General features: G+C 38.9%; 2 protein-coding genes and 2 non-coding genes across 4 annotated transcripts; 2 read left to right on the plus strand and 2 right to left on the minus strand.

The window, feature by feature from the left end:
• The first annotated feature begins 19,560 nt into the window (after positions 1–19,560).
• On the plus strand, positions 19,561–31,782 carry LOC102271434 (placental prolactin-related protein 1). The gene is given in 6 exon segments (XM_070361063.1): positions 19,561–19,615; positions 26,750–26,931; positions 28,935–29,060; positions 30,782–30,891; positions 30,893–30,959; positions 31,591–31,782. Coding segments are annotated over 6 exon segments (732 nt in total).
• On the minus strand, positions 24,262–24,370 carry LOC138985145 (U6 spliceosomal RNA). Its single transcript, XR_011462403.1, has one exon. It is a non-coding gene; the product is annotated as a U6 spliceosomal RNA (small nuclear RNA).
• An 18,117-nt stretch (positions 31,783–49,899) lies between the features above and the next one.
• Positions 49,900–60,731, plus strand: LOC102269208 (placental prolactin-related protein 4). Its single transcript, XM_070361165.1, has 5 exons — positions 49,900–49,954; positions 55,511–55,692; positions 57,859–57,966; positions 59,728–59,907; positions 60,537–60,731. The coding sequence occupies exons 1-5, from the start codon at positions 49,900–49,902 to the stop codon at positions 60,729–60,731; spliced, it is 720 nt and encodes a 239-aa protein (XP_070217266.1).
• Positions 53,425–53,530, minus strand: LOC138985147 (U6 spliceosomal RNA). The gene has a single exon (XR_011462405.1). It is a non-coding gene; the product is annotated as a U6 spliceosomal RNA (small nuclear RNA).
• Positions 60,732–64,562: the final 3,831 nt, after the last annotated feature.

The following is a 64,562-nucleotide window of genomic DNA, read 5'->3' on the forward strand; positions in this document are numbered from 1 at the left end:
TCAATGCAAAGAAATAGAGGAAAACAACAGAATGGGAAAGACTAGAGATGTCTTCAAGAAAATCAGAGATACCAAGGGAACATTTCATGCAAAGATGGGCTCAATAAAGGACAGAAATGGTATGGACCTAACAGAAGCAGAAGATATTAAGAAGAGGTGGCAAGAATACACAGAAGAACTGTACAAAAAAGATCTTCACGAACAAGATAATCACGATGGTGTGATCACTGACCTAGAGCCAGATATTCTGGAATGTGAAGTCAAGTGGGCCTTAATAGCATCACTGGAATGTTGAGCTATTAAACCCTGAAGATGATGTGTGGCCTTGCAAGCAAATTTGGAAAACTCAGCATCAAAAGGTCAGTTTTCATTCCAATCCCAACAAAGCTAAAGTGGAGGTGATGGAACTCCAGTTGAGCTTCATTTCAAACCCTGGAAGATGATGCATGTATTTCTGCTTTATTGACTAAAAGTCTTTCAGTCATGTCCAACTCACCACCTGACCTGCCTCTTATGACCCCCAGGTTAGGAAGCAAACTTAGACTGCAGCCAGACTACCAGGCTCCTCCTTCCATATGGATTTTCCAGGGAAGATTGCTGTGAGAAATATCAATAATCTCAGATATGCAGATGACTGGCAGTGAAGAAGAACTAAAGGCATTGCCTTCTCAACAGGAGATCCAACTTGTCCATTCTAAAAATAGAGATCAGTCCTTTATTTTTGAGGGTCCAAAAATCACTGTGTTCTTTGGAAGGAATGATGCTAAAAAGCTGAAACTGTCTAAAGGCAATGGTTTGACCACCTCATGCAAAGAGTTGACTCATTGGAAAAGACTCTGATGCTGGGAGGGATTGGGGGCAGGAGGAGAAGGGAAAGACAGAGGATGAGATGGCAGGATGGCATCACCGACTCGATGGACATGAGTTTAAGTGAACTCCGGGAGTTGGTGATGGACAGGGAGGCCTGGCGCTCTGCCATTCATGGGCTGGTAAACAGTCAGACACGACTGAGTGACTGAACTGAACTGAACTGGGGAAACCTGTTGATCATTTTCTATTATGTTATGAACCTTTGGAGGCTGAGAAGACCAGACTTCATCCCTCTAGCTCTCTTTGCCTCTAACTTCTACTTGAGTTTGGCTAGAGGTGGACAAAAGAGTTTCATGAGTCAGTGGAGAAAAATTAATGGATTGATTCTTTCCTCTGACTCCTTTCTTGCTGGGAAGTGGCCAAGTTTCTCCACTAAAGCCCAGAGCTCTGGTCAGAGAACCTCACTTTTAGCTGCAGCTATGTACAAGACTCTTTAGAGACTGCAATATCCATTCTCTTCCTTTGCCCTGTTGGCTTATAAGTGTTTGTGAATCTATGTTCTTGCCTGTCTCAAAGAGTTTTGCTTTTCCTTTTAAGCTATCCTTAGCTCTGATACAACTTCCAAATCCTTAAAATTCATTGTGTGTTAGTCGCTCAGGCATGTCTGACTTTTTGTGATCCCCATGGACTGTAGCCTACAAGATTTCTCTGTCCAAAGGCTTATTCAGACAAGAATTCTAAAGTGGGTAACCATTCCCTTCTGCGTGGATCTTCCCTACCCCAGGGGTGCAACCCAGGTCTCCCACTTGGCAGGTAGATTCTATACATTTTGAGTCACCAGGGAAGCCAGATTTCTTTATTTTCCTTATCTGTTTAAATCTTCTTGATTTCTGACAATGATAGGGGTGGCTATAGAGCTGCTAATTAAAGATGGTCCCTCAAAGATCTAATGCTAAACTGCTTACAACAGGAGGGAGACATCTTTTTCCCTGACTCCAAAATCATAAATACAAGAATGTGTCACAGGTCATGTAAAAGTAAGTGCTGAGAAATCAATGATTTAAGAATGAATTTGGTCAAAGTGCACAAACTTTAAGCTGTAAGATGATGAATAAGGTCTGAGGATCTAATGTGTAACATGGTGACTAAGGTTTGTAAAGTGTTATTGACATTTGTGGGGCTTCCCAGGTGGTCTTAGTGGTAAAGACCCCTCCTGTCAGTGCAGGATGCATAAGAGATGTGGGTTGAATCCCTGGGTCAGGAAGATCCCCTGGAGGAGGGCATGGCAACCCACTCTAGTATTCTTTCCTGGAGAATCCCCATGGACAGAGGAGCCTAGCAGGCTATATAGTCCATGGGGTCACAAAGAGTTGGACATGACTGAAGTCAGTTAGCACACATGTAAGAGAGTTAAACTTAAAAGTTCTCACCAAAAATATCTTGAAAAATAAATATGTGAGGCGATATTAATAGACATGGTAATTAAATTAATGAGGGACTCCATTAATCATGTATACCTATTTAAATTGTAATGTATACTTTAAAAATCTTCCCATTTTATCTGGAAATCATATTTTAAAAACCTGAAAAAAGAAAAAAACAAGAATTTCAATACTTTTCATATCATATTATAGATATTTCAGCCATTACTTTTGGTATGTGAAAGGGTTTTTTTTTTGTTTTTTTTTTTTTATTCCAGATAATAACCAGTGAGATTCACTGGATATTCAGAAAAGGAAGAAACCTTGGAAATTATCTAGAAAATCCTCTCATATTAAGGATATTTAGGTAAATCCAAGAATGATTAAGTCACTTATCTAAACTTATAAAACTCGATGCAATGGTAGCAATATAAACCAGGTTTCCTTAATTTAGAAAGATGGTAATGATAACCCTGTATGCAAGACAGCAAGAGAGACACAGATTTTTTCCCCCATTTAATCATGTCCAGTGTTTTAGTGCATGCAGGATGCTGTTACAAAATGCCAGAGGTTGGGTGGTTTATAAACCACGTTATTTATCACAGTTCTGGAGGCTAGAAGTCCAAGATCAGGGTACCAGCATGGTTGAGTGAGTGAGGCCTCTTCCAGGACATATCCCTAAATAGAAGGGATGAGCAAGTATTTCAGGCCTCTTTCACAAGAGCCCTAGTCCCCTCATGTGGCCTCTGCCCTCATGACCTAATCATTTTCCAATGGTCCCACCTCCTAAAATCGTCACTTGGTGATTAGGTTTTCAACATATGAATTTTGGGAGAACACAAGCATTTAGACCATGGTACCCAATGAGGAGACTGACTTGACTAAAGTAACCCAATGCCTCATCCATACTGAATGCTCTGTGGTGCTGATAGGAAGCCAAGGACTAAGGAAGCTGAATGAGGACCAGTAGCCCCAGGTGGAAGTTCTGAGATGGCAAACTCCTTGATGGATTTCCCAACAATATAAGAGTGTCTCCAGGGTCTTCCTTGGTTATAAGTCATTGAGCAATCCACCCCCTCCTATACATGTTCCTATTTGAAATATGAGTTAATTACTGAGTTCTTAGATAAAGTACCAGTAGACCAACATGGAAACATCATGACCACGCATATGAAGAAAAGGGCTTTTGACAGATACAAATTTCAGTGTGGAAAGTCCTCAAGACTTTATTCACTTCAGATAGCAATTACAAGTTTGGGGATCTCCCAAGACCATTCTTGGGTTCCATCATCAGCTAGAACTGCAAGAGCTCACTGAGCTGACTCATTTGAAAAGACTCTGATGATATAACTGAAACCTGTTATACATGTGGTTGTAGTTTATTCCAGATCTTTGATTTATTTTTAATTCATTTTTTTGTTTTTAGTGCAGTAAAATTGATTTACAATGCTATAAATGTCAGTTTTTGTTGAACAGTGAATAAGTTATACATATATATATATCCACTCTTATTTAAAATCTTTTCTCATGGAGAAACAGACAGGTTCCAAAAAGGAAAAGGAGTATGTCAAGGTTGTATATTGTCACCCTGCTTATTTAACTTATATGCAGAGTACATCATGAGAAACGCTGGGTTGGATGAAGCACAAGCTGGAATCAAGATTGCTGGGAAAAATAACAATAACCACAGATATGCAGATGACACCACACTTATGGCATAAAGTGAAGAAGAACTAAACAGCCTCTTGATGAAAGTGAAAAAGGAGAGCAAAAAGTTGGCTTAAAGCTCAACATTCAGAAAACTAAGATCATGGCATCCAGTCCCATCACTTCATGGCAAATAGATGGGGAAACAGTGGAAACAGTGGCTGACTTTATTTTTTTGGGCTCCAAAATCACTGCAGATGGTGATTGCAGTCATGAAATTAAAAGACGCTTACTCCATGGAAGGAAAGTTATGATCGACCTAGAAAGCATATTAAAAAGCAGAGACATTACTTTGTCAATAAAGGTCCATCTAGCCAAAGCTATGATTTTTTTCAGTAGTCTTGTGTGGATGTGAGACCTGGACTATAAAGAAAGTTGAGTGCCTAAGAATTGATGTTTTTGAATTGTGGTGTTGGAAAAGACTCTTTTTTTTTTTTTTAACTTTACATAATTGTATTAGTTTTGCCAAATATCAAAATGAATCCGCCACAGGTATACATGTGTTCCCCATCCTGAACCCTCCTCCCTCCTCCCTCCCCATACCATCCCTCTGGGTCGTCCCAGTGCACTAGCCCCAAGCATCCATTATCGTGCATGGAACCTGGACTGGCAACTCGTTTCTTACATGATATTTTACATGTTTCAATGCCATTCTCCCAAATCTTCCCACCCTCTCCCTTTCCCACAGAGTCCATAAGACTGTTTTATACATCAGTGTCTCTTCTGCTGTCTCGTACACAGGGTTATTGTTACCATCTTTCTAAATTCCATATATATGCGTTAGTATACTGTATTGAGTTTTTCCTTCTGGCTTACTTCACTCTGTATAATAGGCTCCAGTTTCATCCACCTCATTAGAACTGATTCAAATGTATTCTTTTTAATGGCTGAGTAATACTCCGTTGTGTATATGTACCACTGCTTTCTTATCCATTCATCTGCTGATGGACATCTAGGTTGCTTCCATGTCCTGGCTATTATAAACAGCGCTGCGATGAACACGTGTCTCTTTCCCTTCTGGTTTCCTCAGTGTGTATGCCTAGCAGTGGGATTGCTGGATCATAAGGCAGTTCTATTTCCAGTTTTTTAAGGAATATCCACACTGTTCTCCATAGTGGCTGTACTAGTTTGCATTCCCACCAAGAGTGTAAGAGGGTTCCCTTTTCTCCACACCCTCTCCAGCATTTATTATTTGTAGACTTTTGGATCGCAGCCATTCTGACTGGTGTGAAATGGTACCTCATAGTGGTTTTGATTTGCATTTCTCTGATAATGAGTGATGTTGAGCATCTTTTCATGTGTTTGCTAGCCATCTGTATGTCTTCTTTGGAGAAATGTCTATTTAGTTCTTTGGCCCATTTTTTGATTGGGTCATTTATTTTTCTGGAGTTGAGCTGTAGGAGTTGCTTGTATATTTTTGAGATTAGTTGTTTGTCAGTTGCTTCATTTGCTATTATTTTCTCCCATTCTGAAGGCTGTCTTTTCACCTTGCTAATAGTTTCCTTTGATGTGCAGAAGCTTTTAAGGTTAATTAGGTCCCATTTGTTTATTTTTGCTTTTATTTCCAATATTCTGGGAGGTGGGTCATAGAGGATCCTGCTGTGATGTATGTCAGAGAGTGTTTTGCCTATGTTCTCCTCTAGGAGTTTTATAGTTTCTGGTCTTACGTTTAGATCTTTAATCCATTTTGAGTTTATTTTTGTGTATGGTGTTAGAAAGTGTTCTAGTTTCATTCTTTTACAAGTGGTTGACCAGATTTCCCAGCACCACTTGTTAAAGAAATTCTAGCAATCAGAATCCAACAACACATTAAAAAGATCATACACCATGACCAAGTGGGCTTTATCCCAGGGATGCAAGAATTCTTCAATATCCACAAATCAATCAATGTAATACACCACATTAACAAATTGAAAAATAAAAACCATATGATTATCTCAATAGATGCAGAGAAAGCCTTTGACAAAATTCAACACCCATTTATGATAAAAACTCTCCAGAAAGCAGGAATAGAAGGAACATACCTCAACATAATAAAAGCTATATATGACAAACCCACAGTAAACATTATCCTCAATGGTGAAAAATTGAAAGCATTTCCTCTAAAGTCAGGGACAAGACAAGGATGCCCATTTTCACCATTACTATTCAACATAGTTTTGGAAGTTTTGGCCACAGCAATCAGAGCAGAAAAAGAAATAAAAGGAATCCAAATTGGAAAAGAAGAAGTAAAACTCTCACTATTTGCAGATGACATGATCCTCTACATAGAAAACCCTAAAAACTCCACTAGAAAATTACTAGAACTAATCAATGAATATAGTAAAGTTGCAGGATATAAAATCAACACACAGAAATCCCTTGCATTCCTATACACTAAGAATGAGAAAACAGAAAGAGAAATTAAGGAAACAATTCCATTCACCATTTCAACAGAAAGAATAAAATACTTAGGAATATATCTACCTAAAGAAACTAAAGACCTATATATAGAAAACTATAAAACGCTGGTGAAAGAAATCAAAGAGGACACTAATAGATGGAGAAATATACCATGTTCATGGATTGGAAGAATCAATATAGTGAAAATGAGTATACTACCCAAAACAATTTATAGATTCAATGCAATCCCTATCAAGCTACCAACAGTATTCTTCACAGAGCTAGAACAAATAATTTCACAATTTGTATGGAAATACAAAAAACCTTGAATAGCCAAAGCAATCTTGAGAAAGAAGAATGGAACTGGAGGAATCAACCTACCTGACTTCAGGCTCTACTACAAAGCCACAGTTATCAAGACAGTATGGTACTGGCACAAAGACAGAAATATAGATCCATGGAACAAAATAGAAAGCCCAGAGATAAATCCACGCACATATGGACACCTTATCTTTGACAAGGGAGGCAAGAATATACAATGGATTAAAGACAATCTCTTTAACAAGTGGAAAAGACTCTTGAGAGTCCCTTGGACTGCAAGGAGATCCAACAAGTCCATCCTAAAGGAGATCAGTCCTGGGTGTTCATTGGAAGGACTAATGTTGAAGCTGATACTCCAATATTTTGGCCACCTGATGCGAGAGCTGACTCATTTGAAAAGACTCTGATGATGGGAAAGATTGAAGGCAGGAGAAGAAGGGGACAACAGAGGATGATATTGTTAGGTGGCATCACTGACTCAATGGACATGAGTTTGTGTAGACTCCAGGAGTTGGTGATGAACAAGGAGGCCTGGCGGTTCATGGGGTTGCAAAGAGCGGGACACGACTGAGAGACTGAACTGAACTGAACTCAGTAGCTCATTACAGAGAGTTGAGTAGAGTTTCCTGTTCTATATAGTAGGTCCTTATTAGTTATCTACCTTATATATATTATACCTTATATATATACACACAAATATATATTAGTGTGTATACATTAATCCCAATGTCACAATTCATCCCTCCCTTCTTCCCCCTGGAACCGTAAGATTATTTTCTACATTGTGACTCTCTTTCTGTTTGTAAATAAGTTCCTTTGCACCATTTTTTAATATTCCACATATCAGTGATATCAGATGCATTTGTCTTTCTCTCTCTTACTTCACTTGGTATGACAATATCCAGGTCCATCCATATTGCTTCTGATAGCATTATTTTGTTCCTTCTTATAGCTGAGTAACATTGCATTGTATATTTGCACTACATCTTCTTTGTCCATTTCTCTGTTGATGGACATTTAGGTTGCTTCCATGTTCTTGCTATTGTGAACAGTGCTGCAAAGAACACTGCTGTGCTTATTCACTCAGTCGTGTCCAACTACTTGCGACCCCATGGATTGTAGGCATATAGGGCAGAGTAAAAGCAAGTGTAAAACATGAAACTTTGGTTTCCTCTTCCCAGGGTGTCATGGGCAGCTTTGTGTTCCCAGCACCGATGTGCCAGCAGTGAGCACTTGCAGACACAGGAGCTCACTCCAGGCTCCATGTCCAGAGCTTTTACTGGGGCTCCATCGCCAAGGCATGACTGACAGTCCATACAGCTGATCTCAGGCTCTAACCTCTCTAGAGGTGCAGCTGATACTGCATGACCAAAACCCCCATCCTGAATCACATCATTCTTGTGGCCCAAAGTTTTTACTCTAAATCACACTGTTTACATCCCTATCAGGCTGGCCCAAGACCCTCACATAAACAATAGCACTTTTCTCAGTGTCAACCTTTGACACCTTTAGTCACCCTTCCCCAGAGGAAACAACCTAAGGGTTGAGAGAGGAGCTCCCAGGAAACAAGGGCAAAGTCCAGACTTCCCTTTGGATGAGGCTGAGCCCTTCACTACAGAGCCCGGTGGCTGGTTTTGCTTGACAAGGCTTCCTCGTTGTAACTTCACAATAAGAAAATGTGAAGTGACAAACATTGGTCAAGCATTTATCTTCTTCTGGTCTTTCTCTGAAATGTTTTTCTTGCGTTATCTTCATTAATTCTTATGCAACTCCATGAAGTAGACACTAGTTTGAATGGGATTATGGAGAGAAGTAAATTAAAGCTAGCCTGAAGATTCAGAGCTAGTGAGTGGTGGAGTGGGAGTATGTACAAGGGCTACAGGACTCCAAGGTTCATACTTAAAGCCACTATGTGGCGAAGATCCCAGCACTTCTTTTTTTAGCATTTTTATTTACTTGGCTGCATTGTGTCTTAATTGTAGCACATCTGGATCTTACAGTAGGATAGAAAACAGCCCAAGTCAGCCTGCTTTCTTACACCAATTAGTCACTGAGCAATACAAGAAGTAACCATTTTAGGGGATGCAATTTCATTCTGTAAAATTTTGGGAGGTTCCCCTTAGTCTATAAACTGTGTCTAAGAGATTAACTAAAAGTAAATTCAAAAGAACCTGATCAAAATCTCTGAAGCACTTTTGGAGTTTAAGTAGAAATGAAATGCAGGTCTGGTAACCAAGATGCAGTCACAGATGAGTCAGAACCAGTACCACTTTAGAAAAATATCTCTGTATTGTATCTGTTCAATCTGGAGTCTCCCCATTTTCCAAACAAATGACTGTATAGTATCATTTAAGATCCACAGTTCAGTTTTCATCTCAGTCTACATATGAACTTTGACATGTTAGCACTGTGTTGGAAAGAGGATGCAAACAAATAGATTTATCAGAGGTTGAGAAGCAAAATAAGAGCTACTGTTGTAGAAGGAAAAATATTGCGTTGCCTAACCACTGACATAATGTCTAACAGGCTGAGGCAAAGTTAAGGAACAGATCAGACCTCAAGATTCAATCTCTGAGTCTCATGTTTTGAGCTTTACACTCTGAACATAGACTTCCACAATATTATAGTTCACCATCATCATTTCAGGAAAGAACACGGGGAAAGAAAGAATTGTCAGGAGAGTTAATTTTTATCACAATATGGTTAATATTTAGTTTCTAGCAAATCAGATAATTTGTGCTAGATATATGTCAAGTAAGTACCGATATAATACGCTAAAATATTTGCATGCATAGATGTGAACGTAAGACTTTTTCTAATGTTATCATAAAGTATGTTGAACATGCAAAGAAAAAAAATAAACAGCCCTATCCCTAAATTGTTGTGTAATCTAAAGATACAATTATACAGTACGTAGAAGAATGACAGACACCCATAAAATGGGTAATCCACAAATACTATAAAACAACAGAAAAAAATCCTATGACTACCACTAATTTTCTGGGACTAAAGTTATCTAAAGGGCTAATAATCCACATTATCTGTTTCTCATTTTATATTCTTCCTTAAAATGCTATTCCTTTAATAAAGTGCAACTAATTTGCATTCCAAAAGTGTGAGGTGGATAAAAGTTTGTCACTCTTTTAATCTAAGTGTACAAGATTATCACAGGTACAGGCAATTAATAAGCAGATTGCCCTACACCCAGAGTCCTTGGGGACCCATCACTAGCAGTAAAGGCATAGTTGAGATTTAATCTGTTACAAATAGAATTAGGCAGAGAAAACTTATACACCCTGTTCTCATTTTCTCCATTTTATTTTGAAATTAAGAACACACTTGAGTCACTCTGAAGTGATATTATTGACTTGCATAACATTTTTTTTTTTTGCTCTGCAATGTGAATGTGCATTTTTCAAATATCAAGCCTTTGATCTGAGCTGCTCCACCAGAACACTCTACAGAGGCTGGAAACCATTTCTATATCAGGCTTTGCTATGCCGAGAAGAAGACTACTCTAGCTTGGAAGAGGTTGGAAATATCCCATCTAGAAGCTCTTTCAGTCCTCCTCAGTCTAAACAGTTTACTGAGAGGGGTCAAACGGCTAGAACAAAACCTAAATTATGCAGTGCTTCCTCAACCTTGACTGTCTCACTGTAGTCATCACAACTTAATGTTAAGTTCTAAGATTTTAAACATTCATGGACTGAGTTCACAGATTCTTCCTTCAATTGGAAAATTAGTATCTATTTCTGATTTTCAATTACATCTCCAAATCACCAGTTTTTAAATCATATTCAGCAGTGGCCAGAAAGAGGAAATAATGGGGAAAAGACTTCCCTGATTTTGTTATTTAGTCACTAATTTGTGCCTTATTCTTTTGCAATCCCTTGGACCTTAACCAACCAGGCTCCTCTGTCCATGGGATTTCCCTGGCATCAATACTGGAGTGGGTTGCCATTTCCTTGTCCAGGGGTTCTTCACTACTCAGGAACTCGAACCCAGGTCTCCTGCATTGGCAGGTGAGTTCTTTACTGCTGAACCATCAGTGTAACTGTAATTCATAATGGAGTCAACTTTATCCCTACAACTTTTTTTTTTTAATTAATTTTATTTATTTATTTTTTCTTTTTTTTTAATTAATTTTATTTTATTTTTAAACTTTACATAATTGTATTAGTTTTGCCAAATATCAAAATGAATCCACCACAGGTATACATGTGTTCCCCATCCTGAACCCTCCTCCCTTCTCCCTCCCCATACCATCCCTCTGGGTCGTCCCAGTGCACCAGCCCCAAGCATCCAGTATGGTGCATCGAACCTGGACTGGCATCTCGTTTCATACATGATATTTTACATGTTTCAATGCCATTCTCCCAAATCTTCCCACCCTCTCCCTCTCCCACAGAGTCCATAAGACTGTTCTACACATCAGTGTCTCTTTTGCTGTCTCGTACACAGGGTTATTGTTACCATCTTTCTAAATTCCATATATATGCGTTAGTATACTGTATTGGTGTTTTTCCTTCTGGCTTACTTCACTCTGTATAATAGGCTCCAGTTTCATCCACCTCATTAGAATTGATTCAAATGTATTCTTTTTAATGGCTGAGTAATACTCCATTGTGTATATGTACCACTGCTTTCTTATCCATTCATCTGCTGATGGACATCTAGGTTGCTTCCATGTCCTGGCTATTATAAACAGTGCTGCGATGAACATTGGGGTACACGTGTCTCTTTCCCTTCTGGTTTCCTCAGTGTGTATGCCCAGCAGTGGAATTGCTGGATCATAAGGCAGTTCTATTTCCAGTTTTTTAAGGAATCTCCACACTGTTCTCCATAGTGGCTGTACTAGTTTGCATTCCCACCAAGAGTGTAAGAGGGTTCCCTTTTCTCCACACCCTCTCCAGCATTTATTATTTGTAGACTTTTGGATCGCAGCCATTCTGACTGGTGTGAAATGGTACCTCATAGTGGTTTTGATTTGCATTTCTCTGATAATGAGTGATGTTGAGCATCTTTTGAGCTACCCATTTCCCACATCCTACCCGGTAGAATATGCAGCAAGTTTCTCGGTTTTTGTGTGTAGCCCCACAAAGGCTTTATGATCTGAAGTGTCCAGAATAAAAAATATATTTCAGCCACATGAAAAATGTCTAACCTTTCAATGACTGGTCATCATAACACTGTCACAGACCTTCTACACCAAAGTTAATGACCTCTTTGTTAGAAGATCCTTCAGCTACCCTTTATGTGTATCAGTATGAATATATTGATGTCTATATATTTATATTTTTTTGAATATTTTTCTTTTAAGAAAATCAAGGAGGAATGTTAAAATTCTCTTCTGATTTGAAGGTTTAGTGTGGGATTTTTTACTCTTTTCATTCACATTTTACTTTGAAAAAGAGAATTAGGGCAACAAGATCAGTCTAAAGTTTTTATCTTCAGTCACTGGAAAATGGGAACCTGAGTTTCCTTTGCATGCCAGTCATTTATTGTGTGTGTGTGTGTGTGTGTGTGTGTGTGTGTGTGTGATGGGCATATGGATGCAAGCATAAGGCAGCCACTGCTGCTCAAGCAGCCTGAAAAATTTCACACATCCCCAATCTAGTCCTGACAAGAGTATTCAGCTTGGGAAACAGAACCTCCCCCTTCAGTGCTACCCTCAGCCTCTTGGATCTCCTTCAAAACATGAATGATACAGGGGAGGCTTTTATTTCACACAAGCAGGTTCAAGTATAAGGGACTTTGTCACCTCTGGGGACTAAGCACCCAGTTATAACATTTGTATGGAAACGGACTTGTTAAAATTTCCCTCAAAGATAAGGAACCCACTAAAGCATTAGAAAGAGGAGAAGCAGGGTCCAGTTCAAAGTGATTTCACTTTTGGACTCTGTGGGAGAGGGAGAGGGTGGGATGATTTAGGAGAATGGCATTGAAACATGTATAATAACATATAAGAAATGAAGTGCCAGTCCAGGTTTGATGCAGGATACAGGATACTTGGGGCTGGTGCACTGGGATGACCCAGAGAGATGGTACGGGGAGGGAGGTGGGAGGGGGGTTCAGGATGGGGAACACGTGTTCACCTGTGGCAGATTCATGTTGATGTATGGCAAAACCAACACAATATTGTAAAATAATTATCCTCCAATTAAAATAAATAAATTTAAATTTAAAAAAGTGATTCCAGAGGCTGAAGGGCTATTCATCCACTGATAACTACTTAATTATTAATACTTTTGCTTAAGTGATATTTAAACATCAAAAGTCTCCATTTTGCCTTAGTAGATACTGTCAGAGAAGGCAATGGCACCCCACTCCAGTACTCTTGCCTGGAAAATCCCATGGACGGAGGAGCCTGGTGGGCTGCAGTCTATGGGGGCGGTAAGAGTTGGACACGACTGAGCGACTTAGCAGCAGCAGCAGCAGTAGATACTGTAGTTCTTTTTTTTTCTTCATACTATGTAGAAGCCAACATATATAAATCAAATGTCATGAACAGTGACTAGTAAGCAGAGTATTTTTTGAGACAGAATTGGCAAATAAAACTATAAGATATTTAAAATATCAGTTCAGTTCAGTCACTCAGTCATGTCCAACTCTTCGCGACCCCATGAATTGCAGCACACCAGGCCTCCCTGTCCATCACCAACTCCCGGAGTTCACTCAAACTCATGCCCATTGAGTTGGTGATGCCATCCATCTCATTCTGTGTCGTCCCCTTCTCCTCCTGCCCCCAATTCCTCCCAGCATCAGAGTCTTTTCCAATGAGTCAAATCTTCTCATGAGGTGGCCAAGTATTGGAGTTTCAGCTTTAGCATCAGTCGTTCCAATGAACACCCAGGACTGATCTCCTTTAAAATGGACTGGTTGCATCTCCTTGCAGTCCAAAGGACTCTCAAGAGTCTTCTGCAACACCACAGTTCAAAAGCATCATTTCTTCGGCGCTCAGCTTTCTTCACAGTCCAACTCTCACATCCATACATGACCACTGGGAAAACCATAGCCTTGACTAGATGGACTTTTGTTGGCAAAGTAATGTCTCTGCTTTTTAATGTGCTATCTATGTTGGTCATAACTTTCCTTCCAAGGACATGATAATTTGATATATGTATATATTATTTTTAAATTTACTTTTATTTATTTATTTTTGATGTTAATGGTTTAAATTTTATTAATTCCTAGATACTGTGTGCTGTTATGTAAACATTTATTTATTTATTTATTTTTTTACTTTTTAAAAATTTTATTTTATTTTTAAACTTTACAATATTGTATTAGTTTTGCCAAATACTTTTAATTGGAGTATAATTTCTTTACAATGTGTTGGTTTCTTCTGTACAACGATGTGAATCAGCAGTAAGTATACATATATCCCCTCCCTCTTGAATCCCCCACCTGCACCCCATCCCACTTCTCCAGGTTGTCACAGAGCACTGGGTAAGCTTCCTGTGTCACAGCCACTTCCCATTGGCATCTATTAACATTTTACATATGGTAATGTACTACGTGTCAACGCTACTCTCAATTCAACTTGCCCTCTCCTTCCCCATTGTATCCACAAGCATGTTCTCTGTCTCTCTTCCTGCCCTGAAAATAGGTTAACCAGTGCCATTTTTCTAGATTCCATATGCACGCATTAATATACAATATTTGGTTTTCTCTTTTTGACTTACTTCACTCTACATGACAGGCTGTAGGTTCATCCACCTCAGCTCAAGTGACCCAATTAACTTCTTTTTAACATTAATTAAAATTTCTTTATATAGATGTACCACAATTTCTTTATCCATTCCTCTCTCAATGCACATCTAGATTGCTTCCATGTCCTGGCTATTGTAAACACTGTTGCAATGAATTTTGAGGTACAAGTGTCTTTTTGAATTATGGTTTTCTCGGGGTATATGTCCAATAGTGGAATTTCTAGGACATATGGTAGGTTTGTTAGAACTTCCCTGATGGCTCAGCAGGTAAAGAATCTGCCTGCAATGCAGGCGTAACAGGAGATGGTTCAATCCCTAGGTCAGGAAGCTCCTCTGGAGGAGGAAATGGCAACCCACTCCACTATACTTGCCATTTCCACCTACCCCTCTGCCATAATGCTGACCTTCATTTACATATGTATTATAAAAGATTTGCCCTTTCTATTAACTTAAGTATCTTAGCTGTCATCTGACCTGTTTACCTTTTATTTTTTGAAGAGAACACAGGTAAGTTCCACTCTCTTAGCATCAATTATACAACACAATTTTATCAGTTATAATAATCATGCTATACATTAGATCCTCAGACCTTAACATTTTCACATGTTAAAATGTATAACCTTTTACAAACCCGTCCCTATTTCCTCCACTCTCCAAGCTTTGGCAATCACTCTCCTACTCGGTTTCTGACTTCCAATTTTTTTTTTTTTTTCAGATTCCTTACAGTTGAGATCATACAGTATCTGTCTTTCTCTAACTTATTTTACTTAGCATAAGGCTCTCCAAATTCAACCATGCTGCCACAAATGGAAGAATTTCTTTCTTTTTAAATGGCTAAATAAAATTCACATGTCTTAATCTCTTCACCTCCTGACAGATACTTAGATTGTTCCCATAATAGGTTGTTTCTTGGCTACTGTGACAGAGAAGGCAATGGCACCCCACTCCAGTACTCTTGCCTGGAAAATCCCATGGACGGAGGAGCCTGGTAGGCTATAGTCCCTGGGGTCGCTAAGAAGCGGACATGACTGAGGGACTTCCCTTTCACTTTTCATGTTCATGCATTGGAGAAGGAAATGGCAACCCACTCCAGTGTTCTTGCCTGGAGAATCCCAGGGACGGGGGAGCCTGGTGGGCTTCTGTCTATGGGGTTGCACAGAGTCGGACATGACTGAAGTGACTAAGAGAGTGAGTGAGCGAGGCTACTGTGAATATTGAGGCAATGAACATGGGAGTACAGATTTCTCTTTGAGATGATTATTTCATTTCCTTTGAATATATATTCAGAAATAAATATATATCCAGAAGTGGGATTAATGGCCATATAACAGTTCTTTATGAAATTTCATGAGAAACTTCCAGAAGGTATTCCATGGGAGTTGCACCAATATAGATTCCTACAAATAATATATAAGACCTCCATTTCCTACACATTCTCAACCACACTTATTTCTTACTTTTTGGTAAAAGCCATTTAAACAGGAACAAGGTGGTGTATGTTGTACTTTTGATTTGCACTTCCCTGATAGTAATGTTGAGCATCTTGTCATATACTTATACTGTATTTGAATATATAAAACTCAGTTACCTATCCATACACCAAAACACATTACAGAAATACAAATAATCACATTTACAATTGCATCAAAAAATAAAATACTTAAATAAATTAAAGCAAGGTGTTGAAAGATCTATGGATGAAACATTCAAGACACTCATGAAGGAAATGTTTAAAACAGACAAAAGGAGCATATTTCATATTTATTGACTGGAAGAATTAATATTGTTAATACATCCATTCTACCCACAGCTATCTACATATTCACTGCAGTCTCTATCAAAATGTCAAAATTTTTCACAAAACAAAAAAAAAAATTCTACAACTTGTATAAAACTGTTGTTGTTGTTCAGTTGCCAGGTCATGTCTGACTCTTACTGACGCCATAGACTGCAGCACGCCAGACTTCCCTGTCCCTTACCATCTCCTAGAATTTGCCCAAGTCCATGCCCATTGAATTGGTGATGCCATTCAACCAATTCTCATCCTCTGTCAGCCTCTTTTTCTTCTGCCTTCAATCTTTCCCAGCATCAGGGTCTTTTCCAATAAGTCAGCTATTCACATTAGGTGGCCAATGTATTGGAGCTTCAGCATCAGTCCTTCCAAAGAGTATATGGGGTTGATTTCCTTAAGCTTGACTGGTTTTGAACTCCTTCATGACCAAGGGACTCTCAAGTGTCTTCTACAGCACCATAGTTCAAAAACATCAGTTCATCAGCACTCTGCCTTCTTTATCGTCTGTCCAGCTCTTACATGTGTACATGACTAATGGAAAGAGCATAGCCTTGACTATACAGACCTCTGTCAGCAACGTGATGTCTTTGCTTTTAACACACTGTCTAGGTTTGTCAGAGCTTTCCTGCCAAGAAGCAATCTTCTTCTAAATTTGTGGCTGCAATCACCATCCACAGTGACTTTAGATCCCAGGAAGACGAAATCTGTCACTGTTTCCAACTTTTCCCTTCTACTTGCATGTAAGTGATGGGACCAGATGCCATGATCTTAGCTTTTTTGATATTGAGTTTTAAGCCAGCTTTTTCACTCTCCTCTTTCACCCTCATTGGAGGCTCTTTAGTTCCTCTTAGCTTTCTGCCATTAACATGGTATCATTCACATATCTGAGGTTGTTGATATTTCTCCCAGCAATCTCGATTCCAGCCTTTAGGACTCATCCAGTCCAGCATTTCACATGATGACATGCTCTGCATATAAGTTAAATCAGCAGGGTGACAATATTCAGCCTTGACGGACTCCTTCACTCATTTTGAATCAGTTTATTTTTCCTTGTCTGCTTCTAACTGTTGCTTTTTTTTAACTGCATACAAGTTTCTCAGAAGACAGGTAAGGTTCGTCTGGTATTCCCATCTCATTAAGAATTTTCCACTGTGTTGTGATCCACACAGTTTGGTGAGATCAATGAAGCAGACGATTTTCTGGAATTCCCTTGCTTTCTCTATGTTCCAGCAAATGTTGCCAATTTGATCTCTGGTTCATCTCCCTTTTCTAAACCCAGCTTGAACATCTGGAAGTTCTAGGTTCACATAATGCTGAAGCCTAGCCTGGAAGATTTTGATCATAACCTTACCAGCCCTGGAGATGAGTGCATCTGTTCAGTGGCTTGAACATTCTTTAACAATGTCCTTCTTGGGAACTGGGATGAGGATTGACCTTTTCCAGTCCTCTGGTCACTGCTGGATCTTCCAAGTTTCCTGACATTTTAAGTGGACCACCTTAATAGCACCATCTTTCAGGATTTTAAATAGCTTTGTTGGAATTCTATCACCTCCACTAGCTTTGTTGGCAGCAGTGCTTTTTAAGACCCACTGGAGTTCACATTCCAGAATTTCTGGCTCTGAGTGAGAAACTACATCATTGTGATTATCTGGGTCATTAAGATATGTTTTTGTATAGTTCTTCTGTGTACTTTTTCCATCTCTTCTTGGTCTATTCTGCTGTATTAAATCACAAAGCACCAAAGATAAAAGTGATCTTGAGAAAGAAGAACAAAGTTCGAGACTAGGGTTGCTGATTTCAAATTGTATTAGAAAGCTATAGTAATCAAAACAGAATGCTTTGCTTCTGGCATGAAAATAGACACATAGATCAACAGAGCAGAATAGCGAAGCCAGAAAGAAACACACACATATATTGTTGGTTAGCTTATGAAAAAGGAGCTAAGACTATCCAGTGGGGAAAGGACAAGCTTGTCAAAAATGGCACTGGGGAAACTGGATAGTCCTGTGAAAAAATGGAACTGTACCCCTGTCTTTTACCATGCATAAAAATGGATTAAAAATTAGAACATAAGACTTTAAGCGATTAAACTCTTAGAAGAAGACACTGAGGTAATCTTCTTGCCATCGGTGTTTGAAAATGAGGTTTTGGGTTTCACACCAAAAGCAAAGGCAACAACTGCCAAAACAAACAAGTGGAACCACATCAGACTCCAAAGAAAGGAACATCAACAAAATCAAATGGCAATTTACAGATTGACAGAAGATATTCCAAATCATATATTTGATAAGGGCTTAATATCCAAAAATACATGAGACATACAACTCAAGGGCAAAAACCCCAAATAATCCAAATTTTTAATGGAGCATAAGAATAGTAAGACTTTCAATAAATCTGAAGATTAGACTATAGATGAGAGACACAGCAAGGTTTTCCTTCTAGAACAATAAAAGCCTGTGCCTTCCTGGCATTACTTTCTTCATCTCCACTCACTTATTTGACAATTACAATTCAATGTGTACATTCTTCAGTCAATAGCAATCACCCCACAGTGAGCTATAATATGTACTAAGAACAGCCCCACTGGGGAAAAAAATCAAATATTTGCATCCTTACTAATGAGGCATATCAAAAGGAAGGTAATTTCCAGAGTTTACCACTACATTGTTTTCTATATTTCATTTCAAAATTGAGCCACCTAGTAAGGAAAATGAGTTAAGAGACCTCAATAATATATAGATAGAAAATCAGTTTTAAATGGGAGCATTAATGGATTATAATTTGGGGTTATTTATTACTACTGTTGTAACTGTAGTCCTTTTGGATCTCTACTGCATCCATTAATAATTTTTATAAATATTAATACCAACACAGGGATACATACTACTAAAGTTATAGCGAATAGAGAAAGACATAGAATATATTAGGCAAGAAGTGAAAGTATGGGAAGTCAGCAATGGTAGTAAAGGGCAGTTTTGCCTTGAGAGGAAGGAAGGTTCTCAAAGTTTCTTGAAACACCAAGATCGTGCCAGCTGTCAGGAATTAGCTTAATTTGTAAACCAGAAACTCTACCAGAAGAAATTTAAGTTCATAAAAACATTATGATGCTAAAACCCAAAATTTAGACAGAGAATAGTGTAGGGTCGGGTATATAGACATTCAAAGTTCTCCATTGATTAGTGCATCAGGCACTCAAGGACCACCCTCACTGAAGTCTTTCTCTATTGCTCAACCTACAGGTACCAGCATGGAGAAAGAGATAGCTCTACTCCACAGGCAGTTGAACCCTACTTTTATGGCCTCATGGCTTTCCTTAAGAAGCATTCCATGCAGCAGATTTCCTCCATCCCATCCCATCAGGCTGACTCCCCACGGTCAACAGGAGTCCTCACCCTGGGATCATTCCACAATCCCCATGGCTCCAGCTCCCAGCTTCCGTGGACACCAGTGGACTTACAACCCTGTCCGAGGTATGAGAGGCTGCAGCATGGCTTGTCTATGTGGTTCTCACTCTGTTCAGACTGTCACAGATTAGTGAGTTCACTCCCCAACAGCTTCAAATGCCTCCCCCGTCCCAGTGGATGGCCATGGACACGGGGATCTCTCCCCTGCGCTTCAGCTCCCTCTCCCCCAGGTTCAGGCTGGTCCCACTTGCTCTCCTCCTTCTTTCCCCTTCCTCCTTGTCCCTTCTTTCCTTTGTCCTACCAAGTTCTGTATGGATCCGGATGTTCCTTCTCAGTAGTCAGGGAGTCCTGCCAGGATTCACCTGGTCTTCTGTGAGAACTGCTGCGTCTTTAGACGTTCTTGATGCATCAGTGGAGAGAGGTGTACCCCACTTCCACCTACCCCTCCGTCATCTTGTCCACCCCATTTGTGCATGGATTAGAAACGAGTTTCCCTTTCTATTAAGTAACATTGTCATCACCACACACATTTAACTTTTGCTTTTTGAGGAGAACACAGGTAAGTTCCACTCTCTTCAGTTCAGTCAGTCATTCAGTCATGTCCCACTCTGTGTGACCCCAGGGACTGCAGCACGCCAGGCTTCCCTGTACATCCCGACTCCCAGAGCTTGTTCAATCTCATGATTAGATCATGAAGCTCAAACTTAGATCCTCACCTTATTAATTTTTTATACATGAAAATATGTAACCTTTAAAAAACTCTCCCTATTTGTCCTACTCCAGTCTTTGGCAATCATTTTTTTTTTTTTTTTTTGAAAGTCCTTATAGTTGAGATCCTGTGGTATTTGTCTTTCTCTGACTTAGTTTACTTAGTGTAATGCCCTCCAGTTTCATCCATGTTGCCACAAATTGAGAAATAGTATTTACCTATGGCACCCCACTCCATTTGTGGAATCTCCCATGATGGAGGTTTGCAGTCCATGGGGTTGCTAAGAGTCAGACAGGATGCCCTCAGTTTCATCCATGTTGCATTGGAAATGGAAGTTCTTGCCTTTCAGCGGAGCCTCTTTTTCTAATGGCTAAATAATATTTACCTATATATGTCACATCACATTGTTTTAATCCATTCACCTGTTGAAAGATTGTTGTTTCTATATCAAGGCTACTGTGAATAATGCTGCAATGAACATGGGAATACAGATCTCTCTTTGAGACAATGACTTCATTTGCTTTGACTATATATCCAGAAGTGGGATAATGGATCACATAAAATTCTCTTTTAAATTTCTTGAATAACCTCCACAGTATGTGTTCATGGGAGTTGCACCAGTATACATCCCTACCAACAGTGCATAAACACTCCTTTTTCTCCTCAGCCTCAATAACATTTGTCATTTCTTACATTTTTGGTACTAACCTTTCAAACAGGTATGAGGATATATCCCTTGTGCTTTTGATCTGCATTTCTTTTGATTACTAGTGATACTGAGCATCTTGTCATATACCTCTTGATCATCTATATGTCTTATTTGTGGGAAAATGTCTATTCTTTAAAGATGGAGCATACATTATGTTTACTATATTCCAATATATGAAACTCAGTTGTCTACCTATATATCAACAATGAACTATCAGAAAGTGGAATAAAGAAAACAATCCCATTTGCTATTGCATCAAAAAAAGATAAAACACTTAGAAATAAACAAGCAAGGTGTTGAAAGATTTTATGCAAAACCTTTAAGACATTGATAAGAGAAATTTAAAAAGAGTTAAAGATATGTAAAGTTAGGTTGTCTATAGAATGTGTTTCTTGAGGTAGGATTTGTATTACTATAAACTTCCCTCTTAGAACTGCTTTTGTTGCATCCTCTAGGTTTTTGATCATCATGTTTTCATTGTTCTTTGTTTCTAGGAATGTGTTGATTTCCCTTATTTCTTCAGTAAACTGTTCAACTCATTTTTAGAAATGTGTTGTTTAATCACCATGTGTTTGTGTTCTTTAAAGTTTTTTTTTCCCTATAATTGATATCTCATATCATAGTGCTCTTGCCTTGAAAATCCCATGGATGTAGGACCTCCTAGGCTACAGTCCATGGGGTTGCTAAGAGTCAGACACAACTGAGTGACTTCACTTTCACTTTTCACTTTCATGCATTGGAGAAGGAAATGGCAACCCACTCCAGTGTTCTTGCCTGGAGAATCCCAGGGACGGGGAGCCTGGTGGGCTGCTGCCTATGGGCTCGCACAGAGTCGGACACGACTGAAGTGACTTAGCAGCAGTAGCAATAGCAGTATCATAGTGTTGTGGTCAGAGAAAATTCTTGATATAATTTCAATTTCCTTAAATTTATTGAGGTTTGATTTGGGACCCAAGATGAGGAGAATGTTCCATGTGCACTTGAGAAGAAAGTGTATTCTTCTGCATTTGGATGGAATGTGCTGAAGATATCAGTTAGGTCTGTTTGCTCTAATATTTCCTTCTAGGTTTATGTTTCCTTATTAATTTTCTGTTCTGATGATCTGTCCACTGGTATAGGTGTGGTGTTAACATGCCTACTATTATTGTGTTATGCTCAATTTCCCCTTTTTTGTCAGTTAGTGTTTATCTTATGTATTGAGGTGCTCTTATGTAGGGTACATAAATAGTTAAAATTGTTATGTCTTTTTCTTGGACTGATCCCTTGATCATTTGGTAGTGTCCTTCTTTATCTCTTATAATAGTTTTGATTTTAAGGTTTATTTTTTTCTGATATGAGAATTGCCAATCTGGCTTTCTTTTGATTTCCATTTGCATGGAATATCTTTTTCCATCCACTCACTTTCAGTCTGTATGTGTCTCTAGGACTGAAGAGGGTCTCTTGTAGACAGCATATATATGGGTCTTGTTTTTGTATCCATTCAGCCAGTCTGTGTCTTTTGGTAAGAATGGAAGAAGATAATAGCAAATAAAACAACTGATAAAGGATTGCTTTCCAAAATACAAGCAGCTCAAACAACTCAGTCATCAAAAGCAAAGGCAAGAACTGCAAAAATAAACCAGTGAGACCACATCAAACTCAAAACCTTCTGCATAGTAAAAGAAGCCATCAGTAAAATGAAATGACAACCTATGGAATGAAAAAAATTTTGCAAATCACATATTTGGTAAGGGCTTTGTATCCAAGTATATATAAGAGACTTATGCAACTCAGTATGAAAAGAAATCAAACAACCCAAATTATTAAATGAGCAAAGGAAGAGTAAGTGTTTTGAAAAATCTGAAGAGTAGACTGTAGATGACAGACCCTGTAAGTTTTTCCTTCCAGAACAAAAGCCTGTGTCTTCCTGGCATTGCTTTCTTTATCTCCAATCACCTGTTTGGTGATGCAGTTCACAGTATACATCCTTTACCCAATAGCAATCACCCGACACTGAGCTATATGTGCTCAGAATAGCCTTATTAACTATAACAAACTAATAATTACATACTTAATCTTGAGGCATCTAAAATCTAAGGTGATTTTCAGAATTTTCCACTCCAATGTTTTCTACATTCTTTTCAAAATTGAAACACCTAGTATGGAAAAATGAGTAGGGGACCTCAGTAATACATGCATAGAAAGTCATTTAAAACTGGGAGCATTACTGGATTACATTTTTGGGGAATGTATTATTACTAATACTATTGCAATTTTATTGCCTTTAATTCTCTGCTATACTAGTGGATATTGATTTAAAATAGTAATAACAACATACAGCACATAGTACTCAGGGTACAGTAGATTGAGAAAGACAAAGCTTATGAGGCAGGAAGGGAAATCACAGAAAATTAGCAACGGTATCAAAACGAAGGGCAGTATTGCCTAGAAAGAAAGCAGAGTTCTCTAATTGTTTGGAGACAACACGAACAAGCAAGATGTGAGCCAACCAGCTTAAACTGTGTACCAGAAACTGCACCAGAAGGAAAATGAAGTTCATAAAAATATGCTGATGCTAAACGCCAAAATCCAGACAGTAAGAGAATAGGGTAGGGTTTATGTAGATGCTGAAAACTACTCAGAAAGGTAGACATGGAAGCAAATACACTAATGAGCATCAGAAAGATCAAAGCACAAAAGGTCTGAAAAATAAATCATCAAAGGGACTTGGTAGTCTGATCAAAAGAATAAGAGAATCAAATTAGAAAACCAAAATATAAAGACTTGTGCACATGATAGACCCAGAGAATGCTCAGCAGAGAAAATTTTGGCCTTAGTGACCAGCAAACAGAAGCCTCCAGCATCAGGAACAAAAACCCTGGGCAGGACTCACGACTGTGCGCTTCTGGGAACAGCCTCAGTTTCAAAGTTTGGGCACTACACCACCTAAAAGTGAATGCAGACAAGGATTATAGCCTGCTATGACACTGAATCACAGACAATAGTGTTTGTTAGTTTACTTTTCTCATTCAACTATAAAGTTAATGAATCACTAACCAATGATAATTGACATCATCAGTTTCCAGTCAGATCCTCTTTAATCATACAATGGATATCTGAACCTGTTATATGATCCCCAATAACAGTTTTTATAATTGAATTTCTTGATGTTTAATTGAAGGGGAATTGCTTTACAATACTGTACTGGTTTTGGCCAAACATCAGCATGAATCAGCCATAGGGATACCTATGTCCCCATGCTCTTGAACCTCCTTGCCACCATCCTTCCCATCCCACCCCTTGAAGCTGTTACAGAAAAATATGGAAGGCTTAACAAATTTGTGTGTCATCCTTGGGCAGGGGTCATGCTAATCTTCTCAGTATTATTCCAAATTTTTAATATATGTGCTATGAAAGCAAACACACGTATAACAATTGGGGGAATGTCATGGAAACATGTAGAATATCATATAGGAAACGAATCGCCAGTCCAGGTTCAATACAGGATCCTTGGGGCTGGTGCACTGGGATGACCCGGAGGGATGGTACAGGGAGGGAGGTGGGAGAGGGGTTAGGGATGGGGAACACATGTACGCCCTATGCCAGATTCATGTTGATGTGTGGCAGAACCAATAGAATATTGTAAAGTAATTAGCCTCCAATTAAAATCAATAAATTTAAATTAAAAAAATAAAAAAATAAGTATTTGAGATAAAATATTAAAAAAACAATTTAACAGAAAAAAAATCATATAGTTAGTCATCTACCAATAGATGATCAATTACATTAGGAATTAGGGTATTCTGCTATATTTACCACCTCTTATAAAATTGAATTTTATAAGGTCCAAAGTTTCATGAAGGAATTAAGCATATATTTATGCATAGCACATGTATACATGCACAGAAATATATGCACACAAATATATTTCTGTTATATAAGCTATTATCCTCCTTGCCTGTCACAATAAGCTCTTTACTTGATGAGAGAGATAGTCCCAAATTTCTCCAACTTATATGTCTTGTTTTTGAGGACAAGCTCTTTATTTTCCAAAGTTGAATGGCAGAGACTAGTCCCAAAAATCCAAACTTATATGTGGGCTGTAGTCCATTTTGAGAACCACTTTTTGATTTTCATCACCTAATTTTATTTTCATACCTATTTTAAATTCTTAGATACCATGCCCATTTAAACTAACTAAGAGCAGAGAAAACCTAGTAAATGCTGATATCTTATCCTTAATTAAATTATCACTCTTCTGGTAAATTGGAAAAAGAATCATGTTCAGATCTCATTCAGGAGGATAAAATCTCTATTTTATCAGTTCTCTTGTCCAAACTCAATTCTTGCTCACTTTAGTCTTAAATTCTGCTTACTTACAAAGGTCAGACAGGAAAAGTAATATTAAAATCATGCTTGCAAGAGTCTATGATTTATGCTTCTGTTGGCCAAAGGTAGGGCCAGGAATAATTTCTGAAATATTACAATACATCATGGAAGCATGAAGGTCTAGTTCTACTGTCAAAGAGGAGATGTTTGGAGATGGTTCAAAAACTAAGCCCCATGGGTTGTCAGGATGTACTCCCGACCAGACAGGTAAATTTTGTCCTAAAAAGTCAAAGTCAGGAAAGGGCAGGCCTTGTTTGCAGAGCCAATGACGTTGTCTTGGGTGCTGACCAGGTAATATTCTTGTGTTACCATTTGGAGATTTATTTGCTATTTTCTCGAAGAAACAAACGTAATGAGAAGAATAAAGATGGATAAGAGTAGAAGAGCTGCCAAGGTGCCTAGAAGAAAGGCTAGCCAGGAGAACCAGGCCCCCACACTGATAATTGTCAAAGACTGTAACAGTGAGTGTTTTATAGACAGAGCAGAACAAATGGATAAAACCAATGTTCTAGGGTCACTGCTGTTTTGCAGTCAAAGACAAAATATTTTTCTCTTTAAGCAGAGTCATCACAGCTCCTGATGTGGTCCTGGTTACACACATGCAGACCGAGGGCCACAGGCATGTGTGATGTGACATCAGGAAGTGAACAGATGAGTGTACTGGTGCCCAGTCACCTGCATCTGCTAATAATGGGACCTGGGGAAAATTACTTGCCCTCTCCAAGTCATCACATCTTCATTAACATAACTTGATGATCATAGTGAAGATTAAGGCTATCTCACAGGGTTCCTGTGAAACACAAATTTTAAGATGTTTTAAAGCTTTTGGGAAAGTATCAAAGACATGCATGGGGTTACTAAGGTGAGTGAGCAGATCCAAGGTACAGTATCTTTTTCTCTTAGTATTCTCTCTGTACTCAATAGTGGTGATCAGTCAGTCATGTGTTTACTCTTACCCCAGCGTGATGGTAAACCACACAGATCAACTGGACTTTTCTTGTCATTTCAGTGTCTAAAATTCAAGCATTAGTCAATGTAGAGTAAAAAAATTGCAAACTCCTAGAGGGCCTCGCTGCACAGAGTCTGCAGAGTCCCAACATTAAACTGTCTTAAAAAAATGGCCTAAACACTCTGGCTCAGAATTAAGTTCCAAATGTTTGCAGAGCACAGAAGTACTTCTGGGAGCAATTCAAAAATACATGGAATAACCTACTTCTCCAACTCTCTATCTGTGCAAATATCATCATCCATCTAAATTTACACAGAAGGTGCTCCTTCTTCCCCACCCCAGCTTCTACAGCAAGAACTCCTGATCAGAGCAACAGGGAAAGAAAAGGCTTCCCTCCACAGGATGGATTTGATGACCTCAGGTGACTAGATCATCTCAGAATGGCTCATGTTTTTATTTAAACAGGGTCCTGCCTGCTGCTGCTGCTGGTCATGTCTAATCTGCTCCTGTGCCAAGGCAACTCATGCCCATCCTGCAGTCCTGACGTGTTTGTCTCCTTACGGAAATCCCTTACAGACGTGTTTATCAATGCCGCCAGCCTCTCCCATGACTTCCATAACCTTTCCACAATAATGTTCAATGAGTTTGTAAGTACTCTGGTGGTGGTGGTTTAGTTGCTAAATCGTGTCCGACTCTTGCGACCCCATGGACTGTAGCCCACCAGGCTCCCAGAAGGAAACTTCCCCTAAGTGACAGGGCTATACTATCCTTTAAACAAGAAGGCTGCAATAACACCGTCTCTAGGTCAAAGAAGCCGTCAGTTCATAAGATGTTGAAATCGAAGAAAGGATCAGTTTTGTGAAATCTCAAAGATTCCTAAGAAGTGCAATAACTTTTTTTTCAATTTCCTTTCATTCATTTTCTTTTTTAAATTTCCAAAATAAATGATTTTGTATTTATCAGCTAGGAATGCCATAAAATAATACAATAGACTCAGTGGAATAAACAACAGAAATTTCTTTCCTCACAGTTCTGGGGGCTAGAAGTCCCAGATCAGGGTGCCAGCAAGGTGAGGTTCTGGTAAGAACTCTTTTTTCCCAGGCTGGCTTCTCTGTGACTCCTCACAAAGCATGGGGGGGGGGGGAGAGAGATAGAGGAAAAGACACAGAGACACAAAGACACAGAGAGAATTCTCTGGTGTTTCACTTCATGAAGACGCTAAACCTATTGGATCAGTGTTCCACCTTAAGAGCTCATTTGACCTTAATGGGCTTCGCTGGTGGCTCAGATGGTAAAGAATCTGTCTGCAATGTGAGAGACTTGGGTTCTATCCCTGGGTCTGGAAGATTCCCTGGAGACTGGAACGGCAAGCACTCCAGTATTCTTGCCTGAGAAATCCCATGGACAGAGGAATCTGGTGGGCTATAGACCATGGGATCCCCAAAAGTCAGAACCCTTTTCAAAACACAGCACTTTGGCAGTTAGGGCTCTAACACATGAATTTGAAGAACACAGATTCAGCCCACAATACTACCTGACACAAAGCACTTTCAGGTGGGACTGGGGAAAAGGAAGCGTGTTGATTTTCTGGTCCTTCAGTGTCTCTCTGGGCTTTCTTCTCCAGGCTCAGAGTAAATAGCCAATAAATGAGAACTGCTCTGCAGTGAACTGGGTGGATGGAACATGTTAAACAAAGCTGAATCCCGGTCACAGAAATGAATACTTTGTAGTTTTTTTAAAGCTACAAATTATTGTTTTAAGATTTGCAGTGAATAGGTTTTGAGCTACAATAGAAGGGGAGTTTACAATTGGAAACAATTATTCTCTTTCTGAGGAAGGTATTTGAAAGTTGTATGTTAATTCTTTTAGGTCAATCAAGGAGCACACAGTAGAGCAGACAGCTAATAAAAAGGCTGTGCTAAAGGTTTCTACTAAATTCAAAGTTTTCTTTTTAAATCCTCCATTTTTGACTGTCCATTTTTTTCCAACTTTTTTTAATCTCATTAGGTTTTTTAGTTTTTCTCTATCCTCCATTTTGACTGTCTTTATTTTTTTTTTTGTCAACATAAAAAAGCAACTATTCTTCCTGGGAAGAACAAACAAATATTAAATATATTGGTTAAATACAGTAAACAAGAGGTGCATGCATGCATGCATTCTAAGTCACTTCAGTTGTGTCCAACTCTTGGCAACCCTACTGACTGTAGCCCAACAGGCTCCTCTGTCCATAGGATTGGCCAGGCAAGAATACTGGAGTATGCTGCTGTACACTCTTGCAAGGGATGCTCCTCACCTAGGGATCAAACCTGAGTCTTGTTATATCTCCTGCATTGGCAGGAATGTTCTTTACCACTAGTGTCCCCTGGGAAGCACCAAATATTGGTACATATGTGCTATATTTGGTTCAAATACTAAAAAAAAAAATAATAATAAAAAAACAGAGAAGGGAAAAGGTTAAACTTAGAAAAGTTATATGTAAAATCATTTTTATAGAGACAATGTATAGAAAAAGTAGGAAAAGAATGACTTTCAAATTTTGTGATGCCCCCCATTAAAAAAAATACACGTCTATCAAACATGTTAGTGTTCTGGTAATGGGTTCATCTACTGAATGCCCAACAACCCTAACTAATTGCCTGATCACTTTCAGGATGAAAAATATGCCCAGGGCAAACTGTACTATATCAATGCCACCAAGAGCTGCCACACCAATTCCCTCCATACTCCCGAAGAAAGAGAAAAAGCCCAAACAGATGAACATGAGTCTTTCACCTGGGTTTTTCACCAGATCAAATGAGACAGTATGTAGGTTACCAGACTTCAGATTATTAGAGGTTATGGTAACTGTACATGCAGAAAAAGGTGGAGGAACTGTAAGCAATTGAAGAGAATTATATTATGCAGTTGATGAAGCATGAGCAAAATCAAGGGATGACTAAAGATCTGTAGTAGCAAGATAAATAACAGATCTATAAATTGTCCATGCAGACAACTTTAGTTCAACCAATGCATTAGACACAGGATTGCAGCTATTATTCTGTATGAAAACAGGAAATGAATGGGAACTTCCATGTGTAAAATATAAGATTGCAAAATTCATGAATATGTAAGAAACACACCCCTTTTGAGTACTCCCTGTTAGTAGTGACTCCTACTTGGGAGTCCTATACTGCACCATCTGAGGCCTCGCATCTGCCTTTCAAGGCTCTCCTGATTCTGCTTCTACTTCTCTGATACCTTCATTCTTCATTCTCAATGACTCCTCCGTCGCCTTTTATTCTTAATTTGTAAGTCTCCCCTACAAGTCCTATAAACATTGCCTTGCTTCTCATGGCCGCAACACTTGCCTCTGTTCTGAGGACAACACAGTTTACATATCAAGCCTCAATCCTTTATGGCAGCTCCAAATTTTCACTGTTATAATCTCTCCTTTCTTATTTCCTGCATTATCCTTCTTCCTAACATTATTTAAAATGTTTCCACATGCATCCTACCTTAAAATTCTATCTTCTCTCTCTACAACCTTCTTAACGATACCAGCATTCTTTTGCCCTGTTAAGCTCATTAATAATGAGGGTGAACAAGGAAAAAGGACAAAGAGGGAGAAGAGGAGGGATTTTCAATAAGCTTAAATTTAAAGTTTATTGAGAGTTACTACACGGCCTTACATTTTACTCAGCACTTTATGTGCATTACTATATTTAATCCTATTCAGTTCTCTGTTCTTTACCAGTAAAACAGTTCATGGCTGTAAAGAAATCAAGCATATTAACTAGAAATCTTCAGCCCCTGGGATTTTCAGGCTCAATTCTGCTAGTAGTAGTGAACTAGGGGGGACCCTCCATTGTGAATCCCACTGATGCTGTTACTAAAGACAACACTGTGCCATTTTCTGCCCGGAGACATGTCAACAAAACAACTGTTCTGATATCAGTAGGGGGCTGGTATGGGATCAGCTGAGGAGAGAAGCCTGTTTAGGAACGTCATGTCTTCTTCCTTGTCTCTTTGTTGTAATATCATAAAGCAATTACCGATCTACAATCAATAGGAAGGACTCATCAATTCATTAATACGAATGAATCACTGGGTGACAATGATGTGGGCACAGGTGGAATCCCTCTTTCCTGGGTCAGGCACTGCAGCACATACTGACTTGCGTAAATACTTAGATTCTCTCACGGAAATATACAAACACAAAAGAACTCACTGAATGGTGGTAGAATTTCAGAGGAAAAAAGAAAATTCTTTATGTTATAAATTAGAACACACCAGAAGAATCAGTTCCTAAATTAAGCTAGATTTTTAATATTTCAGCAAAGTGTGAACTAACAGCTTACATTTTATCCTTTTGCAACTTTTAATACCTTCAAAAATCTCTGCAGCACATAGGAATAACCAAAAGTTTTTTTAGGTCAGCTGCTCTGAGCAAAGATCACATGTTACCAAATCCACTGCATTAGCATTATTTTAATGAGACCTTTTCTTATGGTTGCTTAGAATGAAGACCTTAGTAAGTGGACACTCATGTTACTGTACTCCTGGAATAATCCTCTGTACCATCTAGTCAAAGAGCTGCAGAGTATGAAAGAAGTCAGAGATGCTATCCTACAAGTGCCATGAGAATGAGAAAATGTCAGACAAACTTCAAGCATTCATAGAGAGTCAATTCAGCCAGGTGAGCGTCCTGCAGAGGGCTTTTCTTGCTTTCTTCATGAATGAAAGAGGTGACCTCTGTAATGCGTAAGGAGTTTGGAAATATCTCATTTTGTAAGAAAAAGATTCATGACTTCTATATGCTAGACTGCTACTACATAAAGCAGGAGCCTAGACATTCATAGTGATAGATTCTACTGTAAAGGAATCAGAATTTCACTGCAATTTTTGACATGTGCAGCCTTCCCTGCATTGCACACAATTCCACCAAAAGCTTGCCTCTTCCTGGGCACTGGTGGTTGAAATATTTTCAAGAGTAATAGTACTAGAGAACAGAATTTCCAAGATCAGCATTTTTCTTCAAAGTATCCCAGGACATCTGCTATTGAAGTTCCACTTGTCTTCTTTCTCTGTTCTCCTCAAATCAAAGGATGAGAGTGGGAAGGAAGAAAAGAGAAAGTTAAAACTAAACTTGAGTTCCATTTCTACTTTTTAGATTTCTAATAGTTTTCTCATAGGCTGGCTCCAAAATCCATATCTAGAGAGTTTTATATTCATATGTCTTCCCCAAATCTTTATTTGATAATTAGAAGGGAAAAAATAAGCAAATACTAATAAAATGCATAAGAAGTCATTATCATTTGGGTATTCAGATTATTTTTCCAGTCTTGAAGACGATGAACAAGGCTCGCATTTACTGGTCAGGACTCCCATCCCTGACGTCCAGCGATGAAGATAGGCGTCATTCTGAATTTTATAACCTGTTCCACTGCCTGCACAGGGATTCACATAAAGTTGACATGTACATCAAGATCCTGGCGTGCCAAACCCACAAAACGTGCTAAATCCACATCCATCCCATCCAGCTCTGAGATGGTCATAATGATCTATCCCATAGCAAGCTTCTTGAAATTTACAGCTTTTTAATGCATGCTCTGTAATGGGTCTCCTCTTAAAAAAATAAACACAGACACTTTAGAGATGTCAAAATCTAAGAGGGCAATTTGTTAACATTTCTTATCTTCATTTAAGAGTAAATCAAAAGAAAATCCACCCCTACAATTGAGAGAATGAAGCTCCTATTAAAATTAGTCACAAATAGCAGAAGCTGGCATTACAAAGAAGACCATTAAGAGATTCCATAAGAATCACAGCCAATTATTCTGGGTCAAGTTATTAGAATCAAAGAATTAGACAATTGTTCATGGTTCTGGTCATGCTACCAAGAAGACTGAATTCTCAGGATTCTTTATGAAAGCCAGCCACGACTTTCAGCCAACTATCACAGTGTTACACCAGACAAGATAAATGCTTTGCACCTTTGTGTAAATAGCATGAGGTTTCCTGAACTGTCTAAAGATTGTTAGGATGCTGTCTTAGTCCTTCTGGGATGTTATAACAAAATATCACAGGCTTAAAAACAATGGAAATGGATTTCCACAGCGGGGTCATGCAGGGTCCATTCTGGTCACACACTTCCTACTGTATCCTCACACAGGGGAGGGCTTGGGAGCTCTGTGTGTCTCTTATATATAAAAGCACTCATCTCATTGAAGAGGGTCCATCCTTACAACTCCATCACCTCACAAAGGCCCCACCTAGGGTTACCATAACCATGAGAATCAGGATTTCATCATATGAAATTTCTGGGGGACACAAAGGCTGAGACCATAGCAGATACAAAGGTGAACTGGCTCATCCTCCTGCAGTGGCTGTCGTCACCCACACTCCACTGCATCCTCATTTCCAGCATCACCTTGCAGCCATTCCATACATTCTATCACTCTGGGTTTCACAAGTCCAGGTCAGTCAAGTGTCAGCTCCATCTCATATTCAGCCTATTCAATGTCTCCCTCTCCCCTGCTGAGGCCCAGGGGACCTACCAGGAAGTGCAGATGTGTCCATTTTTGCAAGGTTCCTTCTCTCTCCCTCTCTGGATCTTCATTCCTTGGGCCATGTTGGAACAGGGTAGATGGTAACGAGATGGGAAAGTTCTGACATCACTGACTTACATGGTGCTGTTGTAGCCTTCTCTTGGTCCAGACGGACTGATCTGAAATTCCCCTGACTGACAAGTGTTTCTCTTGTGGGGTATCCTTGTGATTTTCCAGGACATTCACAAGTTGGTGATCCCCAACTTCATATTTCTTTTTTAATTAGGGTATATATTCTGGAACCCACAACTCCCCACCTGCAGTATTCACCACAGCCTCTCTGTTTCCCTCACTCTGCAAGCACCATCTGGAGAAAATTAAGCAGCCCACAGTCAGCTGCCTACTAACTGACCCACAGGAACCCATGTATCATAAACACTCTGAACAATTGAATGGCAGATACTGGTGTGCATCTGTCCACTGCCAGGAGCCTCTGGACAATTGTCCAACTGGTCACATAGACACCAAGTAGATCAGAACGCTGGATTTAAAAACACATTTATCTGAGAAGTGAGATGCCATTCTCTCTTTCTTTTAGAGTAACTATCCTTGTCATTAATTATTTGGCCTTACAAACATGCCCTAGTAGGTCCCTGAATTATAAAATCCTCCAAATAGAGTGATTCTCTACTAAGACTGGATCAGTGTGACTGGATTAGCATTTCTCAGCCTCTTCAACAGCCTCCAAACTTGCTCAGTCATGTCTGACTCTGCGAACCCATGAATTTCAGCATGCCAGGCCTCCTGTCCATCATCAACTCCTGGAGTTCACCCAGACTCACGTCCATCAAGTCAGTGATGCCATCCAGCCATCTCATCCTCTGTTGTCCCCTTCTCCTCCTGCCCCCAATCCCTCCCAGCATCAGAGTCTTTTCCAAAGAGTCAACTCTTCGCATGAGGTGGCCAAAGTACTGGAGTTTCAGCTTTAGGATCAGTCCTTCCAAAGAATACCCAGGGCTGATCTCCTTCAGAATGGACTGGTTGGATCTCCTTGCAGTCCAAGGGACTCTCAAGAGTCTTCTCCAACACCACAGTTCAAAAGCATCAATTCTTCGGTGCTCAGTTATCTTCAGAGTCCAACTCTCACATCCATACATGACCACAGGAAAAACCATAGCCTTGACTAGACGGACCTTTGTTGGCAAAGTAATGTCTCTGCTTTTGAATATGCTATCTAGGTTGGTCATAACTTTCCTTCCAAGGAGTAAGCATCTTTAAATTTCATGACTGCAATCACCATCAGCAGTGATTTTGGAGTCCCAAAAAATAAAGTCTGACACTGTTTCCACTGTTTCCCTATCTATTTCCCATGAAGTGATGGGTCCAGATGCCATGATCTTCGTTTTCTGAATGTTGAGCTTTAAGCCAACTTTTTCACTCTCCTGTTTCACTTTCATCAAGAGGCATTTTAGTTCCTCTTCACTTTCTGCCATAAGGGTGGTGTCATCTGCATATCTGAGGTTATTGATTTTCTCCTAGCAATCTTGATTCCAGCTTGTGATTCTTCCAGCCCAGCATTTCTCATAATGTACTCTGTATATAAGTTAAATAAGCAGGGTGACAATAAACATCCTTGACGTACTCCTTTTCCAATTGGAACCAGTCTGTTGTTCCATGTCCAGTTTTAACTGTTGCTTCCTGACCTGCATATAGGTTTCCTAAGAGGCAGGTCAGGTGGTCTGGTATTTCCATCTCTTTCAGAATTTTCCACAGTTTATTGTGATCCACACAGTCAAAGGCTTTGGCATAGACAATAAAGCAGAAATTGATGTTTTTCTGAAACTCTCTTCCTTTTTCCATGATCCAGTGGATGTTGGCAATTTGGTCTCTGGTTCCTCTGCCTTTTCTAAAACCAAATTGAACATCTGGAATTTCATGGTTCACGTATTGCTGAAGCCTGGCTTGGAGAATTTTGAGCATTACTTTACTAGCATGTGAGATGAGTGCAATTGTGCAGTAGTTTGAGCATTCTTTGGCATTGCCTTTCTTTGGGATTGGAATGAAAACTGAACTTTTCCAGTCCTGTGGCCACTGCTGAGTTTTCCAAATTTGCTGGCATATTGAGTGCAGCACTTTCACAGCATCATCCTTCAGGATTTGAAATAGCTCAACTGGAATTCCATCACCTCTACTAGCTTTGTTCATAGTGATGCTTTCTAAGGCCCACTTGACTTCACATTCCAGGATATCTGGCTCTAGGTGAGTGATCACACCATCATGATTATCTGGGTCATGAAGATCTTTTTTTGCATAGTTTTTCTGTGTATTCTTGCCACCTCTTCTTAATATCTTCTGCTTCTGTTAAGTCTATACCATTTCTATCCTTTATCGAGCCCTTCTTTGCATGAAATATTCCCTTGGTATCTCTAATTTTCTTGAAGAGATCTCTAGTCTTCCCTATTCCGTTGTTTTCCTCTATTTCTTTGCATTGATTGCTGAGGAAGGCTTTCTTATCTCTTCTTGCTATTCTTTGGAACTCTTCATTTAGATGCTTATATCTTTCCTTTTCTCCTTTACTTCTCACTTCTATTCTTTTCACAGCTATTTGTAAGCCTCCCCAAACAGCCATTTTGCTTTTTTGCATTTCTTTTCCATGGGGATGGTCTTGATCCCTGTCTCCTGTACTGTGTCATGAACCTCCATCCATAGTTCATCAGGCACTCTATATATCAGATCTAGTCCCTTAAATCTATTTCTCACTTTCACTGTATATCATAAGGAATTTGATTTCGGTCATACCTGAATGGTCTAGTGGTTTTCCCTACTGTCTTCACTTTAAGTCTGAATTTGGCAATAAGAATTTCATGATCTGAGCCACAGTCAGCTCCCGGGCTTGTTTTTGCTGACTGTAAAGAGCTTCTCCATCTTTGGCTGCAAAGAATGTAATCAATCTGATTTCAGTGTTGACCATCTGGTGATGTCCATGTGTAGAGTCTTCTCTTGTGTTGTTGGAAGACGGTGTTTGTATAACCAGTGCATTCTCTTGGCAAAACTCTTTTAGCCTTTGCCCTGCTTCATTCTGTATTCCAAGGCCAAAGTTAACCTGTTACCCCAGGTGTTTCTTGACTTTTTACTTTTCCATTCCACTCCCCTATAATGAAAAGGACATCTTTTTAGGGTGTTAGTTCTAAAAGATCTTGTAGGTCTTCATAGAACTGTTCAACTTCAGCTTCTTCAGCATTACTAGTTGGGGCATAGACTTGGATTACTGTGATATTGAATGGTTTGCCCTGGAAATGAACAGAGATCTTTCTGTCATTTTTGAGATTGCATCCAAGTACTGCATTTTGGACTCTTTTGTTGACCATGATGGCTACTCCATTTCTTCTAAGGGATTCCTGCCCACATTAGTAGATATAATGGTCATCTGAGTTAAATTCACCCATTCCAGTCCATTTTAGTTCACTGATTCCTAGAATGTCGATGTTCACTCTTGCCATCTCCTGTTTGACCAATTCCAATTTGCCTTGATTCATGGACCTAACATTCCAGGTTCCTATGCAATATTGCTCTTTACAGCATCGGACCCTGCTTCTATCACCAGTCACATCCACAACTGGGTATTGTTTTTGCTTTAGCTCCATGCCTTCATTCTTTCTAGAGATATTTCTCTACTGATCTCCAGTAGCATATTGGGCTCTCACCAACCTGGGGAGTTCGTCTTTCAGTATTCTATCATTTTGCCTTTTTCATACTGTTCATGGGGTTCTCAAGGCAAGAATACTGAAGTGGTTTGCCATTCCCTTCTCCAGTGGACCACAGTCAGACCTCTCCACCATGACACGTCTGTCTTGGCTGGCCACACACGGCATGGCTTAGTTTCACTGAGTTAGACAAGGCTGCGGTCCGTCTGATTAGATTGAGTAATTTTATGTGCAGACCCCCCAGAAGCGTGCCGGCTGTGACAGACCACACAGAAGCATGGCGGAGAGGAGCTACCCCACGTCTGAGGTCAGGGGCGGTGGCACAGGAGCGGCTGAGAGGAGCTACCCCACGTCCAAGGTCAGGGGCAGCGGCCTAGAGGAGCAACCCCATGTCCAAGGAGTGGAGGCTGCGTGGGCACAGGAGGGCCGAGAGGAGCTACTCCACGTTCAAGGTCAGGAGGGGCAGCCGAGGAGATACCCCTCGTCCAAGGTTAGGAGCAAGTGCTGGGCTTTTCTGGAGCAGCCGTGAAGAGATACCCCACGTCCAAGGTAAGAGAAAACCAAGTAAGATAGTAGGTGTTGCGAGAGGCACCAGAGGGCAGACACAATGAAACCATAATCACAGAAATGCTGTTAGAACACTTTATTTTTAAAGACCCAAATATATATGCTTTAATATCCTAGGAGCAAATATCTCATACATATTCCCTTTTATTTCCATTTTCTCTTCTCTCCTTTTTTTCTGAAATTGTTCTTTATATTAGGAGTATTCTTTTGTTGTTACTAAAGGCCACAGTTCTAGAAATGAGCAAAGCTTGGCAACTCTTCAGGGCAGAATCCAGCCAAATTATCTTCTTTTAGGCGAAGACACCTTTCACCTACATACAGGAACACTGTCCAGCAAAACCAACCTCTTCTCTCATAGGCAGGGTTATTCTTGCCTGAGTCCTGCCCCTGCCTCTACCTCGGATGACCCAAACCTTTTAGAACATGACAGAATACTCTGCCCCAAAGCAATCTATCAATCCCTCCTTAGACCCCTTCATGCATGTAAAGTGTCAGCTTTCTTGTACTTTCACTTTCTTTTTTCAAAAGGTAAAAGACCATGAAAAAGCCCTGTAAGCACTTTCTAAGTCATTTACTGCCCAAAACATCTAATTCTATTTTGTTACTTGCTTAACTTTCTTTCCTTCAATGTTAGATATTTCCAGCAGAGTGGATGGTGTTTATTACAGGGAAAATTTGGCAATAAGGGGGACAGTGCAATTGGAGGAAACATACACTCACCAATAGACCATACATCTTCATGTATTTGTCTCTTATAAAATTTATTTCAAGCATAAATTTAGGACTTTACATCAAGTACAGAGGTGGTGACATTGAGAGCTCTATGCTTGCTTGACAGTGACAATTAAAGTGAATACTGTAGATTTCAGACAATATTTAACAGATCCATAGATACTCTATAGAGTCAGTCAGGAATAGCCAAAGAGGGGATATTTGGACAGAATTTAACAATCACTCCCTTGCCATCCAGAAAGCATTGATTTCCCCCTCTTTTACAGATTTCCATGTAAGATTACATTTGAAGAAATGGCCCTGCTATATTAAATTCAGTAGCAGTGGTTACCGAATGGAAACAAATAAATGAAGAACTTCTGAAGTTCACTGACCTTATAGATTAGTAAGTCACATGTCATGGATACAGTGAGACTTAAACTGAGGTTTAAAAACATTTATTTTTTTCAGTAGTAGACCCGCAAGTTGTGAAAAAGCAGAGGGTGATATAAACACACAAATTGCTACATTACATTGTAGGGTGAAAAACAATAAGATGTGATGTGAACACGGTGCTGCAGTGGATTGAAGTAAAGCTAGGAGCCATCTAAGTGTGTCATAGGAGTGACACAAATGGGATGGCTTTATGATACAGTTTTGAAAGTTTGATGGGATATTGAGTGGAAAAATAGGAAAGCGGTATATCTGTCAATTCATTTAGGATCATCTTATGAAAAAGGATCTCTGACATCTTAGATCAAGGAAACTGAGATATTAATATGTATAGCATTATAAGGTATTAGTGAATAATCAAGTCTGACAAAAACACAAGAAATGTTCATGTTTTACCATACATGTTGTATCTCTCATGACTATGTTCCCATGATATACTGTATGTATTATTGTAGGGTTAGAGTGGAGAAATACTTGTATGGATTTTTATGCATTAGGGAGAATCATATATGTCAATTTGGAGAGTTTGTCTTTATTCTACAAAGCAACAGAAAACCAAGAACATTTAGTCCAAGAGACCAGAATGTCCAGAATTAGAAAAGAGAAACTTCAATGTGGATTGAGGAGTTGTGGCTGTTGGGGCTGGTAGAGAAAGAGAAAGAGACCAGAAAGAATATTAAGACACTAAAAATCAAAGAGGGCTCTGCCAAGTGAAAAGTAGCAAAGGATGTGAGAGATACAGGAAATGAAATAGACCTTGACCACATGCAAGGAATGAGGCAGATATTAGAGTCAAAAAAGGCATCCACAATATGGGACCAGTTGAGTCAATAAATGACTGAAAAGTCAGAGGGAAGGGAGGAGATAAATTAAGGTTTTATCCAAAAGCACCTGAGCTGTATTTATCTGTATTTCATCATCTTAGTACCAGAAATCACCAAAAAATGTTAAGGTTCTGCAGAAAATGATAGAAATAAGTACTCTATGGAGCCTCTGCTAGACCCTATGGAATACCAGAACCAAAGCACGACTACCCAGTGAAAACAAGCAGTAAGTCACTAGTCACTTTCAATACCTAAATTAGACATACACTGTAAAGCATGGAGGATGAATGGAAATATAATGGAAACAACCCATACCTTTACAGAGCCAGCCTAAACAAAACCTAAAACCTAAATAAAATAGAGGTAATAGTCTCCTTAATCATGTGTCCACTTTCTCCAAGAGTTTCTCATTCCTTTTGCCTGAATCCTCCCTTGATTACTAACCCTTCATTGCCTTACTCTCAGCAGATGATCAGCTAATCACTAATCAAATAAAGAAACAGTATTCACTCCTGAGATATATTTGTATTGATGGACTCTACAAACTGAAGAGCTTTCTAATCCCCTGAAAGTAAACCATAATACTGGAAGGACTCCTCTCCAGCGTCTTTCCAAAATGCCCAGTGGGCAGCAATTGCGAGTCTAGCTACTTAGATGTGTTCTGCCATAATTATAACCTGTTTGGATAGTGAAGACAGGAGACAGATGAAGCACTGAAAGATGTTGAGAAAAAAATGCATGGACAAGTGCAAAAGATAGCACAAGCCTTAAACACTGATCTATGCCTGCACACCATACCATGTGTGATGGAGCCAGGTGGGTCTAATCAGGAATGGATTTGTCAAGAAAGCTCTATGTGAGTTGGCACTGAGAAATTTGATTCAACTCAACTGTTTCAACATTATTCTTTGATTCTAAGACTCAAAGCCACTTGTCTCATTTAACTGCACTAATTCAAAAAGGGAATATACTCATTGCCTATTTGAACACTGCTAAGAGATTATAAAAGTTCTCATTGCAAGAAGAAAATTATAACTATTTCTAGTGACAGATTTTCACCAGACTTATTGAGGTGATCATTTTGCAATATATTTCAAACAATTATGTTGTACACCTGAAACCAAAATAACATTATATGTCAATATTATTTATGTATAATGATACCTGAAACTGAAATAGCATATTTGTCAATGTGACCTATGTATAATGATCATATAATCATTATGATATATACATAACACATATGTATACCTTCAGTTAAGTTCAGTCACTCAGTCATATCCAACTCTTTGAGACCCCACAGACTGCAGCACATCAGGCTCCCCTGTCCTTCACCATCTCCTGGAGCTTGCTTAAACTCATGTCCATGGAGTTGGTGATGCCATCCAATTATTTCATCCTCTGCCTTCTCCTTCTCCTCCTGCCATCAATCTTTCCCAGCATCATGATCTTTGCCAATGAGTGAGTTCTTTGCATCATCACGTGGCCAAAATATTGGATTTCCAGCTTCAGTATCAATCCTTTCAATGAATATTCAAGGCCGATTTCCTTTAGTATTGACTGGTTTGCTCTCCTTGCAGTCCAAGGGACTATCAAGAGTCTTCTCCAACATCGCAGTTCAAAAGCATCAATTTCTCAGTCCTCAGTTTCCTTATGATCCAGCTCTCACATCCATACTGATTACTGGGAAAACCATAGGTTTGACTAGATGGAAATTTATTTATATATATAAACATATATGTACTCACACCTATGTAAGGAACAGTTTTTGAAAAGGAATATAATTATATTTTGGATAAAGAAAACAAATCAACTTGTATAGTTTTTTTTTTTTTCAAATGTGCATGTTGGCAATCATATTTGGTCTAAAACATTATCTTCAAATAATCTGCAATAAACATGAATCCAAGTACATTATATGGTATCTTAACAGGTGATCTGTACTATTGGAAAAGAACTAGTAAAGCAGAGGATGGGGTTTAGGGAATAAAGGTGAAGAAAGGGAGGTGATTTAAAAAAATACAACTTAGACCACACTGAGGGGAGCAAACATGCTTTCTTTCATTCAAGAGTCAAGTTTTCCCCTGTCCAGGCAGGTCTCTTGGTCTTCTACCCAACTTCAAAATTGTTTCCATCTCTCAGGCTCTATGCAAACTCATGTAAACATGGATGTTCTGAACATTCTGCCTCTCTTCAGTTGAACTGGTTTCATAAAAAATTGTTGGTAAACTCCCCCAAATTAAGTAACATTTTATGCAGCAAATTTTGATAATTTTCTGTTTCCTGAATAGCTAATCTCCAATTTTTTTTCCATTTTTCAACACAGTGTCAGTGACCTAATTATATTATGTAAAAATATTATATATGCATTGCTATTCTAATATATTATGACATTTAACAAATATATACAAAATATAAATTAAATGACAGTGAGATAAAAATAAATGGAAATGGAAATACTAACGTTTTCTTCCCCAGGGGATGAGGACACTCATCTTTATGGTCACTGGACTAATGGATTCTGAATGTACACACATGTTTATACGAGTTAACTATCATAATAAAGTAATTTCTTTTACATATAGTTTCAATCAAAGTTCTCGGAATACCACAAGGGGCCAAGAATACAATTATATGTGAATAACTCTCTTCATATGCATATATAAAATTGTGTGAGCTCAATTAAGTAATCACCTTTAGTTCTTTTGTTATTCCGTCAATTCATCTACTAGTAAGTAATCCAAACTCTACAATAGATATCTTTTTTTCAGGGTTTAAATCTCAAGTCATAATAAAGGTGGAGCAATGGCCTAGAAGAATGAATAAAATGTCACATGGATATCATCATATATATGCATTTGTAAAGAAAATTAATGAAAACAATCAGAAGACTTACAGTTTGCTGAAACAGAAAGTGTACTCACTCAGAGATGAATATACATATCACCTAGAAAAAATACTTTCTCAGCTTCTGATGACGTCTAAAGAAGGGGACTCCAAGACTTTCATCTCCAGCCTACTGTGGACTCCTTTTCACTTTGCTCCTCAACTTCCCTCCATAAAATCTCTTCCCTAGGTTATAAACACACCTTGGGCTTCTGGTTCAGACAAGATGGCCTTGATCTCTTTGTGCCCACTCCTCTCTCTGTTCTGGAAATAAAAAGAGACCACCAAAGGAGACCTTGTGTATTTGGCAAGAAGACGGTGAACTAGATTAGGGCCTGAAGAATGGAAGAGCAACACAGCAGCACCTAAGAGAGGACAAGCCAGGCCCAGCATTCCTACCTCCAGCCTAGTGTCAGAAGGCAGCCTGAGCAGGGCTGTTCCTCCCAAGGAATAAATGTGAGGGAACACCAGGTGGTGGTTTAGTTGCTAAGCTGTGCCTGACTCTGTGTGACCCCATGGACTGTAGCCCACCAGGTTCCTCTGTCCATAGAATTCTCCAGGCAAGAATACGGATTCCCATGTCCTCCTCCAGGGGATGTTCCCAACTCTTCACAAGGCAAGTGGATTCCTTACCATCTGAGCCACCAGGAAAGCCCAAGAAACTAAATAATCACATGGATATTTGGATAATAAAAGGATAAAAGCATATGCTAATGTGAGATAAAGTAGATTTTAGATTAAAGAAAATTTCGAAAGACAAAGGAATACAAGGACATTACATAAGGAAAAAAGTGTAGAATCCCTGGTTCAGGAAGATCCCCTGGAGGAGGGCATGACAACCCACCTTAACATTCTTCCCTGGAGAATCCCCATGGACAGAGGAGCCTGGCAGGCTATATAGTCCATGGGGTCACAAGGAGTTTGACATGATTGAAGTCACTTAGCACACATATAAGAGAGTAAAACTTAAAAGTCCTCACCAAAAAGATCTTGAAAGGTAAATATGTGAGGTGATATTAATAGATATGTTAATTAAATCAATGAGGGAATCCATTAGTAATGTATACCTATTTAAATTGTCATGTATACTTTAAATATCTTGCCATTTTATCTGGAAAATACATTTTAAAAAAACTGAAAAAAGAAAATAAGCAAGAATTTCAATGCTTTTTATATAATTTTGTAGGTATTTCAGATATTACACTTGGTATGTAAAAGTTTTTTTTAAATTCCAGATAATAACCAGTGGGATTCACTGGACATTTAGAAAAGGAAGAAACCTTGGAAATTATCTAGACAATCCTCCCATATTAAGGATATATAAGTAAACCCAGAATGATTATGTCACTTATCTAAACTTATAAAACTCAATGCAAAAGTAGCAATAGAAACCAGGTTTCCTAGGTTTAAGTGAATCTTTACTGAATTACCTGGTAAATGGAAATATCTCCTATGCTCTGCAAAACTTGATTCTTATCTCTTTCACAGAGGTGATCATATTCCACCTTGTATTCATTGTCCAGTTAGCATAAGTTTTACCAAGTCAATTAAATTCTGTAAAGGCTCAATCCTAGCATGTCTGTTCTTCTCACTCTATATTCTCACATATGGCTAAAGCTCTTTATAAGTGCCTTCTTCCCCCTGAAACACCCTCCCTCTCTTACATGATTACCTCCTCGACATCTTTCGGCTCTCAGTAAAAACCACTTCCATACAACAGTCTTTCCTGACTCCGACACAGCTCAGGTCTCCTTTTATGTGGACTTAGGGCATTCTGTGCTTTTCCCTCTCGACACGTGTCCCAATTGTGGTACAGCATTTAACTTTGAAATTTACCTCATTTCTGTTTTTCTATTAAAATTTAAGTCCTAATTTACAAAGGTCTTTTATTCCACATACACTAGCCCTCACAGTTTCATGTCCTAAGATACTGTGATAATCGAGTCACTGAGTAAAAGGCTGAATAGGACAGAACTAGAGACAGTGCTCTGAACCTGCTGCTTGAGTCTACTTTTTACCATAGGATTCTCAGCTTCACTAGAGGAGTTCAGTTTCTTAGCTGTGCTTTCTGATCATGACAGATGAAAATACTTTAAGGAGAGTCTACAAATCAAATATTCTTACATTGTACACAAACACCTACTCTCTCTTCAAAGGTAACAAAAGAAATCCACCTCCTTGATAAATTGTTACCTACTTTTCCCTGATGAAAGTATCATCTTCCTCCTTATGGCTTCCTAATTTCATTCTTTTCATTTTTATCTCACTGACCACATTCTGTCTTATAGTTAATTATCTGAACAACACCAATCCCCACTGCTTTAATTCAGTTCTCTTGGGTTTACAAAGGCTGCACCAACTACCCTGAACTTACTATTTACTGAGTATCAACCATGGCAGAAACTGGTATTTTTCACAGACCAGCTTATTTGTTCCTTTTGAGGTAAATATTATAATTAAAAGCAAATACTCAGACTCTGGTATTTTGAAAAAACTGACAACTGGACAAAATCTATTCCAGATGGAAGTTCTTTTTGTGTTATTTATTTATTTATTTATTTTTTTCAGAAAGAACTTGCATTCTAGATAGCTTTCAGGTGAATGGAAACGGGACTGATATGTTAACTGGAAAAAAACCACTGTTGCAAGAAACAAAAGTAGACAAATCACGCATCTTCTGTATACGTCAAGACTCATTTTATTGGAAACTGTGGGCTCAGACAGTAAAGAGTCCGCCTGCAGTACAGGAGACCTGGATTCCATCCCTAGTCAGGAAGATCACTGGAAGAGGGCATGTCAAACAACTCTAGTATTCTTGCCTAGAGAATTCCCATGGACAGAGGAGCCTGGTGGGCTGCGGGGTCATCAGACCATGGAGTCATAAAGTGTTAGACTCAAATGAGCAACTGTGCATAGCAAAATTCCTCAAGGTGACATACTGATATTTAGAAACAGTTTTCTCTCAGTATTGTGCTTAACTACAACTCCTGCTTTTCAATGAAAGACCAAAGATAAAAGTAGTATTCCCTAACAATCAAGTAATTATTTCTATCAAGGAATTTTTCCTAAAGCTAAGCTAGAAAAATACACTGTGAGATAGAGCAGATAATTAGAAGTAGAAGAGATCCAAACACGGATGCTGCACGACCAATTGATAATTTTCTTTTCAGGAAAAAGAGTAAAACTTCACTTTGAGATCATGTTTTATACAGAGATTTGCATAATCTAGGAAATGTAAAGGATTTTCTACTCTAATTTCCTTGTTTAGTTGAGAAAACCAAAGCCTAGAGAAGTGAAGATAAGTTTACTAAGTCAAAGAGCAGTTATATTGGGATTCTGATGAGAGACCAGCGACAGGCCTTAGGGTTCAGTTGCTTCATCTTTGGGCTGACATGCTGGAGATTGGGTTACCAGTAATGGTGCAGTCTTTAGGCTGAATTGCTTTTAGTTTGGGAAACCTCTATCTTTGCTCTTAACACCCTCAACTAATTGCATAAAATCCACCATCTATTGGTTTAAATGTTAATTACATCTAAGAAAATATCTTCCCAGGTAAGCATGTCACAGAACTACAATTTGAAAGAAATGTACAATTCTATGGTTTATGTTACCACATGCCACTGGAATTGAATATCTATGCTACCTGTTCCACATTCATGACCTAGGAAGGAAAAACAAGATTGACAATTTTCTTTTCTCCCACTTAATCATGTCCAGAGTTTTAGTGCATGCAGGCTGCTATTACAAAATGCCAGAGGCTGGGTGGTTTATAAACCACGTTATTTCTCACAGTTCTGGAGGCTAGAAGTCCAAGATCAGGGTGCCAGCATGGTGGAGTGAGTGAGGGCCTCTTCCAGGACATATCCCTAAATAGCAGGGATGAACAAGTATTTCAGGCCTCTTTCACAAGAGCTCTAATCCCATTCATGTGGGCTCTGCCTGCATGTGGGTTCTGAACTCATGAACTCATTATTTTCAAATGGTCCCACCATCTAAAATCGTGGCTTTGGTTATTAGGTTTTCAACATATGAATTTTGAGAGAACACAAGCATTTAGACCATGACACCCAATGAGGAGACTGACTTGTCTAATGTAACCCAAAGCCTTATCCATACTGAAAGCTCTCTGGTGCTGATAGGAAGCCAAGGACTAAGGAATTATAGATTTCTCCTGGTATATACCCAGGGGATTTCAGAGTTTTGAAAGATACAGATAAAAAACTGTCTTATTTGGGGGGGAAATTGTCTATTCTTTAAAAAACAGCATGCATTTTGTACACTGTATTCGAATATATAAAACTCGATTACCTATCCATACACCAAAACACATTACAGAAATACAAACAATCCCATTTACAATTGCATCAAAAAAATAAAATACTTATAAATAAATTTAAACAAAGTGTTGAAAGATCTATGAATGAAAACATTCAAGACACTCATGAAAGAAATATTTAAAAGACACGAGGGACATATTTCATATTTATTGATTGGAAGAATTAATATTTTAATACATCCATACTACCTACAGCTATCTTCATATTCACTGCAGTCTCTCTCGAAATTCCAAGGCATTTTTCACAAAACAGAAAAAAAAAAAAATTCTACAAAATGTATAAAACTGTTGTTGTTCAGTTGCCAGGTCCTGTCTGACTCTCTGTGACTTCACAGACTCAGATCCCCAGACTTCCCTGTCCCTTACCATCTCCTAGAATTTGCCCAAGTTCGTGCCCATTGAATTGGTGATGCCATCCAACCATCTCATCCTCTGTCACCCTCTTTTTCTTCTGCCTTCAATCTTTCCCAGCATCAGGGTCTTTTCCAATGAGTCAGCTATTCACATTAGGTGGCCAAAGTATTGGAGATTCAGCTTCAGCATCAGTCCTTCCGAAGAGTATTTGGGGTTGATTTCCTTTAAGGTTGACTGGTTTGATCTTCTTGGTGCCCAGGGACTCTCAAGAGTCTTCTACACCAGCACAGTTCGAAAACATCAGTTCTTCAGCACTCTGCCTTCTTTATTGTCTGCCCAGCTCTTACATGTGTACATGACTACTGGAAAGAGCATAGCCTTGACTATACAGACCTCTGTTGGCTAAGTGATGTCTTTGCTTTTAACACACTGTCTAGGTTTGTCAGAGCTTTCCTGCCAAGAAGCAATCGTCTTTAATTTCATGGCTGCAGTCACCATCCACAGTGATTTTAGAGCCCAGGAAGAGGAAATCTGTCACTGCTTCCACCTTTTCCCCTTCTATTTGCATGTAAGTGATGGGGCCAGATGCCATGATCTTAGCTTTTTTGATATTGAGTTTCAAGCCAGCTTTTTCACTCTCCTCTTTCACCCTCATCAGAGGCTTTTTAGTTCCTCTTCACTTTCTGCCATTAGAGTGGTATCATTCACATATCTGAGGTTGTTAATATTTCTCCCAGTAATCTTGATTCCAGCCTTTAGGACTCATCCAGTCCAATATTTCGCATGACATGCTCTGCATATAAGTTAAATCAGCAGGGTGACAGTATTCAGCCTTGACGGACTCCTTCACTCATTTTGAATCAGTTTATTGTTCCTTGTCTGCCTCTAACTGTTACTTTTTGAACTGCATACAGGTTTCTCAGAAGTCAGGTAAGGTTCAACTGGTATTCCCATCTTCTTAAGAATTTTCCACTTTGTTGTGATTCCACACAGTCTGGTGAGGTCAATGAAGCAGATGTTTTTCTGGAATTCCTTTGGCATTACTATGTTACAGCAAATGTTGCCAATTTGATCTCTGGTTCCTCTGCCTTTTCTAAACCCACCTTGAACATCTGGAAGTTCTAGGTTCACATAATACTGAAGCCTAGCCTGGAGGATTTTGAGCATGATCTTATGAGCACTGGAGATGAGTGCACCTGTTCAGTGGCTTGGACATTCTTTAACACTGTCCTTCTTGGGAATTGGGACGAGGATTGACCTCTTCCTGTCCTCTGGCCACTGCTGGCTTTTCCAAAATTTCTGACATATTGAATGGAGCACTTTAAAGCATCATCTTTCAGGATTTTAAATAGCTTTGCTGGCATTTTATCACTTCCACAAGCTTTGTTGGCAGCAGTGCTTTTTAAGACCCACTGGAGTTAACATTCAAGAATTTCTGGTTCTGAGTGAGAAACTACACCATTGTGATTATCTGGGTCATTAAGATATTTTTTTGTATAGTTCTGTTTATTTTTTACATCTCTTCTTGGTCTGTTCTGCTGTATTAAATCACAAAACACCTAAGATAAAAGTGATCTTGAGAAAGAAGAACAAAGTTCAAGACTAGGGTTGCTGGTTTCAAATTGTATTAGAAAGCTATAGTAATCAAAACAGAATGATTTGCTTCTGGCACAAACACAGACACATAGATCAACAGAGCAGAACAGCGAAGCCGGAAAGAAAGGCACATCCGTATAGTGTCGGTTAGCTTATGAAAACGGAGCCAAGAATATCCAGTGGGGAAAGGACAAGCTTTACAAAATGGCACTGGGAAAACTGGATAGTCCTGTGAAAAAATGAAACTGTGCCCATCTTTTACCATACACAAAAATCTACTAAAAAGGGATTAAAAAGTTGAACATAAGACTTTAAAGCAATTAAACTCCTAGAAGAAGACATCGAGGTAATCTTCTTGCCATCAGTCTTTGCAACGAGTTTTTGGGTTTCACACCAAAAGCAAAGGCAACAAATGCAAAAACGGACTAGTGGGACCACATCAAACTCCAAACAAAGGAACATCAGCAAAATCAAATGGCAATTTACAGATTGACAGAAGATATTTCCCAATCATATATTTGATAAGTGCTTAATATCCAAAAATACATGAGACATACAACCCAAGTGCAAAAACCCCAAATAATCTAAATTTTTAATGGAGCATAAGAAAAGTAAGAGTTTCAATAAATCTGAAGATTAGACTGTAGATGAGAGACACAGCAAGGTTTTCCTTCTAGATCAACAAAAGCCTGTGCTTTCCTGACATTACTTTCTTTCATCTCCACTCACTTGTTTGACAATTACAGTTCACAGTGTACAATCTTCTATCAATAGGAATCACCCCACAGTGAGCTACAATGTATACTAAGAACAGCCCCACTGGAAAAAATACTAATATTTGCATACTTACTAATGAGGTATATCAAAAGGAAGGTAATTTCCAGAGTTTACCAATCTATTGTTTTCTACATTTCATTTCAAAATTGAGCCACCTAGTAAGGAAAATGAGTTAAGGGACCCCAATAATATATAGATAGAAAATAAGTTTTAAATGGGAGCATTAATGCATTATAGTTTGGGGGCAATTTATTATTGTTGTTGTAAGTGTATTCCTTTTGATTTTCTACTGCATCAGGTTATAATTTATTATAAATATTGATACCAACATACAGACACCTACTGCTAAATTTATAGTGAGTATAGAAGACAGAATATATTAGGCAAGAAGTGAAAGTATGGGAAGTCAGCAATGGTAGTAAAGTAAAGGGCAGTATTGCCTTGAGAGGAAGGAAGGTTCTCAAAGTTTCTTGAAACACCAAGAACACGCCAGATGTGAGGAATTAGCTTAATTTGTAAATCAGAAACTCTACTAGAAGTTATTTAATTTCATAAAAACATTACAATGCTAAAACCCAAAATTTAGACAGAGAATAGGGTTGGGTCGGGTATATAGATAGACATTTAAAATTCTCCATTGATTAGTGCATCAGGCACTTAAGGACCACCCTCACTGAAGTCTTTCTCTATTGCTCAACCTACAGGTACCAGCATGGAGAAAGAGATAGCTCTACTCCACAGGCAGTAGAAGCCTACCTTTATGGCCTAATGGCTTTCCTTAAGAAGCATCCCATGCAGCAGATTTTCTCCATCACATCCCATCTGGCTGACTCCCCACAGTCAACAGGAGTCCTCACCCTGGGATCATTCCTCAATCCCCATGGCTCCAGCTCCCAGCTTCCGTGGACACCAGTGGACTTACAACCTGGTCCGAGGTATGAAAGGCTGCAGCATGGCTTGTCTATGTGGTTCTTACTCTGTTCAGACTGTCACAGATTAGTTAGCTCACTGCCCAACTGCTTCAAATGCCTCCCCTGTCCCAGTAGATGGCCATGGATGCGGGGATCTCTCCCCAGTGCTTCAGCCCCTTCACCCCCAGGTGCAAGCTGTTCCACTTGCTCTCCTCCTTCTTTCCCCTTCCTCCTTGTCCCTTCTTTCCTTTGTCCTACCAAGTTCTGTATGGATCCAGATGTTCCTTTTCAGTAGTCAGAGAGTCCTGCCAGGATTCACCTGGTCTTCTGTGAGAACTGCTGCATCTTTAGATGTTCTTGATGCATCGGTGGAGAGAGGTGTATCCCACTTCCACCTACCCCTCCGTCATCTTGTCCACCCCCATTTGTGCATGGATTAGAAACGAGTTTCCTTTTCTATTAAGTAACACTGCCATCACCACACACATTTAACTTTTGCTTTTTGAGGAGAACACAGGTAAGTTCCACTCCCTTCATTTGAGTCAGTCATTCAGCCGTGTCCAACTCTTTGAGACCCCATGGACTGCAGCACACCAGGCTTCCCTGTACATCCTTGACTCCCAGAGCTTACTCAAACTCATGTCCATCTAGTTGGTGATGCTGCTCAATGATGTCCACTCTCTCAGACAATTGCAAAAATACAACACTATCTTATAGTTACATTAACCATGCTATATATTAGAGCCCTGTTCAGTTCAGTTGCTCATTCATGTCCCTCTCTTTGTGACCCCATGGACTGCAGCAACACAGGCTTCCCTATCCATAACCAATTCCCAGAGCTTGCTCAAATACATAATTTGATCCCATGATTATATCATGAAGCTCAAAGTTATATCTTCAGATCTTATTAATTTTTTATATATGAAAGTGTGTAACCTTTAAAAATCTCTCCCTATTTCCCCTACCCTCCAGTCTTTGGCAATCATTTTTTCTACTCTGAGTTCCATCTTTTTTTTTTTTTTTGAGATTCCTTATAATTGAGATCATACGGAATTTGTCTTTCTCTGACTTAGTTCACTTAGTGTAATGCCCTCCAGTTATACCTATGTGGCCACAAATGGAAGGATTTCTTTCTTTTTCTAATGGCTAAATAATATTTACCTATATATGTCACATCACATTGTTTTAATCCATTTACCTGTCAAAAGATACTCAGGTTGTGCCTATACCAAGGCTACTGTGAATAATGCTTCAGTAAACATGGGAATACAGATCTCTCTTTGAGACAATGATTTCATTTCCTTTGACTATATATCCAGAAGTGGGATAATGCATCACATAACAGTTCTCTTCTAAGTTTCTTGAGGAACCTCCACAGTATGTTTCCATGGGAGACCAGTGTACATCCCTACCAACAGTGCATAACCACTCCTTTTTCTCCACATCCTCAATAACATTTGTCATTTCTTACCTTTTGGTACTAGCCATTCAAACAGGTATGAGGTGATACCTGTTGTGCTTTTGATCTGCATTTCCTTTGCTTATTAGTGATGCTGAGCATCTTGTCATATACCTCTTGATCATCTATATGTCTTATCTGTGGAAAATGTCTATTCTTTAAAGATGGAGCATACATCATGTTTACTATATTCCAATATACGAAACTCAGTTGTCGACGTGTATATCAACAACAAACTATCAGAAAGTGGAATAAAGAAAACAATCCATTTACTATTGCATCACAAAAAGATAAAACAATAAGAAATAAACTCAAAAAAGGTGTCAAAGATTTTATCAAAACCTTTAAGACATTGGTAAGAGAAATTTAAAAACAGTGAAAGATATGTAAAGTTAGGTGGTCGATCCAATGTGATTCTTGAGGGAGGATTTGCATTACTATAAACTTCCCTCTTAGAACTGCTGTTGTTGCATCCTCTAGGTTTTAGATCATCATATTTTCAGTGTTCTTTGTTTCTAGGAATGTTCTGATTTCCCTTAGTTCTTCAGTAACCTGTTCATTATTAAGAAATGTGTTGCTTAATCTCCATGTATTTGTGTTCTTTAAAGTTTTTTTCCCCATATAATTGATATCATCTCTAGTGTGGTCAGAGAAAATGCGTGATATAATTTCAGTTTCCTTAAATTTACTGAGGTTTGATTTGTGACCCAAGATGAGGAAAATGTTCCATCTGTACTTGAGAAGAAAGTGTACTCTTCTGCATTTGGATAGAATGTGCTGAAGATATCAATTAGGTCTGTTTGCTCTAATATTTCCTTTTAGGCTTATGTTTCCTTATTAATTTTCTGTTTTGATGATATATTTCAAAATCGAAACACCTAGTAAGGAAAAATGAGTAGGGGACCTCAACAATACATGGATAGAAAGTCATTTAAAACTGGGAGCATTACTTAATTATAATTTGGGGGAATGCATTATTACTAATACTACTGTAATTTTCTTCCCTTTAATTCTCTGCTATACTAGGTTGATATTGATTTAAAATAGTAATACCAACATAGAGGCACATAGTACTCAAGTTACAGTAGATTGAGAAAGACAAAGCTTATGAGGCAGGAAGTGAAATCACAGAAAGTTAGCAATGGTATCAAAACAAGGGGAGTATTACCTAGAAAGAAAGAAGAGTTCTCTAATTGTTTGGAGACAACACGAACAAGCCAGATGAGAGCCAACCAGCTTAAGCTGTATACCAGAAACCGCACCGGAAGGAAAATGAAGTTCATGAAAATATGCTGATGCTAAACGCCAAAATCCAGACAGTAAGAGAATAGGGTAGGGTTTATGTAGATGCTGAAAACTACTCAGAGAGATAGACATGGAAGCAAATTCACTAATGAGCATCAGAAAGATCAAAGCATAAAAGGGTCTGAAAATAAATCGTAAAGGGACTTGGTAGACTGATCAAAAGAATAAGAGAATCAAATTAGAAAACCAAAATATAAAGACTTGTGCATGTGATAGACCCAGAGAATACTCAGCAGAGAAAATTTCGGCCTTAGTGACCAGCGAACAGAAGCCTCCAGCATCAGGAACAAAATCCCTGGGCAGGACTCACGACTGTGTGCTTCTGGGAACAGCCTCAGTTTCAAAGTTTGGGCACTACACCACCTAAAAGCGAACGCAGACAAGGATTATAGCCTGCTATGGCACTGAAACAAGACGATAGTGTTTGTTAGTTTACATTTCTCATTCAACTATAAAGTTAATGAATCACTAACCAATGATAATTGACACCATCAGTTTCCAGTCAGATCCTCTTTAGTCATACAGTGGATATCTGAACCTGTTATATGATCCCCAGTAACAGTTTTAATAATTAAATTTATAGATGTTAGTTGAAGGAAAATTGCTTTACAATACTGTACTGCTTTTGGCCAAACAATAGCATGAATCAGCCATAGGGATACCTATGTCCCCTTGCCCTTGAACCTCCTTCCCACCTTCCTTCCCATCCCAACCCTTGAAGTTGGTACAAAAAAACATGGAATGCTTCACAAATTTGTGTTTCATCCTTGGGCAGGGGCCATGCTAATCTTCTCATTATTATTCCAATTTTTTCATATATGTGCTACCAAAGCAATGACATATCTAACATTTTAACAGAAAAGGAAATCATATAGTTAGTCATCTACCAATAAATGATCAATTACATTAAGAATTAGGGTATTCTGCTATATTTACTACCCCTTATAGAATTGAATTTTATAAGTTCCAAATTTCCATGTAGGAATTAAACATATATTTATGCATAACACATGTAACATGCACAGAAATATATGCACACAAATACATCTGTGTTCATACAACCTATTATCCTCCTTGCCTGTCACAATAAGCTCTTTAGTTGATGAGAGAGACAGTCCCAAATTTCTCCAACTTTTATGTCTCCTTTTTGAGAACCACTTCTTTTATTTTCATCACATAATTTTAAATGACCAGTTTATTCTTAGATACCATGCCCCTTTAAACTAACAAAGAGTAGAGAAACCTAGTAAATGCTGATATCTTATCCTTAATTAAATTACTACTCTTCTGGTAAATTGGAAAAAGAATCATGTTCAGATCTCATTCAAGAGGATAAAATCTCTATTTTATCATTTCTCTTGTCCAAACTCAATTCTTGCTCACTTGAGTCTTAAATTATATTACTTACAAAGGACGCACAGGAAAAGTAATATTAAAATCACGCTTGCAAGAGTCTATGATTTTATGCTTCTGTTGGCCAAAGGTAGGGCCAGGAATAATTTCTGAAATATTACAATACATCGTGGAAGCATGAAGGTCTAGTTCTACTATCAAAGAGGAGATGTTTGGAGATGGTTCAAAAACTAAGCCCCATGAGTTGTCAGGATGTACTCCCAACCAGACATGTAAATTTGTCCCTAAAAAGTCAAAGTCAGGAAAGGGCAGGCCTTGTTTGCAGAGCCAGTGATGTTGTCTAGGGTGCTGACCAGGTAATATTCTTGTATTACCATTTGGAGATTTATTTGCTATTTTCTCGAAGAAACAAACATAATGAGAAGATTAAGGATGCATAAAAATAGAAGAGCTGTCAAGGTGCCTAGAAGAAAGGCTAGCCAGGAGAACCAGGCCCCCACACTGATAATTGTCAAAGACTGTAACAGTGAGTGTTTTATAGACAGAGCAGAACAGTGGATAAAACCAATGTTCTAATGTTTTGCAGTCAAAGACAAAATATTTTTCTGTTTAAGCAGAGTCATCACAGCTCCCAATGTGGTCCTGGTTACACACATACAGACCGAGAGCCACAGGCATGTGTGATGTGACATCAGAAGTGAACAGAGGAGTGTACTGGTGCCCAGTCACCTGCATCTGCTTCTAATGGGACCTGGGGAAAATTACTTGCCCTCTCTAAGTCATTGCATCTTAATTGATATAACTTGGTGATCATAGTGAAGATTAAGGCTATCTCACAGGGTTCCTGTGAAACACAAATTTTAAGATGTTCTAAAGCTCTTGTGAAAGTATCAAAGACATGCATGGGGTTTTTAGGTGAGTGAGCAGATTCAAGGTACAGTATCCTTTTTCTCTTAGTATTCTCTTTTTAGTCAATAGCAGAGATCAGTCAGTCACATGTTTACTCTTATCCCAGCGTGATGGTAAACCACACAGATCAACTGGACTTTTCTTGTCATTTCAGTGTCTAAAATGCAAGCATTAGACAATGTAGAGTAAAAAAATCATAAACTCCTAGAGGCCTCGCTGCTGAAAGTCTGCAGAGTCCCAGTATTAAACTGTCTTAAAAGAATGGCCTAAGCAATCTGGTTCAGAATTAAGTTCCAAATGTTCGCAGAGCACAGAAGTACTTCTGGGAGCAATACAAAAATGCAGGGAGTAACCTACTTCTCCAACTCTCTATCTGTACAATATCATCATCCATCTAAATTTACACAGAAAGCGCTCCTTCCCCACCCCAACTACTACAGCACCAACTCTTGCTCAGAGCAACAGGGAAAGAGAAGCCTTCCCTCCACAGGATGGATTTGATAATCTCAGGTGACTATATCATCTCAAAATGGCACATGTTTTTATTTAAACAGGGTCCTGCCTGCTCCTGCTGCTGGTCATGTCAAATCTGCTCTTGTGCCAAGGCATCTTATGCCCGTCCCTCTGTCCTGACGGGGATGACGTCTGCCGGGCCTCCCTTATAGACCTGTTTGTCCATGCCTCCGTTCTGTCCACCGGCATGTATAACCACTCCGTGAAAATGTTCACTGATTTTGTAAGTACTGTGATGGTGGTAGTTTAGTTGTTAAGTCGTGTCTGACTTTTCTGACCCCATGGATAGTAGCCCGCCAGGCTCCTAGAAGGAACCTTCGTGTAAGTGACTGGGCTATATCATCCTTTCAATAAGAAGGCTGCATCAGCCAAACTTCAAATAACACCCTTTCTAGGTCAAAGAAGCTATCAGCTCATAAGATGTGGAAATCGAAGAAAGGTTCAGTTTTATGAAATCTCAAAGATTCCTAAGAAGTGCAATAACTTTTTCAATTTCCTTTCATTCATTTTGTTTTTTATTTTCCAAAATAAATGATTTTGTATTTGTAGGCTAGGAATGCCATAAAAGAATACAATAGACTCAGTGGAATAAACAACAGAAATTTATTTCCTCACAGTTCTGGGGTCTACAAGTCCAAGATCAGGGTGCCAGCAAGGTGAGGTTCTGGTAAGAACTCTTTCTTCCCAGGCTGGCTTCTCCCTGTGTCCTCACACAGGGTGGGGTGGGGAAGAGAGACAGAGGAAAAGACACAGAGATGTACAGAGAAAAGAGAAAATTCTCTGCTGTTTTGCTTCATGAAAACACTAAAACACTGTTGGATCAGTTTTCCACCCTATGACCTCATTTAACATTAATGGGTTTCGCTGGTGGCTCAGATGGTAAAGCATCTGCCCATAATGTGAGAGACCTGGTTTCTATCCCTGGGTCTGGAAGATTCCCTGGAAGAGGGAACAGCAAGCCACTCCAGTATTCTTGCCTGAGAACTCCCATGGACAGAGGAGTCTGGTGGGCTACAGTCCATTTCAAAACACAGCACTTTGGCAGTTAGGGCTCTAACACATGAAGTTGAAGAACACAGATTCAGTCCACAGTACTACCTGACATAAAACACTTTTAGGTGGGACTGGAGAAAAGGAAGCATGTTGATTTTCTGGTCCTTCAGTGTCTCTCTGGGCTTTCTTCTCCAGGCTCAGAGTAAATAGCCAATAAATGAGAACTGCTCTGCAGTGAACTGGGTGGATGGAGCATGTTAAACAAAGCTGAATCCCGGTCACAAAAACAAATACTGGTAGTTTTTTTTAATGCTACAAATTATTGTTTTAAGATTTGCAGTAAATAGGTTTTGAGCTACAATAGAAGGGGAGTTTACAATTGGAAACAATTATTCTCTTTCTGATGAAGGTGTTTGAAAATTGTATGTTAATTCTTTTAGGTCAATCAAGGAGCACACAGTAGAGCAGACAGCTAATAAAAAGTGGCACTAAAGGTTTCTGTTAAATTCACGTAGTTCTTTTTACTCACTATTTTTGTTTCATCCTCCATTTTTGACTGTCCATTTTTTTTTCCAACTCTTCCAAGTAATCTCTTGAAATGTTCATAACTTTTGCCAAAGATTAGTTTTTCTCTGTCAATGTGTTAGCTAGATTTTTCTACTCTTATTCTCAGTCCATTGCTTAGTATTTCCTATAACTTTATGCCATGTTTTTCTGCAGTACCATTTTGTCCCCATAAACAACATTGTATTCTGCACCTGGAATGAACACTAAGCTTCTTGGTATGAGGATCAGAGATAAGTCAGAGTCATAACTTATAACTCCTTATAAGGGAATATATTGGCTCTAACCCACAGTAAACAAGAGACTAAATGGTTAAATATAGGTGCATGCATACATTCTAAGTCACTTCAGTTGTGTCCAACTCTTTGCAACCCTACTGACTGTAGCCCAACAGGCTCCTCTGTCCATAGGATTGGCCAGGCAAGAATACTGGAGTATGCTGATGTACACTCTTGCAAGGGATTCACCACACCTAGGGATCAAACCTGAGTCCTCTTATATCTCCTGCATTGGCAGGAATGTTCTTTCCCACTACCATCACCTGAGAAGCACCAAATATCGGTACATATGTACTATAGTTGGTTCAAATACTAAAAAAAAAAAAATATATAATAATATAACAGAGAAGGGAAAAGGTTAAACTTAGAGAAGTTAGATGTAAAATCAATTTTATAGAGACAATGTATAGAAAAAGTAGGAAAATAATGACTTGCAAATTTTGGGATGCCCCCCCCATTAAAAAATTATACATGTATCAACATGTTAATGTTGTGGTTTTAGGTTCATCTACTGAATGCCCAACAACCCTAACTAATTGTCTGATCACTTTCAGGATGAACAGTATGCCCAGGGCAAAGAGTACTTTATCAATGTCTCCGACAAGTGCCACACCAATTCCCTCCATCTCCCTGAAGATATGCAGCACATCCGACGGATGAACGTGAGTCTTTTACCTGGGTTTTTTACTGTATCAAATGAGACAGTATGTCGCTTACCAAGCTTCAGATTATTAGAGGTAATGTTAACTGTACACGCAGAAAAAGTTGGAGGCCTGTAAGCAATTGAAGAGAAATTATATTATGCAGTTGATGAAGCATGAGCGAAATCAAGGAATGACTAAAGATCTATAGTAGCAACATAAATAACAGATCTATAAATCATCCATGCAGACAAGTTTACTTCAACCAATGCATTAGACACAGGATTGCAGCTATTATACTGTACGAAAACAGGAAATGAATGGGAACCTCCATGTGTAAAATAAAAGATTGCAAAATTCATGAATATGTAAGAAACACACCCCAGTTTTGAGTACTCCCTGTTACTAGTGACTCCTACATGGGATCCTATACTGCACCACCCGAGCCATCGTGTCTTCCTTTCAAGGATCTCCTTATTCTGCTTCTATTTCCCTGACACCACCTTCATTCGTCATTCTCAATGACTCCTCTGTCACCTTTTATTCTTAATTTGTAAGTCTCCCCAACAATGGCCTATAAAACATTGTTTTGCTTCTCATGGCCGTAACGATTGCCTCTGTTCTGAGAACAACACAGTTTACATATCAAGCCTCAATCATTTATGGCAGCTCCAAATTTTCATCATTATAGTCTCTCCTTTCTGATTTCCTGCATTATCCTTCGTCCTAACATTATTTAAAATATTTTCACATGCATCCCCTCTTAAAATACTATCTTCTTCCTCTACAACCTTCTTAATGATACCAGCATTCTTTTCCTCTGTTAAGCTCATTAATAATGAGGATAATCAAGTAAAGGACAAAGATCAAAGAGGAAGAGGAGGAGGGATTTTTCAATAAGCTTAAATTTAAATTTTTTGAGAGTTACTACATAGCCATACATTTTACTCAGCATATAAACATGCTGAGGACTATATTTAATCCTATTCAGTTCTCTGTTCTTTACCACTAAAACGGTTCATGGATATAAAGAAATCAGGCATATTAACTAGAGATCTTCAGCCCCTGGGATTTTCAGGCTCAATTCTGCTAGTAGTAGTGAACTAGGGGGGACCCTCCACTGTGAATCCCACTGATGCTGTTACTAAAGACAACGCTGTGCCATTTTCTGCTCGGACACATGTCAACAAAACAGACTGTTCTGATATCAGCAGGGGGCTGGTGTTGGGATCAGCTGAGGAGAGAAGCCTGTTTAGGAATGTCTTGTCTTCTTCGTTGTCTCTTTGTTGTAATGTCATAAAACAAATTACCAATCAAAAATCAATACGAATGACTCATCTGATTCATTAATACGAATGAACCACTGGGTGGGCACAGGTGGAATCCCTCTTTCCTGGGTCAGGCACTGCAGCACATACTGACTTGAGTAAATACTTAGATTCTCTCAGGCAAATATACAAACATAAAAGAACTCACTGAGTGGTGGTAGAATTTCAGAAGAAAAAAGAAAATTCTTCATGGTATAAATTAGAACTTATCAGAAATATTAGTAAAATAACATAGATATTATATGTTTTATAATATTATCTTTTAATAATTCAACAAAGTGTGAACTAATAGCTTACGTTTTATCCTTTTGCAACTTTTACTACCTTCAAAAATCTCTGCATGCACATAGGAATAACCAAGAGATTTTTAGGTCAGCTGCTCTGAGCAAAGATCACATGTTACCAAAACCACTGAATTATTATTTTAATGAGACTGTTTCTTATGCTTGCTTAGAGTAAAGGCCTTATTATGTGGATACTCATGTTACTATACTCCTGGCAAAAACCTCTGTATCAGCTAGTCACGGACCTGCGGAGTATGAAAGAAGTCTCAAATACTATCCTATCCAGCGCTAGAGAAAATGTGAAAAAACTAAAAGAACTTCAAGCACTCATAGAGAGGCCGTTCAGCCAGGTGAGCATCCTGCAGAGGGCTTTCATGCTTTGCTCATGGATGAAAGAGGTGACCTCTGTAATGTGTAAGGAGTTTGGAAATATCTAATTTTGTAAGAAAAAGATTCATGACTTCTATATTCTAGACTGCTACTACATAAAGCAGGAGCCTAGTCATTCATAGTGATAAATTCTACTGTAAAGGAATCAGAATTTCACTGCAATTTTTGACATGTGCAGCCTTCCCTGCACTGAATACAATTCCACCAAAAGCTTGCTTCTTCCTGGGCATAGGTGGTTGAAATATTTTCAAGAGTAAGAGAACTAGAGTACAGAATTTCCAAGATCAGCATTTTCTTCAAAGTATCCCACGACATCTGCTATTCAAGTTCCGCTTGTCTTCTTTCTCTGTTCTCCTCAAATCAAAGGATGAGAGTGGGAAGGAAGCAAAGAGAAAGTTAAAACTAAACTTGAGTTATGTTTCTGCTTTTTAGATTCCTAATAGTTTTCTTAGAGGCTGGCTCCAAATCCATATCTAGAGAATTTTATATTTATATGTCTTCCCCAGATCTTAATTTGATAATTAGAAGGAACAAAGATAAACAAATACTAATAAAACACATAAGAAGTCATCGTCTTTTGGATATTCAGGTTATTTTTACAGCCAGGAGGAAGATGTACATCGCTCGCATTTACTGGTTTGGACTCCGATCCCTACTGTCGAGCAATGAAGATAGGCGTCATTCTGCATTTTATAGCCTGTTCTTCTGCCTGCGCAGAGATACTCGTAAACTTGACATTTACACCAAGTTCGTGGCATGCCGACTGATCTATAAGAGGTGTTAAATCCACATCTATACCATCCAGGTCTGAGACGGTCATAATGATCTATCCCATAGCAAGCTTATTTGAAATTTACAGCTTTTTAATGCATGCTCTGTGAAATGGGTCTCTTCTTAAAAAAATAAACACAAACTCTGTAGAGATGTCAAAATCTAAGACGGCAATTTGTCAACATTTCTTATTTTCATTTAATATAAAATCAAAAAAAAAAATCTACCCCTACAATTGAGAGAATGAAGCTCCTACTAAAATTAGTCACAAATAGTAGAAGCTGGCATTACAAAGAAGACCATTAAAAATTACTTAAGAATCACAGCCAATTATTCTGGGTCATGTTATTAGAATCAAAGAATTAGACAATTGTTCATCATTCTGGTCATGCTACCAAGAAGACTGAATTCTCAGGATTCTTTGTGAAAGCCAGCCACGAACTGTCAGCCAACTGTTACAATCACAGTGTTACACCAGAAAATATAAATGCTTCGCACCTTTGTATAAATAGCATGAGGTTTACTGAACTATCTAAGAATTCTTAGGATGCTGTCTTAGTCCTTCTGGGTTACTATAACAAAACATCAGAGGCTTAAAAAAATGGAAATGGATTTCCACAGCGTGGTCATGCAGGGTTCTTTCTGGTCACACACTTCTTACTGTATCCTCACATGGGGGAGGGCTCGGGAGCTCTGTGGGTCTCTTATATATAAAAGCACTCAACTCATTGAGGAGGCTCCATCCTTATAATTCCATCACTTCACAAAGGCTCCGCCTGTGGATGTCATAACCATGAGAATCAGGATTTCATCATATGAAATTTCTGGGGGACACAAAGGCTGAGACCATAGCAGATACAAAGGTGAACTGGCTCATCCTCCTGCAGTGGCTGTCATCACCCACACTCCACTGCATCCTCATTTCCTGCATCACCATGCAGCCATTCCATATTCACTCTGGGTTTCACAAGTCCAGGTCAGTCAAGTGTCAGCTCCATCTCATATTCAGCCTATTCAATGTTTCCCTCTCCCCTGCTGAGGCCCAGGGAACCTACCAGGAAATGCAGATATGTCCATTTCTGCAAGGTCCCTTCTCTCTCCCTCTCTGGATCTTCATTCCTTGGGCCAGGTTGGATCAGGGGAAATGGTAACAAGATGGGAAAGTTCTGACATCACTGACTTACATGGTGCTGTTGAAGCCTTTTCTTGGTCCAGACGGACTGATCTGAAATTCCCCCTGGCTGACAAGTGTTTCCCTTGTGGGGTATCCTTGTGATTTTCCAGGACATTCACAAGTTGGGGATCCCCAACTTCATAGTTTCTTTTTTAATCAGGGGAAATGTTCTGGAACCACAGCTCCCCACCTGCAGTAGTCACCACAGCCTCTCTGTTTCCCTCACTCTGCAAGCACCATCTGGAGAAAATTAAGCAGCCCACATTCAGCTACCTACTAGCTGATCCACAGGTAATCCATGTATCATAAACACTCTGAACAATTGAATGGCAGATATACTGGTGTGCATCTGTCCACCACCTGAGGCCTCTGGACAATTGTCCAACTGGTCACATAGACACTCAGTAGATCAGAACAATGGATTCAAAAACACATTTATCTGAGAAGTGAGATGCCATTCTCTCTTCCTTTTAGAGTAACTATCCTTCTCATTAATTATTTGGATTACAAACATGCCCTAGTAGGTCCCTGAATTATAAAATCCTCCAAATAGACTGAGTCTCTACTGAGACTGGAGCAATGTGACTGGATTAGGGATGCTCAGCTTGTTCAACAGCCTCCAAACAACCTGGGATGAGGGCCAATCTCTTGACTGGCTCTCCTAAGAAGTCAGTGATGTTCTGGGCTGGTTTTGCAGCATCTTTAGGGCTTTAGCAGTAATTCTTGGTAAACAGAAAATGGGAAATCAAAAGGTAGAAGGGAAAGGGGGATGAATAAGAGAGAAGGAAGAGAAAGACAGAAGGAAGGAAAAGCATTAAAGGGAAAATGAGTCTAGGACTTGGGTAGTGAAGGATGAAATGCTGTTAGAACACTTTATTTTTAAGGACCCAAATATATATGCTTTTTTTTAAAATCCTAAGAGCAAATATCTCATATTCCCTTTTATTTCCATTTTCTCTTCTCTCCTCTTTTTTCTGAAATTGTCCTTTATATTAGGAGTATTCTTTTGTTGTTACTAAGGCCATTGTTCTAGAGATGAACAAAGACTGGCAACTCTTCAGGACAGAATCCAGCCCAATTATCTTCTTTTAGGCAAAGATACCTTTCCAGCAAAGGTGTCGAGCAAAACAGGAACAGTGTCCAGCAAAACCAGGAACACTGTCCTCAAAACAAACATCTTCCATCATAGACAGGGTTATTCTTGTCTGAGCCCTGCCCCTGCCTCTACCTGGGATGACCCAAACCTTTCAGAACATGACAGAATACTCTGCCCCAAAGCAATCTATCAATCCCTCCTTTGGCTCCTTCATGCATGTAAAGTGTCAGCTTTCTTGTATTTTCACTTTCTTCTTCCAAAAGATAAAAGACCATGAAAAAACCCTGTAAGCATTTTCTAAGTCATTTACTGCCAAAAACATCTTGTGTTACTTGTAATTCTATTTCCAGCAGAGAGGATGGTTAATAAGGGGGACAATGCAATTGGGGAAATATACACTCCCCAACTGGAATTTTCCAGTACTCTTGTTGTCTATGATATTTCCAGCAGAGAGGATGGTATTTATTATTGGATAAGAAAATGGCAATTTGGTTCTTGCCTGGAGAATCCCAGGGATGGGGACAATGCAATTGGAGGAAACATATGGACATGACTGAAGTGACTTAGCATAGCAAATAGACCACACACATCTTCATGTATTGTTTCTTATAAAATTTACTTCAAGCATAAATTTAAGACTTTAGATCAACAACAAAGGTGGTGACATTGAAAGCACTCTCCTTGCTTGACTGTGACATATAAAGTGAATACTGTAGATTTCAGACAATATTGAACAGAGCCATAGATATTCTATAGAGTCAGTCAGGAATAGCCAAAGAGGGGACATTTGGACAGGATTTAACAATCACTCCCTTGCCATCCAGAAAGTGTTGATTTTCCCCTCTTTTACAGATTTCCATGTAAGATTACATTTGAAGAAATGGCCCTGCTATATCAAAAATAGTAACAGTGGTTACTGAATGGAAACAAACAAATGAAGAACCTTTGAAGTTCACTGACCTTATAGATTAGTAAATCACATGTCATGGATACAATGAGGACTTAAACTGAGGTTTAAAAAAATCTCTATTTTCCAGAAGTAGGCCCTCAATTTGTGGAGAAGGAGAGGGTGATAAAACACACAAACTTACTATATGGCATGGTAGCATGAAGAAGAATAAGATGTGATGCCAACACGGGGCTACAGTGGATTGAAGTAAAGCTAGGAGCCATCTGAATGTGTCATGAGAGTGATACAAATGGGATGGCTTTATGATGGAGTTTTGAAAGGTTGATGGGATATTGATGTGGAAAAATAGGAAAACAGTATATCTGTCAATTCATTTAGGATCGTCTTATGAAGTAAGGATCTCTGACATCCTAGATCAAGGCAACTGAGATATTAATACGTATAGCATTATAAGGTATCAGTGAATAATCAAGTCTGACAAAAACATGAGAAATGTTCATATTTTACCATAAATGTTGTATCCTTCATGATTATGCTCTCATGATATGCTGTATACATTATTGTAGGATTAGAATGGAGAAATACTTGTATGGATTATTATGCATTAAGAAGGACATATATGTCAATTAGGAGAGTTTGTCTTTATTCTACAAAGCAACAGGAA

This window comes from Bos mutus, chromosome 23 (genome assembly GCF_027580195.1).
Source record: "Bos mutus isolate GX-2022 chromosome 23, NWIPB_WYAK_1.1, whole genome shotgun sequence".
Classification (NCBI taxonomy): domain Eukaryota; kingdom Metazoa; phylum Chordata; class Mammalia; order Artiodactyla; family Bovidae; genus Bos; species Bos mutus.

Coding starts and splice junctions, on each gene's coding strand:
- LOC102269208 (XM_070361165.1), top strand. CDS start 49,900: ATGGCTCCAGCTCCCAGCTTCCGTGGACACCAGTGGACTTACAACCTG. Junction 55,693..57,858: donor TGAAAATGTTCACTGATTTT/GTAAGTACTGTG, acceptor GATCACTTTCAG/GATGAACAGTATGCCCAGGG. Junction 59,908..60,536: donor TAGAGAGGCCGTTCAGCCAG/GTGAGCATCCTG, acceptor TTGGATATTCAG/GTTATTTTTACAGCCAGGAG.